Genomic DNA, 72,089 nt, shown 5'->3' with positions numbered 1-72,089 from the left:
AACAAGATGGGCCCGGCCGGGGGCTCACACATATTAGTTACGGCAAACAGTCAGCAGCAGATACAACGTTTGCTGTATAATTGCGAACGCAGTGAGCATTTACTATGAGACCCAGCAGATCACGTCTGTGTGTGTGTGTGTCTGTGTGTGTGTCACGCTGTAACACCACCCGCCCACCACCAGAGGGCGCAGCTGTATCACACACAAAAACACACACACACATGCACGCACGCACACACACACACACACACGCACGCACGCACGCACACACACACAAAAAACTTAACTTAAAAAAAAAAAAAAAAAAGGAAAAACGCACACACAAAAAACTTAACTTAAAAAAAAACTTAACTTAAAAAAAAACTTACAAAGGAAAAACGCACACACACAAAAAACGTAACTTAAAAAAAAACTTAACTTAAAAAAAAACTTAACTTAAAAAAAAAACTTAAGGAAAAACGCACACACAAAAAACTTAACTTAAAAAAAAAATTAACTTAAAAAAAGACTTAACTTAAAAAAAAAACTTCAAAAGGAAAAACGCACACACACAAAAAACTTAACTTAAAAAAAATTAACTTAAAAAAAAAAAACCTAAAAAAGAAACACGCACGCACGCACACATACACACACTAAAACAATAACTTGAAAAAACATTTAATTTAAAAAAACTTAACTTAAAAAAACCCTTAAAAAGTACGTAATTTATTCTAATTGTTGTTATTGCAATTTACGAGCTGCGTTCGCTTCCCGCGTTTGCGCGTCTTACTTGTAATATACTGTATAATAGGTTAATAGGTTCAAAGGGAGTCTACCAACGCGCCTCAAGCCTGAAACGGCTGATCCGGTGCTTCACAGGTACAAGGACATGAGTTGCAGAAGGAGAAGAGACTGGAGCAGCAGAGCCTTTTTGCGAACGCAGTGAGCACTAACTATGAGACCTAGCAGAACATGTCTGTCTGTGTGTGTGTGTGTGTGTGTGTGTGTCTGTGTGTCACACTGTAACACCACCCGCCCGCCACCAGAGGGCGGAGCTGTATCACACAAAAAAACACGTAATGTCCGTGCTGCTCCAGTCTCTTCTCCTTATGCAGGTTAATAGGTTCATTTGTAGGCTACTGTGTCTCTGACCTGGGAACTGGGACACATTAGACTAGGACAACAAAAACTCAGTGAGCGCTGCGCAGCACTCTGTGTACTGCCTATAGGCTACTGTATGCAATGTGCACTGTATGTAGCTCCTATAGTAGGCCTACACTGGTTCCCAAACAGGTTTTTTTCCCCCAGGGGACCCATTTTTCTAAGATAAAAACCAGGCGACCCAATTCCCAATACTAAACTCACAAGGCATATATAATATAATAACTAGATTGTATGTAGTGTTCAATTGATTTCTTTGTTTGGTTCAGGCATAGTTTTACTGAGGTTAAGGTTAGGAATAAGGTTAGGTTTAACCATTTAAGCATCATTTACTTAGGTTACTTTAGGAATACCATGGGCAATGCAGTTCTGCCGGCTGTACGCCCGAGGCGAGTTGTCTGGTATTCAAAGTACAATATTTACCTCTGAGATGTACCTAGTGGAGTAATAGTAAAAAATACTTTAGTGAAGTCAAATTTACTACATGCAACATTGTACTAAGTATAGTACTTGAGTAAATGTACTGAGTTACTTTACACCACTGCTGCATCCAGTGTTGCCATGTCTGCTTAAGCGAGTTTGGGCTTGTTCTTCTGTAAAGATGCTTATAAATATTGCAGGTTGGGTTAATTTAGGCTTGTTTTATGGGCTTGTTTCTTATATGTTGTCTTTTAATGTGTGTGCCCCCCTCCCCCCTCCATACAAGATTTGTATTGTTACAAATATTAAAATAATTTCACTTTTTATTAGTTTCCCTATGTATATTTTGAAGATGTTGTGAGCTTGTAGGTCTGCAATTTTCAAATACAGCTACATGTAGCTGACGTACCCCGAACTGGGTAATTAATTATGCTATGTCAATGCAATGTAGAATAGACAGGTTCCGATGACAGGTTTTTAAGGACAGCTGAAACCTGTCTTGGTGGAACTCCCTTTGGATTTGTTTTCATCGACCTGGCCGCTTGTTTCCCTTGCAAAATCTGGCAACAGCTGAGCTGTACTGTACATATAAAAGTAGCTTGTCAGTACAGTAGCAGACCTGACAAGACTGTAGTATAGCCTACTGACAGGTTCCACTGTGAACGTGCTCGTTTAGTTTAGTTGGTTTTCCTATCCGGAGTTATGTTGGCCTCCTTGGATTCTCCTGGCCCAGTAACGGAGGGGCTGAGCCCCCAGCAGCCCCACGGGCTCAGTACAGGGGGCGCTAGAGGAAACTGCCGGCCCATCATTGGTACGTTTTACACCCGATATTGTTATAGTCTTTGTTGTTGTTGTTGTTGTTGTTGTTGTTGTTGTTGTTGTCAGGGCCGTGTTAACGTCATAATCGGCCCTACACACAATGCCGATTTGCAGGCTCTCGTAGTTGAGCATAAACAAGCAGAGATTGAACCACTGATCATTATGAGCTAAGGGTAATGCCATTAAATAAACGTTTTATTTTCCAGTAGACTTTTTATCGTCTTTACAAAAAAAGGAAAACGAAAATAGTGAAAATGCTACATTTAACTTTAACTTGAGTGTTTTTTTTGCTGTTGTAGTGACTTGTGAGCTTGCCTTGTATATCTGCTATTTTCACTTATTTTGCTTGACAATGTCATACAAGTAGGCTAGGTCATTAGCCTCTCTCTTATCATCATACATCATCATCTCATTCCGGCCAATCACAATTTGCGTCCTCACTTTTGTCTTCAATGTTTGCCACCAGCATTTGCTTAACCACTTAAACCCCATGAACTCCGGTCCCTAGGGGGTCTGTCTGTCTGTCTGTCTGTCTGTCTGCCTGCCTGCCTGCCTGCCAAAGTCAAAGTCATACGATTTGTCACACACGTTACCGCAAGTGAAATTTGTTCTCCGCATTTGACCCATCTCTTGGAGCAGTGAGCCACAGCCAAGGAGCGGTGAGCTGCAGCCGTGCCGCGCTCGGGAATCATTTGATTAGTTGATTTGACCCCCCAATCCAACGATGCCTAACAGGGAGGCATTGGGTCCCATTTTTACAGTCTTTGGTATGACCCGGCCGGGGATCGGACCCCCGACCTCCCAGTTTCAGGGCGGACACTCTAACCACAAGGCCACTGACTGACACAATCCTCTGTGTTGTCTCTGTAGGTATACTGGCTCAGGAGAACAGTCTCATTGACACCTTCGCCCGGGGCTCCTGCTTCATCGCTGGGTCCTTCGTCAAGTTCCTGGAGTCTGCCGGTGCCAGAGTGGTGCCCGTCAAGTACGTACACGCACGCACGCACATTTGAAATGTTTAGTTACCCGATGGCCGTGGTTTTGAGATGACTATTCTGGGAGGTTGGGGTTAAGTTTAGCGTTAGGCATAGTTTTGTGTGTGCTTAACCCATTTAGGACTGAGGCCGATTCTAAAAATCACACCCGCGTGAAGTGAGGGGCGCTATTATTAAAGTCTAACTCGTGTTGATTAGGTGATGTAATGGTTTTTTAATCCCACGATTTTTGTAACCCATTTTCTTTTGTAATCCTGGGCGCTACACTCCCTCTGCCAACCTGGGGAGAGCAACGGACTGTCCTCATGCTTCCTTCTATGCATGAGCGTCGAAGCCGCTTCTTTTCACCTGACAGGGGGGAGTGACGTAGTGCGTGGAAGGAGCACGTTGTTCCCCTCCATCAGGCTCCCCGGCTGGCCAGGGGGAGCCAGTATAAAGACCAGGATTTCTCTGACAAGAGATACTGGGGGCATGTATAGCTATGGCAAGCCATTGTAAACTTTTAATCGAAGATATCTGGATTACATATCCAGTCTATAGCCATTAAATGTTCAAACGGCTTGCCATAGGCAGCCACCGCCTCAGAGGTACAGTATAGACCCTCATACAACCCAGAGTCGGCACAAACAAGGGACTAAATTATTTTCGCTCCTATGCCACCAAAATGTGGAACGCCCTACCAACAGTCATTAAGACATGCAAATCCCTTGACTCCTTCAAAACCACTCTCAAAGGGCACCTACGGACGGCTGCAATTCGAAACTGGCCCCCGTAAAATCTGAATCCCCCCCCCCCCCTGTTCTGTTCTTTGTCTATATAGAAGTGTCTATTTGTACGTCTCTAAATGTTTTGATGAATTGAACAAGGTGGACCCTCTTGTAAACAAGTGTAATGCTTAATTGAGTCGTCCACTCACAGTTAACAGCCTTTGTATTGAGTTTGTGCTTGAAATGTACTGTAATTCTGCAAACTCAACCCAGCAGCACAATATCATTTAGGTCCGGCCAGTCTTACCACATACCAAAGTCAAGACTTTCTCTAGGTCGTCCTCAGACAAAGGCCTCCATCGAGGGTTCTCCAGGCAGTGATGACATCTAACAGGCATTTCCTTTCCTTTCTCTCTTTGTTTAAGCAGAATCAACCACACAGAAGAAGAGTATGCAAAGTTATTCCATTCCATAAATGGGTGAGCTCACTTTTAAAACATTATGAAGCCTGAGGAAGGTCGCAAGACCGAAACGTTGCTTTAATAAAATGCTCTGAACGCAGCAAGTGGCGGTGTGCGGGTGTCCCTCCTTTCACATTGTATATGCCTCGTCATCATCGCCCCTGCTCCAAACCTACCGGGTGTGCGGAAGTCATCTCTCTATAAAACATTATGATAAAAAGCAACAATGAACATTTTATAAAAGCGTTACAGCGTGCTTAAAGGGAAACTAGGTAATATTTACCCTATTTATTTATATTTTTTAATATATTTAAAATATTTTATTCATATTATGAATAAAATATTTTAGCTCTCATTTCCATATTACTGTGCTGGTGTGTTACATTTCCTTGCAGAAAGACACATCCCTCTGGCTGTATTTTGGTTTTGTTCCACCGCTTATTTTGACATTCATCCCTTGCAGGGATGTGTTTTTTCTGTGAGGGGAGGGGGAGAGCACGGCCAGAGCTCTTAATTCATCCCTTTGAACTTCAAAGTGGTTGTGCAGTGGGTGGGTCGCATTTTCGTGGTTCCATGTTGTGGACACACTTGAGACAGTTCTGTTTGTACGGTAAACATTTTTAAAAACGTCTCTGTCTGGATATGTCCTGAGTCTCTCTGCAGGATGCAGTTATTAACAACATTGTAAACTTGCAGGCTCGTAAATCTCCAGATGAGTTGAAGCGGAGCCACCAGCTTTCATTGATTATTATATTGACAGTGTAGCTTAAACTGTCAAGGTTTTTAAACAACCTGAAAGTAAGTGTAAGTGTACCCTTCCAGCGCAACACGGTCGCCTCGGAAAACATGGAAGTGTTGATCAAATAGAATACATTTCCGGTTGCGGCATCATGTATTTCTCACTTCAAATGTTTTCAAAAACATTATTGAGAGCAACTTTTAGCTGTAAATGACATTGTGTGTTTGTTTACATGGCTGTCATCTTGGATACAGCATAAAATCCAAGCAGCGCAGCCAGGTGCTCTGAGGCTTTGATTAGACAGCGGTCTGTTAAAGAGCGGACCCATCAGAATCAAGCATTCAACCAAGCTGTTTAATAAAGCAATATAGCACACGGGGACGGCAGTGGCTCAGGGATACAGTGGCCTGTAGAGAGGCTGAATGGGACCGCAAGGTTCCCAGTTCGATCCCGGGCTCCCCCAGAGTTAGCGTCGAAGTGTCCTTGAGCAAGACTCTGAACCCCTAATTCCTCCCGATGTGCAGGTTGGTGCCTTGCATGGTTTGCTCCACCACCGGTGTATGCAAGTGTGTGTGTGTGAATGGAATGCACAATCTAATCTATGTAAAGAGCTTTGGATAAAAGCGTTATATAAATGCAACTTTACCATTTGTTAGGAGTCTTTGTTCTTACACAAGTCATTTAGTGTGGTTTCACCTCCTCTCTTCTTCATCAGTTTGATGCTGCCAGGAGGATGTGCTGACCTTCAGACGTCAGGGTTCGCCCGAACAGCAAGGATCTTCTTTGAATTGGCTGTGAAGGTAAAGATCTTCTGTGAACTGAATGTGAAGGTATAGATCTTCTGTGAACTGACTGTGAAGGTAAAGATCTTCTTTGAATCGGCTGTGAAGGTAAATATCTTCTGTGAACTGACTGTGAAGGTAAAGTATTGTGTAATTGATAGAAAATAAGTTGTTTTTTAAGGGCTATTTTCCCTGTGAACAAAAGTATGGTCTCCACCTGCTCTACATGTAAAGTGTCCTGTGAAAAGAATCGTGATTTGGCGCTATATATATCATGAATAAAATTGGCTTGGCCTGATGCTTTTTACTTGTATTACCGGATGCAGCTAGTAATATTCAGAAGTGTGTTGAAGAATGAAGACATAACTTTGATCAGTTTGATGTCCTCTGTGTGGTCCTCAGGCCAACGATGCGGGGGATTACTTCCCCATCTGGGGCGTGTGTCTGGGTCACCAGCTGCTCGTGGTCCTCATAACGAAGCAGAACACCCGCGTCCTGACAGATACTCTGTCTGTGGCTCTGCCTCTCACATTCACAGAAGGTAATAAATAATCATCGTACAATGAGCCAGCGTTTCCCAAAACCTAAAGGCCTATAACGCATAGCCTACGTCCCATTTTAGGTGATAAGGTATACTCACCTTTTCGGTGGTTTAGTAAAACCAGAGAGATGTGTTTGGGTGAGCGGCGAGTCGCTTATCACCGCAGCTCAGTGACGTCATGTTGTAGTTTTCCCAACCACCGTGGTGGGCCTTAACAGTACACATACATAATTAATTGGATTAGCTGCAGCCGTGTTGCTTGCATCACAGTGTACCACTTAAGGCCTATTCATAGTCTGGACTTTCGGCGGTGAGGTGACCACCGGAGCTGAAATAACATTGAGCGGTGGTGAGTAAAAACAGAGAGAAGGGCTGCTGCGGTGGCGGTGGTTTGCTCTTCACCGCGGCTGGTGACGTCATGTTGTAGTTCGGTGGTCACCTAACCACCGAGAATCCAGACTCGGTGTATGAGCCTTTATGCAGCCTGTAAATGCCAGTGTAAATCAGGCAGGCTCATGCACGTGCATGAGCTCGCCCCTTACCCTTATGGAGGAGTGATCATCGATTGAAATGACTTCTTAAATCTAGACCTATTTATTAACCCACATACTGTATATCAAATGTTATTCTATTTACTTGCATAATATTAGGCAAACTTTAGTGTTGTCATAATTATGCATTTACCTTGCATTTACGTGTGTGTGTGTGTGTGTGTGTGTGTGTGTGTGTGTGTGTGCCTGTGTGTGTGCCTGTGTGTGCATGTGTGTGCATGCATGTGTGCGTGCGTGTGTCTTCCAGAGGCCAAGTCCAGCCGTTTGTTCGGAGGGTTTCCCAGACACCTGATGCAGTCTCTGGCTGAGGAGAACATCTCCCCCAACTTCCACAAATGGAGTTTCACAATGCAGGTACGATTGATTGATTGATGGATGGATGGATGGATGGATGATGGGGCGGCAGTGGCTCAGGGGTAGAGTGGCCGGTAGATCAGCTGGATGGGAACCGTGAGGTACCCTGTTCGAACCTGAGCTCCCTAGCCTTAGTATAGTGTCGACGTGTCCCTGTGCAAGGCTGAACCCCTAATTGCTCCTGATGTGCAGGTTGGTGCCTTGCATTGTTTCATCCGCCATCTGTGTGTGAATTTGTGAATGGGTGAATGTAATGCACAATCTATGTAAGTGTGTGTGTGTGTGTGTTTGTTTGTGTGTGTGTGTGTGTGTGTGTGTGTGTGTGAATGGGTGAATGTAATGCACAATCTGTGTGTGTGTGTGTGTGTGTGTGTGTGTGTGTGTGTGTGTGTGTGTGTGTGTGTGTGTGTGTGTGTGTGTGTGTGTGTGTGTGTGTGTGTGTGTGTGAATGGGTGAATGTAATGCACAATCTATGTACCATTTATAACCAAGGCTTGTATTTCCAATAAGGTCCTGTACGTGTATTCAAGTCAATCAAGACATTTAAATCTAAGTTAGTTACTTTGTAGATTTTGATTATTATTACAATAAAAAGCCAGGTGCTTTTTGCACAGGTGTGTAGGAGTGTAGGCAGCCAAGTGACCGAAGTGACGTCATGAAAAAAAGTCTTCAAATGCACTTGAAATCGTTTATTAGGGAACCAGCAACGTTTCCGCCTATACGGCCTTCATCAGATAGCCTGATGAAGGCCGTATAGGATCCCTAATAAACTATTTAACTGATTATTATTATTATTATTATTATTATTATTACAAAACATACACTAACCACTTCAGCCATATATTTCAACCATTTGAAAATAGCTGATCTACAAGGAAAATATTTTTAGAACTGAATTGGGACATTCTGCACTTTTACTTTTGGTACTTGAAGTATATTTTGATACCGATACCTTTGTAACTTTACTCAAGTACACTTTGAATACGGGACTTCTACTTGTAACAGAGTATCTTATCTACATTCCATTATTGCATTACTTTTACTTAAGTAACTATACTTCCATCCCTGGTAAATGTGATCCAACAGGAATACAACCATAACGTCAAGCTCAATACGTTCTATAAGGTTTTGTCCACCAACAGTGATGGCAACACCGACTTCATCTCCAGCATGGAAGGTATGTATAGCAGAGTAGTGGCTCACAACCTCAGCCTTTGGTGTTGTGAGTGTAGCAGAGTAGCTCACAACAGTGTTGCCAGATGTACGATAATTTCACCCTCTGCACGCATTCTAAAAATGGCCAAATGTACGATAATTTCGCCATATCACAAAAAAATGTGTGCATTCACTAAATTCCTTGGCTGCTGGTTTGGAATCCAGTTTGACCTTTTAAAAAATAAGTCAGGAAATCAGGAAATCTGACCCTAGATCTGTACTTGGAGGTCCAGGACGTTGGGCGTTGGCTGCTACAACACAGCATATGTGATGCGTTTTTGTCTCATAGGAGTATCAAACAAGTAAGACGCGCGAACGCGGGAAGCGAACGCAGCTCGTAAATTGCAAATACAACAATTAGAATAAATGACGTACTTTTTTAAGGTTGTTTTTAAGTTAAGTTATTTTTTAAGTTACTACTGTTACTTGTATGATTACTATATTTTAAATGTACTTTGTCTCGTCTTTCAGCCTACAAGTATCCATTCTATGGAGTGCAGTGGCATCCAGAGAAAGCACCCTTTGAGTGGATAGACAAGCCTGGCATGGTTCACTCTGTCACTGCCATGACTATCTCCTTCTACGCTGCCATCTTCTTTGTGTCAGAAGGTGAGACGCCGCCGACGGGCATGGCTACTAGGAGTGTGTGCGTGCGTGTGTGCGACTATGTGTGTGTGCGTGTCCTGTGTTTATGAGTGAATGTTACAGCACTTAAAGGATCACTTCACCACTTTTCAACCTATCTTCATATAATTGGGGCTCATCATAATATGCTGGAATCCAAGCTACTAGTAACAGCAGGCTTTATTTTCCAGGAAAGTTAGCATGCTTTAATGGAAGCCATTGTACTTATCGTACAAATACATGGTAAATGGTGCATTTATATAAGCACATCGGTGCACCGATTTACACACACATTCATGATTCATACACGATTCATGTGTGTGTGTGTGTGTGTGTGTGTGTGTGTGTGTGTGTGTGAGAGAATGGTGCCGCCGCTAGGCAGTGTTTTTTTTTTTTTAAGAAACAATAATCGCATCGCAGCCCGTTCCGTCGCAGTTGATTTTGAATAGCCAAAAAATAGCCAAACAATTTTTTTGGACTCTTCACAATGTATATGACTCAAATTATATTATACTTGTCGACACATTTGGCCCTCGCAACTAGACAGACTCTCTCACACAAGATCTTCTAACACTGGTGCACGCACACACACACGCACACACACGCACACGCACACGCACACACACACACATGCACACCTTTGTGTGATCAAAGGCTAAATTATGACCACATTATTCATTTACGACACCTGCTCGCCGCAATATCAATACATAACAGATGAATCTGTACACATACTTCAGGATGTATGTGTACAGACATCCTGCAGCACTTCTGTGACATTTTATGTTCCGTATGTTCTCAGTAATAAAATGTGACAAGTTAACACTTTCTATTTACTGCTCAGTGCTCAGATCCGGTTTCGAGCCCGCCTACTGGCTAGTCTGGCTTTGTTATTTGCACACATCAGGCACACAGTCCATTGATTGATTGATTGATTGATTGATTGGAATTTGTATTTCACGGTATGAAGAATGGGTACATTTCAAACGAAAGCCGAAAGTCAATACAAAAACTGTTACTTTGTGGACGAACCGTGATTAAGCATTACACTTGTTTACAACATGCAGGGTCCACCTTTTTCAATTCATCAGAACATTTAGAGACGTACAAATATACACTTCTATAAAAAAATCACACCCGTGTGAACTGAGTGGTGTAAGGTTTTATATAGCATGATCAGCTGTGGTCTGACGTAATGTCTGACGTAATGAAATCACACCCGGATGTGATTTCAAAACTGGTTGTTTTTGCGCAGAGAAAATGACCACGGTTGCTACGGTCATCCAGTTCACCCGGGTGTGATTTAATTACGTCAGAAATTATTTTGAACATAGCAACCATGGTCATTTTTTTATGCACACAAAAGCCAGTTGTAGGAGTGGTTTACACCACTCAAAAAAACAGGAAATCATCATAAAGATGAAGTGAGGGGCGCTCTTATCGTACATCATCATACATCATCTCATTTCGGCCAGTCACAAACTTGCGCCCTCACCTTCGTCATCCATGTTTGTGTTACGCAATGTTTGTGTTTTTTACACTATGACGTAAAATTGTCCATTCATTGTCAATGGGAACTTAATGTTCGTGTAGGACAAAGTTTGTGCGCACACACACTAAACGCTGGAACAAGGAGGGCCTAGAAAAAAGGGAAAAACATGTACAGTTAGTATGGGGAGAAAGGTGTGTGGGGGGGAGCAGCCTCCCCCCACACACCTGAAAATGAAATCTTGCCTCCTCTCTCTCCCATGTCTGCTAACTGCTAACTTCCACCAACCCTCTCTCTCTCTCTCTCTCTCCCCCTCCTTCCTCCCTCTCTCTCTCTCTCTCCCCCCTCCTCTCCCTCTCTCTCTCTCTCCCCCTCCTCTCTCTCTATCTCTCCCTCTCTCTCTCTCCCCCCTCCTCTCCCTCTCTCCCTCTCCCCCCTCCTCTCCCTCTCTCTCTCCCCCTCCTCTCCCTCTCTCTCTCTCTCTCCCCCCTCCTCTGCCTCTCACCCCCCCCCCCCCTCTCTCTCTCTCTCCCCCCTCCTCTCCCTCTCTCTCCCCCCTCCTCTCCCTCTCTCTCTCCCCCTCCTCTCTCTCCCTCTCTCTCTCTCCCCCCTCCTCTGCCTCTCTCTCTCCAGCCATGAAGAGTAACCACCAGTTCTCCTGTCGTCTGGAGGAAGACGAGGCTATGATCTATAACTTCTCTCCTGTCTTCAGAGGATCAGGAAACGTCTTCATGGAGAAATACTACTTTGACTGAATTTTATTTTGTATTTATTTATTTATGTTTTATTTATGTTCCGTATCATTCCAAATCCGCAATTAAATATGCCCACAATGTCATACACATAATTGTTAATTGTCATGATAGTTTTACTGAGGTTAAGTTAAATTGTCACTTCACCGTCATCTGGGGACCCCCACAAAATCATGTGGGGACGGGGTCCTGACCCACAGGTTGAGAACCACTGGGATACAAATTCAAAACTAGATAAAGCGGGGCACGGTGGCACAGTTGGTAGTGCTGTCGCCTCACAGCTAGAAGGTCCTGGGTTCGATTCCCGCTTGGGACGCTGTGGGTGCTGGTGGCGTGTTTCCTCCTCCGCGTCATCAAGATTTATCTTCTTCCTGCTCCTTTTCTTTTGGTATGGAATATGTAAAAAATAAGTACAAAGTAAAAATGAATATGATCATGTAAAACCATAACTGAAATTAAATAAATAAATATGAAATGAAATGAAATCAGTGCCCATACCTGAGGCGGGGTTGGCGAAAGGGCCTTTCTGTGTGGAGTTTGCATGTTCTCCCCGTGACCCCTAGGGTAGGTACCCTCACAAAAAACATGCAGTAATCCTGGTCTCTAAACTGCCTCCCCCTGGCCAGCCGGGGCGCCTGATGGAGGGGAAAGGAACTGGTTGGAATAACGTGTTCCTTCCACGCGCTACGTCCAACCAGGGAAACTCCCCCCTGTCAGGTGCAAAAGAGCAACTTGGACACTCAGGCATGAAGGAAGCATGAGTTCAAGTCCGTTGCTCTCCCCATGTCCCCCATATATGGGGACTAGGTTGGCGGAGGGTGTGTAGAGCCCAGGATCACACAGGGGTGAAAAATGGGTTACAAAATTGTGGGATACAAAATATATATTAAAAAAAATAAAAAATAAATAGATAAAGTGCCCCTCAGGGCACAGGTCTCCACCAGGCCAGGTCAGGTTGTGGCCTCCTGGTGGCGCTATAATAGGCCAATGTGAAAAGGGTGCCATTTCTTCTTATACGCCTTGGATGGCAATTGGGTGATTTGAGTCATTTTGTTCCAAAAATGTGTTTAGCAAAAATCCACCTGTTGGCCAATGTGAAAAGGGTGGGATATATTCCTCAACCTATAGTAGGAAAGTCTGTGAAAGATTTCACGTAAATTGCACACTGCGTTCAGGATTTGAGGCTTTTTGTTCAAAACTGGCCAATCCTGCAAACTTTGACACACACACACACACACACACACACACACACACACACACACACACGGACCACAAACACGGACGGAGTACAAACTCTCTTTGTCTCCCCATGCCTTCGGCCTGGTGGAGACAAAGTCAATGTCAGACACGTTGACACTGCCACCTAGTGGCAGGTCTTTAGACAGCTGAGGAATGTTTGTTCTGTCTCAGTTTGAAAGACTAAATTGGCATATTAGGTGTATAATAGTGGCGACATTAAAACAAAAATATATATATATATATTTGCCACATAAGGACATGTGTGTGTGTGTGGGGGGGGGGGGGGGGGGGGGGGGGGGGCAATACGAGCTTATGTGGGGGCCAATAAGGGCTTGTGGGGGGCCAATAAGGGCTTATGTGGGGGGGCAATAAGGGCTTGTGGGGGGCCAATAAGGGCTTGTGTGGGGGGAAAACAAGGGCTTGTGTGGGGGACCAATAAGGGCTTGTGTGGGGGGGGGCAATAAGGGCTTGTGGGGGGGAAATAAGGGTTTGTGTGGGGGGCAAATAAGGGCTTGTGTGGGGGGCAAATAAGGGCTTATGTGGGAGGCCAATAAGGGCTTTTGGGGGGCCAATAAGGGCTTGTGTGGGGGGGAAAACAAGGGCTTGTGTGGGGGACCAATAAGGGCTTATGTGGGGGGCAAATACGGGCTTGTGTGGGGGCCAATAAGGGCTTGTGGGGGGCCAATAAGGGCTTATGTGGGGGGGCAATAAGGGCTTGTGGGGGGCCAATAAGGGCTTGTGTGGGGGGAAAACAAGGGCTTGTGTGGGGGACCAATAAGGGTTTATGTGGGGGGCAAATACGGGCTTGTGTGGGGGGCCAATAAGGGCTTGTGTGGGGGGGAAATAAGGGTTTGTGTGGGGGGCAAATAAGGGCTTGTGTGGGGCAAATAAGGGCTTGTGTGGGGGGGCAATAAGGGCTTGTGTGGGGGGGCAATAAGGGCTTGTGTGGGGGGGAAATAAGGGCTTGTGTGGGGGGCAAATAAGGGCTTGTGTGGGGGGCAAATAAGGGCTTATGTGGGAGGCCAATAAGGGCTTGTGTGGGAGGCAAATAAGGGCTTGTGTGGGGGACCAATAAGGGCTTGTGTGGGGGGCCAATAAGTGCCATTGGCCCTTCAAGACAAACATTTCACAAGTAATGATAAATGCCACTATCATAATGAATTATCTTTTAATCTGCCATCAGTCAGTTTTAGTTTCAGACTAATGAGAACATATTTCTTATTTTACTGTCCAATGACATGAAATGGCGCAAGGGAAGTACTCCACAAAAAGACCACCCCCAAAAATCGGCGCGCGCTGCGCGCGCCCACACATGTGCCTTTTTTTGGAGTTTGAGCCCCTGCCCCCCTAGTGCTCTCTGCACGGCCCTGCGACATTGTGGCGTTAGACACCCATATGCCCCCCCAAATAAGGAAGGAAACATCTTTGGGTGGTGCACTATGCAGAACTAGCAGTAGGGTACAGCCTACAGGCTGTTCCTGCCAAATGCTTCAGATAGATTGGAACGCAAAAGAAAGCATCTTTGGTTTCAAAGCATTTATTTAGCCTGCAGGACAGCTCTACTCTGTAGCATGCAGGGACACAGGGCATTTATTTAGCCATGGACAGCTCTACTCTAGCAGCAGTGACACAGGAAAGGGAAGTGCTGACTGAGTTCCTGGGATGTGAGAGACAGAGTGGAGTTGAATGGACACAACAAGAACATATAGTCACTACAGGACCCTTTCTAGGGGGCAGGGCTGGACTGGCCACAGGACGTACCGGGCATATTCCCGGTGGGCCGTGACCGTAGGGGGCCGCCATGATTTTTCAAAAAAAAACTTCCGGGTCCGGGCGTGCTGCCATTCTGCCAGTGCCATCATGATAATTTCACCGTAGCCTACTTGTATCAGTGAGTGACAAATAAACCCTCTACAAAGGGTTGTGTTAGTGTAGTTGTCTGTTGGTTTGTATCATTCATGTTGTTCTGTGAAAGTGGTGGTATTAGGGCTTGTTTGTTTGTGTGTGCCTCGACGGAGTGGGCGGTAGAGTTTCTGCTATCTGCGCGCTGGTTGTGGTGGGCCGGTCTGGGCCAAATTCACGCGAAAATGACCGGGCCGAACTTTTGTCCCAGTCCAGCCCTGCTAGGGGGGGCAGGGGCCCCCCCCCTAGAACGGGCCCACCTAAACGTGAGTCCTGCCCACCCAATCGAAAATGTTTATTTTTAGCCAATATGAGAAATACCACAAAATATCTGTACCATTTATCATTTCTGATGGGGTGCATGGGCAGCATTTTTAGAGACACCCACCTGAACAGTTGCTAGTGGAAATTGGGTTACTGTGGGTCAAAGAAGATAGATACACTGATATGACGATAGTTTATAGTATCCTATGTATTTTGGGGGTATTTCTGCCCACCCTAGGGCAGGCTATAGAACTGGCCCTGAGTCACTGTTCTGAGAGGTGGTTGAACTGAACAGAATCTAGAGGTCTGTCGATGGTTCTGGGTTCATCGCCAGGGGTCATCCATGTGTCCGTACACGGACAAATGTGTCCGTGGCAAAGACTTGGCCTTGTCCTTGGCACATTTTAAATGTTTTTTGTGGCTTTCGTCCTTTATTTTATATTTTTTATGGAGGGACAGACAGTAGGCTGACAGGAAATGGGGAGAGAGATGGGGGGATGACATGCAGTAAAGGCTGTCGGGATCGGGAGTCGAGCCCGCGGCACACTGCCAGACTGGATTACCAGCCAAGGTGCCTGGACCGCTGAGCCACGGCCCAGGCCATCCTTGGCACATTTTAGATTTATTTTTGTACACACCATTATAAAAAAAGAACCATGCTAGTGGAATGGTGTGACAAAAATAATTTGATTATCAACACTAAGAAAACGGGGGAAATTATCTTTGGTCCTGCTCCCGGTGATAAGACACCACCGGTGACAATCCATGGTTCAGCTATTGAACAAGTTCCATCCTACAAATATCTGGGGGTGATGATAGACGCCACCTTATCATGGTCATCTCATATTGAATATATCTGTAAGAGGATACAGCAGCGTATGTACTCCTTACACCGACTTAGATCGTTTTGGTGCTAGCAGTCAGATCTTGTCTCTTTTCTATACGTCTGTCGTTCAAACTGTGATGTTGTACTGTAGCACGGCCTGGTTTAACAGCCTATCAATGGCATATAACAACAAACTGTGTAGCCAAATTAAGATCTGCGCTAAAATTGTTGGTAGGCCAGTCGAGGTCGTGTTACATACATTTAAAGAAGCCCAGACCAAGAGCATGCTTAGACTGGCGAAGAGTATCTCCTCTGACCCCTTACATGTTTTAAATGATGAATATCAACTGTTGCCCTCCATGAGGCGGTTTAGAGTACCAAAATATAAGAAAAACAGGCTAAAGAACTATTTTGTACACCAGTCTGTTCTGCTTTTAAACCAAAATCGGTAAACCAAGAGGATATGTCCTATTGTTCTTGTTCCTGTCTGCTTCTTGGTTGGTGCAGGAGTAACTTCCTTCAGCTGAATATCAAAAAGACTAAGGAGGTCATATTTGACCTTAGGACTGGTGCTCATGCACACCAGGAAATAGTCATTGGTGGGGATGGGGTAGTGATTGTGGAGTACTTGGGTACAACGATTGATTCCACGCTGACATGGAATTCCAACACTCATTCCATCTATAAGAAAGGTCAGCAGAGGCTGCATTTATGCGCAAACTGAGACAGTATAACGTGGAAAGAAATGTTATGGCACTTTTTCATCGATCCTTTGTGGAGAGTGCATTGACATTTTGTTTGTTTGTTTCATGGTATGGCTCATTATCATTGGTTAATAAGAACAAACTCCATAAAATCATCAACGTGTCCAGCAAAATAGCTGGGGTACGATTTGAGAGTATGACTACAATGTATGAGACCCGGGTACTCAGGAAGGGGAACGCTATTACTAGGGACAATACACACCCGTTACACAGCCAATACCATCTTTTACCATCAGGGCGACGGTACATGGTACCTTCCCTGCAGGCTAGGGCCTCAAGATCGTTTGTTCCCATAAGTATAGGACTTATGAACAAGCAGGCCCCATCTCAGTTCTGTGCATAAAGTGTGATGTGATGCCTCTTGGAACTATGTGGCCATCTGTTGGCATTGTTTCTTTATGTTCTATATGTGTGATCTGTTTGTTTCCATATGTTTTAAGTATATCCTGATGACTGCTGTGCACAAAACAAATTTCCGAAAGGACAAATAAAGTATCTATCTATCTATCTACTGTGATTTGTGTCCTGTAATGTACCTAGTGTAATGTATTGTGTATGTCTTGTCTGTATCTTGAACGGTGATGTCATGGACGCAAAACAAATTTCAGTGAAAGCTGACAATAAAGTTGTATCGTATCGTATAATGTTCTTATTTCGATCACAAGACCCAATTACTGAATGTCAGTCTCTAGGTTTTCTTCAGAATAAGTATGACATTGTTTTATGGCACATTAGGAGTCCACTATAGCACTAGTGGTTATCAAATGTTTTATCTAGGCGTGGTTTAGACCGGATCATTTTTTTAAGCTCTCTTTTTCTGGTATTTCTTTTATTTTGGTATATTCTGGCTTTTTCTGAATTGCTTTGTTTTGGTAACTTTTTAGTCTCGCCAGTCGCTATAGTTGGAATAAAAGATGGATATACCAAACTATAACTATTCCATGACGTACTTGAAGAAACATGTCAGATTCATAGACCACATTAATGCTTTTATTGGGTATAGGCCATAAAATTATGATGCCCTTGATCACTGGGATTTTGGGTATTTCTTATTCCGGTTTGAGGGTTCCGGCCTGATGACTACAAACCAGTGACTACAACATGACGTAAGTTGCCAGCCCGACCGGATCTGAAACCCGAAAAGGAATGCTTCCCACGCTAGATTTGGCCCCATCTGAAAATATTTTTGCCATATATATGGTGGACCCCATGACAAAAAAAAGATTTCAAAATGCTAATTTGATTTCAAAATTATTACAAAAAAAAAAAAAAAATCATGTAATTCAACATTTTCAACACATCTACACGATCAGGCAGCTCACATAGGGTTAAACTGTTGGTTCCTCATTTTGCTGGAGACCCCCTGGAAACACCTCAAGGACCACTGCTTTACACACAACTGCATGGACACTGGATACAGGAAGAGCACCATCATGTCCAAATATCGAGGTGCCCATGCATGTGCCAACTTTTCCTGTTACCCGTACACTCACCCAGTGGTGTAAAGTAAATTAACTAAGTACCTTTACTTAAGTACTTTTTCAGGTATTTGTACTTTACTTGAGTATTTCCAATTTACAGTACTTTTACTTCTACTCTACTTTAGTTACCGGTACTATTAGTTACTTTGTAGATTTGGATTATTATTACAAAACCACTTCAGCCCTACTACAGTAGGCCTATATACATTATGGCCATTTGAAAATAGCAAATCTAGAAGCTCACAATGTGTCGCATTGCAAGGCATTGTGAGCTTGTAGATCTGCTATTTTCTTGAAATGAGACTGCATAATGACTACTTTTACTTTTGGTAGGCTAATTGCTACATTTTGATGCCAATTTACTCAAATAGGCTACATTTAGAATTCCAGACTTTTACTTGTAGCCTAATATTGCAGTATAGTAGTATTGATACTTTTACTTAAGTAAAACATTTGAGTACTTTTTTCCACCACTGCACACACCCTCCAGGCATGAAGAAATGAATCAGAGAGTGAAAATAAGGAGAGGGGAGGGGAAACAAAGGAGAGATTGAGTACGTGGTGGAGCGAGTAATAAATGATTATCTTGCAGCCGTGTACCAAATTATGAGGGAATGAAAACTTGACATTATGCATTAGCATATACGTGCCTCTCTCTCTCTCTCTCTGTGTGTGTGTGTGTGTGTGTGTGTGTGTGTGTGTGTGTGCGCGCGCGCGCGTGCGTGTGTGTTTTTGGAATGTTTTAGAGAGAATGGGAACGGCGTTTATTTGTTCAGTCAGCGATTATTAACCTGGAAGTCAGCGCGTCAAAGCACAGGACATGACTGGTAGGATACTGACTTTAGTTGACTCTGACTGACTGCACAGCCGAGGCTAATATAATATTACACTTCACTAACAAATAAACCCAAAGAAAGGAACACATCATTTTTGCGCAACTGACATTTCTGGCTATTTGGATAAAATGCACCGAGTTTTATATACTGGCTCTCTATAACAGCTTGACGTCGTCAAGTCAACCGTCGCAGTAGTTTTGACTACTAGACCCTACTACTAAACGATGAAGGATTGTAACTTTTATAAGCTTCTTCCTCCACCATGATGACAATAAAAAGTTTACTGCGCAGCACTGTTCTGTGAGACGCGTGATGTCTAGTTAGCACGCAGCGGCACACACACAACTACCCCCGGACTGCACTCTGGAGGACTATAGGAAGACTGTGTCTGCAGTTTGGAGGACCACCACCACCATCCGTGATGTCCGCAAGCAGCACCGAGCAGGACCACCACCACCCCGGGACAGGGACAGGGGGTCCTCCCGCCGGGACGGGGTCTGGAGGACCCGTGCGTAACGGCGTTGGATTAAGCCGCCGCTCCCGGGCAGGGAGAGATGCGTCCTCCGCCGCCAGCACAGCAGCAGAGGACCACCTGGCACTGAAGAGGACCACCCTCACCAGGCACAACAAGAGAATGGGTAGGAATAGAGTGACTGGCAATAATAACTGGTGGTGGTGGTGTGTGTGTCACTTAGGCCCTATAACACAAAAAAAAGCAACATATATCATCTACAAGCTCCATATAATGCTCTTTATGGCAAGTCAGTGATACGTACCGGTATCCTATAGCCGGTATACCGTTACATGGTATAGCTACTGTAGCAGCTATCGTTATAGGCAGCTCACTCACGTGATTATTTTAACCATCAGTCAGTGCAGGCCATGCAGGGTCAATGCCCCCATGGTGGGAGTGACATCAGCATTGACCCAATGTTGTTCAACCTCTCTCTCTCTCTCTCTCTCTCTCTCTCTCTCTCTCTCTCGGGTGCATACTTAGTTTAGACTAGTCATTGGTTAGACATGGGTTAGGTTTAGGTGTGGTTCCCCGTGAGAGGTTAGGTTTAGGGTGAGGGTTTGATATAGGTTGTAGTTGTAGGACTAATGACTGGTCTAACCAATGTCTAGTCTAAACCAAAAACTGTCTAAACTAAGTACTGCACCCCCCCCCCCTCTCTCTCTCTTCTACTATTAAAGGGGCTTTTATATTTGAATGTGGAATGTGTTTACCGTGCCAAAGCAAGTGTGAAACAACAAATGCACACACACCCACGCACACGCGCGCACACACACACACACACACACACACACACACACACACACACACACACACACACACACACACACACACACACACACACACACACACACACACACACACACACACACACACACACACATTATAGTGAGGCAATATTGAACAGATCATCTATCATGTGAACGCCCTGCGTGACTGATTTCATAATGCTAGAACCAACATTGTGGTGGTGATAATGTTTTACTGACATGGAAGGAAAGCCCACAGCTTGTGCAGTATAGTCCAGACTCCACACCAGTCCAACTGGATCTGTCTTTTTAACCCATTCTGACCTGAGATCAGATTCTAAAAAATGTCTTCTACATCCTGACAGTTTTCTGAAAGAGCTATGTTTCTGTGTCAGTGGTTCTTCGATTTTTCAAAAATAGCAGACCTACAAGCTCGTAGCGCGCCACTCGGTGGCGCGCTATGAGCTTGTAGATCTGCTATTTTTCAATAGCTAAAGCATAACATAATGCTAACACCAAAAGGGGTTCCCGCCCAAAATGGGTTTTAAACCAAGGAACCTATTAACTGTCATCAAGATATAGGCCTATAGTACGCATTAATAAACGACAAAAATATAGGCGATAAAACCTTACAGTGGTTCAAGTGTTTGGCTGTCGATTTGATTTAGTAATTTCTTCAAATTTCTTTGAAAATAGAAGATCTACGAGCAAGGAGTCTGAAGTTACAATGGGGTTGTATAGGAATTTAGGAAGGGGGCGTGTCCGATCAAATTAATATCAAATCTAAATACTGGATGTGTGTGTGTGTGTGTGTGTGTGTGTGTGTGTGTGTGTGTGTGTGTGTGTGTGTGTGTGTGTGTGTGTGTGTGTGTGTGTGTGTGTTACAATAAACATAGGCTTTAAAAGCAGTGGCTGCTGTATCAAGGTCATTTACAAATTGAACAGAACTGTCTTAGGATATCAGGATTTGCTGCCAGATCATTTTTGGACAGGGATTTTGGCTTTTGATATAAATGGCTTTTTCCCCAAACAACCAGCTACTATCCGGTAATCCGATATGTATATATGCAACAAAGAGAACTTCAACACAGAGTGCTGTGGTATAGCAACATGCAGGACAGCAGGCCTGCATCATGGTACAAAGTTCAACCAGAAGGTGTATTTATTCACCAAACACCAACAAAGATAACCTTCAGTCTTCGTCACATCAACATGGCATGGTGGCGCGGTGTCCAGACTTCCACACCCAAACCTGCTGCCTTTTATACCAAGCTGCGGCTAATGAGCCTGGATTGCTCCATTCCAAGGGGTGCATTTGAACTCTTAAAAACATTATAAAATACACAAATATATATACATTTAACCTGTATTACAAATCTCTATGAACTACAAAAATAATTCATCCAATCTACAACATAAATATTAAGCAATTGCACATCAGAACCACCTCTCTGACATCCTGACAGTCCAGCTCAATCTACTGAAAACACAACAGGTAATGTTAAGCATCCAATCAAACAGTGGTTGGAAAATGTAAAGTAAGTAAGTAAGCCTTGCCGAGCCAACACGAGGCCCATAGCAGGGCAGGAGCCTATCTCCTGTTTCTGTAGCACGAGGCAGCTTGATGTACAAGTACATGGACAAGTACCTGGACATGACGCTAGTATGTCGCAGGGACCCGAAGGTTGTGATGTACTGTAGCATCATCACAAAATCATTTTATCCAATTTATACGTTCGCCGTTCAAAAATAACAGATCTATACAAGCTCACAGCAGGACTTGTATAATGTTTGTTTGTGGGTTTGTCTTGGTTTCCAGAGCGAGCATTGTCCCGGGACGCTGGCAGTCTGAGGAGGGGTTTACCCACGTCTTCTGAGGACAGCTTCCCAACAGGTAACACCCCGTCTCAGTCAGTGTGTACAAGAAATGTGGCACCGATGATCGTGTATAAACCTGACTCTGCCAGATGGTGGCAGTAGTGAGTTCTCAGGAGGGAACGTGTGAATGTGATACTGCCGCAATCTGGCGGAGTCAGATGGCCCCCCAGCCAAGACTCGGCCCGCAACAGCCCTGCCAATCGGGCTCAGCCCTATAGAGCGTCGCAGTCCCGCCCCCTCGAGAGACCCGGAAAAGAAATCCCCGTTCATTTTCCTCATAGACTTTTAAGAAAGTATTTATTTAAAGACGTTTACGCCGCGGACAAAGCTAACTCTTGTCGTGACAAATCATGACAATAAACACAATGTTTTGGGCCAAACAAAGAATTATAAAGTAGAAAAAAACGGCAGGTTACAACACTTTTGTAATTATTTGTTTGGTCCAAAATATTGTGTTTGTTGTCATGATTTGTCACGACTCGAGTTGGCTTCGTACGACGCTTATAAGGTCTTTAAATAAATACTTTTTGAAATGTCTATGGGAAAAATGCATTGGGATTCATTTCCTGGGCCTGGCGTCGTCATGAAAGGGGGCGGGACTGCGACGCTCTATTGGCACGGTAGGTTGCACGTTGGATTGGCGAGTGGCAGTCTGGTGTTCGAATCCCACTCCTGCGCATCACTACAATCGGTTTATCTCCGCACATATATACAGACCCTCTTATAAACTCACTGGACTATACTGTCGAGCCACAGTGTAAAAAGCAGGATTGATCACATCCATGTAGTTCCTTTACTCCCCCCGTGTTGTTGTGGTTTTAGTATAACAGCTCTAGAACTGGAAGAAGGAACAAGGAATGGATGAATCTGTTGCTGGAAAGTCCAGCGTTCCGACCACAGAAGGCTACGGTATGAGGAGGTGGAAAATGTTGTTTGGCGACGTGTTTAGTCTTTTGCTGTTATTATGGATAATATCGTCTCTGTCAGGTGGAAACCTCACATGTCCAAAACTGTTACTGTTAATTTGAAACCATCAAAAGTAGCAGATCTACAAGCTCAAAACGTTGTCACTTCGCGCTGCGTTTCAAGCTTGCGGATGTGCTACTTTTGATGGTTTGGTGTGACGCTGTAGTGTAATCAAGTAGGTTTAGCAGGGCGTTAATTTACAAAAATAAAAATAAAAAGGAATATGGAGATAAGAGGTTTCCATCCGACAGAGACGATATTCTAGTTAGAAGGCCCATGGAAACCACAGCGACCGCCGTGTTTCCACCACAGTGTTTACAGCCGTTGTCATGATCATCATCATCATTATTATCCCGTCTGAGCAGCGTCCTTAGGATGTCAAGCTATAAGTCTGTTTAAAATACTATCTAAGTCTACATAAAGTGCTATCTAAGGGGCTAGGCTAGGGCAAGTGCTACGGGCCATGGTGGAGTCTGAAGAGGTGGGTTTTCAGACTACGGCGGAAGATTGGGAGTGAGGCTGCAGTTCTGACTGTGTCAGTACAAAACGCCTGCGATGTCCGAGGCTAGGATGTTGTCACATGTCAGTGGCTCGGGAGCTATACGGAAGTTCAAAACCTCAACCTTTGGTCCAGCAAACATTATTCTCAGGCACATTGTTGTTCACAGATGAACCAACTCCGAAGTATTCTCTCCCATTTTAAACGCCCCTCCTGCTTGCCAATATAGCGGGTGTACAGTGAGCGAGTTGGTGCATGCTTACACACAGTTCAATGATTATTTAATCATTTATTTAAACCCTAAATACTTAATTTGAACCGTAGAATTCATTTGAACCGTAGCATAGAGTCTATGCTGCGGTTCAAATGAATGCTACGGTTCAAATTAAGTATTATAGACCCTCAAGGGTCTATGCTAGACCCTCAAGGGTCTATGCTAGACCCTCAAGGGTCTATGCTAGGTACGCTCCTTTCCCCCCTCTACGTCACCAATGGGGCCCTATCTTGCCCCTTATGCCTAAATTCTTTAATGGCATTTTTTTTAAACTATTTTGAAAAACATTTTAAAAAGCGTTGTGAGCTTGTAGAACTGCTATTTGAACTATTTTAAAGGGCAAGACAGCTATAGGGCAGCACATCTCTTTACAAGCTCACAACACATCGCCATTTGTAGCATGTATTTTGTAGATCGGCTATTTTTAACAAAATGTTCACCCCAAGAGTAGGGGCGATATACGGTTCACATGGTTAATGCGTATCATCAAACTATCATCAAACGTATCATCAAACTTCTAGAAGAAGGCTTTATTAGGCCTCATTCACACGTATCAAACACCAATCAAACAAATGTTTGGTAATGTTTTAGTTTTTTTAGGCCACCACAATGCTTTTCCAATGGGAGTCACATGGTTTGACCAAACATTTTTGTTTGATGAGGGGGGAGGGGCAGAACACCACCAGCAATCAGCAATCAAACACAAATGTTTGGTCAAACCATGTGACTCCCATTGGAAAAGCATTGTGGTGGCCTAAAAAAACAAAAAAACAACCAAACATTTGCTTGATTGGTGTTTGATACGTGTGAATGAGGCCCCCTTGTGGCCCCTGGAAGAATTAAAAAGAAAAAAGTTATTTTTTTTAGGGGGTCCCAGATATAAATGGCATTAAATGGGGGTCAGTAGCCTATGCATGTCAAACTGGGCATCCTTTTCAAATGGGGTCTTGCCCTGAAAATGAATTTTCAGGGCAAGACCTCGACCTCGTGCGTGCGGACTCGGCCCCCAGCCTGGTACCCTAGTCAAAATATGGCCCTTGAGGAAAATTTATTGGGGAACCCTGCCTTAAGGCCTAGTTCACACCTAGGCCTAGTTCACACCTACACAACAAATGTTCGGTCCGTGTGTGATGTCTGATTGCTGTTTGATTGCTGCTCCAATTCATTTTCAATGGGAGTCACATGGTTTGACCAAACATTTTTGTTTGATGAGGGGGGAGCAATCAGCAATCAGCGATCAAACACAAATGTTTGATCAAACCATGTGACTCCCATTGGAAAAGCATTGTGGTGGCCCAAAAAAACAAAAAAACGACCAAACATTGCTTGATTGGTGTTTGGTACGTGTGAATGAGGCCCTACACAACAAATGTTCGGTCCGTGTGTGATGCCTGATTGCTTTTTGATTGCTGCTCCAATTCATTTTCAATGGGAGTCACATGGTTTGACCAAACATTTTTGTTTGATGAGGGGGGAGCAATCAGCAATCAGCAATCAAACACAAATGTTTGATCAAACCATGTGACTCCCATTGGAAAAGCATTGTGGTGGCCCAAAAAAACGACCAAACATTGCTTGATGTTTTATACGTGTGAATGAGGCCTTAAGCCTTCTTGTTTATGGCCTGATGATACGTTTGATTTATCTTGATTTCACAATTCCAGTACTATAAACAACAGTATGTCTTTCTTTCCTATGTAGGCTCGTAAAGCCTGCAGCTGACTAGCGGTCAGGAAATCATGTGAGAGAATGTTAAGGGAATGATTCATTCCTGTACCTTGAACCTTCTAAAGTCACTGATTAATCAACCTCCCAGCGGGTCACATCTGGTCAGTCGGGCACTGACACATCAGTGTCATCATTGTATAATATGCATAATATATAGATATGCTTTGCTACACATCTTGATTGAATACTATAGGTACAGTTATACAGTAATGCTGTAAGGAACAACAATCCCTGAGGCCGTGGTTCCATTGTGGTCCTGTGTATGTGTGTAATTCATCAATGTATATTATAAAGACATACAATATACAAGAAATCAATACTAGGAGCAGAAAAGTACATTTTAATACATGTTTTCAACCTTTTTCATATTAAGGCCCTTTATGTATTTGGCATTTGAGGCACTGACCACCATTTAGTGAGATTTACCCTCTCAGTCCCAAAATTAAAGCATATTTTGTCGTCATTGGATAATATTTTGCCCACAATTCCATACTGTATTGATGTTGGTACCATAGGAGAGATAACAGGAAAACGTTGATCAAAATAATAATTTAAATTTTTCCAATTGTGTAGACTTACAATTATGAGAAAGAAAATATCGGTGATCGGGATCGATCCCAAAAAACCTGATCAGTTCTGAAGTAGTTTGACAGGAGCCTAGGCTATTCCATTCAACAGGGCTTGCCAGCTCAGGCGATCGGCTGTTTTGTTACAGTATGTGGTGCTTAGCCTTTGATTGATTGATTGATTTAAATATTTATTAACAGTTTGCAGAATTACAGTACATTTCAAGCACAACTCAATACAAAGACTGTTAACTGTGAGTGGACGACCCAATAAAGCATTACACTTGTTTACAAGAGGGTCCACCTTGTTCAATTCATCAAAACATTTAGAGACGTACAAATAGACACTTCTATAGCCAAAGAACAGAACAGGAATTCATCATAAAGGAGGTTAAAAGGGAAAAGAAACATATACAGTGAGGGGAAAAAGGGGTGGGGGGGGATTCCGATTTTACGGGGGCCAGTTTCGAATTGCAGCCGTCCGTAGGTGCCCTTTGAGAGCGGTTTTGAAGGAGTCAAGGGATTCACATGTCTTAATGACTGTTGGTAGGGCGTTCCACATTTTGGTGGCATAGGAGCGAAAATAATTTAGTCCCTTGTTTGTGCCGAATCTGGGTTGTACATGGTTTGTTGCACTCCCTCTGGTGTTGTGGGTGTGGACTTCGTTAACATTAAGGAAGTATCTAGACAGGTACATGGGTATCTTGGTGGTGTATCGAATCTTGTGGACCAGATCCCATTGCAAGATGCTGTACTCTGTCGTCGACCCTAAGCCATTCCGGCCTGTCAAAGTGGGCAGGGGTGAGGTGGGTTCGGGGGGTGAGGCCAAGTAGGAGCCTGACCAGTTTGTTTTGGGAGGTCTGGAGCCTTGTTTTAAGGGCCTTTGAGGTGCTGTGGTACCAAGAGGTGCATGCATAGTCGAAGAAACCGAGGGCTCCTGTTAAGGTCTTCAAGGTGTTTTTGTTGACCAGTGAGGAGATCCTGTAAAGGAATCTTGTTCTTTGATTGACTTTTTTGATTACGTTGGTGGCCATTTTATCGCCAGAAAGATTAGCCTCCAGGATGGAACCTAGGTAGGTAATTTCATCTTTTCGTCTGATAATATTGTCACCCACTCTAACCAAGAAGCCATCTGCCTTGCTGAGATTACTATTTGATCCGAAGAGAATGGATTCAGTTTTTCCCAGGTGTAAGGATAGTTTGTTATCAGCGAGCCAGGTGCAGATTCTACAGAGCAGGCCCTCACCACGAGCCCCAGCGGCACGCCACCGTCAGCGCGCCTTCCTCGTTGTCAAGCGATTTAAAAAGCTGTTGTAAAACATTATGCACGTGTGTAAGAGCGTTAAGTTACACAAAAATAAAACCTCCTCTCTTCCCCAGACGTCCAGGGAAAAACACCATAGTCAATCTGGGAACTGGGATCCCTATTTTGGGCATGCCAACATGTTCAAAACTAGAGAAATAGCTTATACATTGTTGACTTTCAAGTATACAACCTCCGTCCCCCAGTATACGACAAAGTACTATAAACTGGGGTTTAAGTGGTTAAAATATGTGCGCACTAACTGGTTGAACGAGCAGAAAGCTGCACACACGCACGCACGCATGCACGCACACGTCGCACGCACGCACACACAGTTTTATTTAAATTTTAACAAACCATTAACTAGAGAGGAGTGAGGGTTGTGACTGAGTGGCGGTTTCATGGCCTCTAAGGCTTCGTACACACCTTTCGGACACACAGATCTGTCCGACCGACCACTGATTACATTTTTATGATTTGATGCCTCCATGTCCCACAATGCTTTGCGCGATTTGGGCGGTGCTACATACGCGGAAATAGATGCACATTATGTTCAGTGTAGTTTTCTTGACTGCAGCAGCAGCTAGCGGTAGTTTGTCGAGGCCGTTTTTCACACTCAAAGTTCACTTAGAAGGTCCGGATCAAGGACCAAGGACCAAATATTTGCATTTAGATTTTGGTCCGTTTGGTGTTCACACTGGACTTTGTAAAGCGTACCAAATATGTAAACAAATGACACGTGGACATGTTAAGCGAACCAAATGGTGAAAAAAAGAAAAGAGGTCATTTTACGACGGAGGGAAAAATAACATGAGGGGGTGCGGGAAATCACTGTCTACAATTTTTGGGCGCAACCTTCAGTCACACAGAGAAGAGAACAGCAACATGAATCATGATTGCAGCAACAACTTGAAATTGCATTAATTCTTAATAATTATTTTATTATATTATTATAACAGATGAACAGAGGAGCAGGTGTTTGAACAATAATGTGCTTGCTGCTGGTGCATACAATTCACCGGAGACGTATAGCCTACAACAAAGTATCCCCGAATCCCGATAAAAGGGACTTTTCTTCCATGTGTGCACCTTAACCTGATTCGATATAGGCCTATGTTATTTCTGCGCATCAAATCGACGGGCATTTCCATGTCATCTTATGGTTTAAACTTGAAGCCGTGCTGGTCAGTTAAGCTTCAAGTCAGAACAGCTCCGCTGCAGTTGAGTTGACCTATATCACGTCTTTTGCTATAGTGATGTAATCAATTAATCATTTAGGACCACCTGTGTAGCTTATTTAACATTTGCTCCATTGGCTCTTTATGCGTGCGGCTGTGCGCTAGAGCGAGACAGGATGATTTTAAATATTTCTCTGTCTGCGTCTCTCCCATAGAGCTATAAAATATATCGGGTCTCTCCCCCCACATGTGCGCGCGTCATAACTTTGCGTGGTGGCGGTGGCGCATGCTTAAAATAAACAGATCTACAAGCTTACATCGTGTACCATACCGTAAGTACCATTCGTGTCGATAACTTGTACATCTGTTATATTTGCGCATGTGAACCTCGTACGCTGCCATTACATTTCTACTCTAGGCTACTCATAGACATATATGCGTCTACTATTAAAATCAATAGTGATCCCTGTAAAAAAGACATGCTTTTAGAACTAATTATTAATGCAGCCTCACAACTGCCGAGGCCCGACGGCTATTTTGGCTATCGTCCTGTATTTCTGTATATAGAATAGAACTTAGTACCAGACTGGACTCACTCACTGGATACAGCCGTGCGCAACTTGGACTCTCCAAGTTACGCACGGCCGTAGCCAAAAGAAGACATACAAACAAGCGATATAATAGTCTGTGTCACGTAACTCAGAAGACTACAGCCTAAACCCCACCCAGTGCTGTCAAGAACGGAAGTTCTCTCCTATTAGTTGGCGGTTAAAAACCACCCTTCTGTCCGATCTGAAGTCCCACCCTGTTCGTTGGCTGTTTTGACTACAAGGTGTCCGATGTGTTTGTTGTGCCCTCCGCCCCCACATCGGACAGGTTTGTCCGATCAAACGACGTGACTCCCATTGAAAATGAATTGGAGCAGCAATCAAATAGCAATCAGGCATCGCACACGGACCAAACATTTGTTCTTCAGGTGTGTACGCAGCCTAAGGCTGCGTACACACCTAAAGAACAAATGTTCTTTAGGTGTCGGACACCTTGTAGTCAAAACAGCCAACGAACAGGGTGGGACTTCAGATCGGACAGAAGGGTGGTTTTTAACCGCCAACTAATAGGAGATAACTTCCGTTCTTGACAGCACTGGGTGGGGTTTAGGCTGTAGTCTTCTGAGTTACGTGACACAGACTATTATATCGCTTGTTTGTATGTCTTCTTTTGGCTACGGCCGTGCGTAACTTGGAGAGTCCAAGTTGCGCACGGCTGTCTCCAGTGAGTGAGTCCAGAAATACAGGACGATAGCCAAAATAGCCGTCGGGCCTCGGCAGTTGTGAGGCTGCATTAATAATTCGTTCTAAAAGCATGTATTTTTTACGGGGATCACTATTGATTTTAATAGTAGGCCTAGACGCATATATGTCTATGAGTAGCCTAGAGTAGAAATGTAATGGCAGCGTACGAGGTTCACATGCGCAAATATAACAGATGTACAAGTTATCGACACGAATGGTACTTACGGTATGGTACACGATGTAAGCTTGTAGATCTGTTTATTTTAAGCATGCGCCGCCGCCACCACGAAAAGTTATGACGCGCGCACATGTGGGGGGAGAGACCCGATATATTTTATAACTCTATGGGAGAGACGCAGACAGAGAAATATTTAAAATCATCCTGTCTCGCTCTAGCGCACGGCCGCACGCATAAAGAGCCAATGGAGCAAATGTTAAATATTATTTTTATCGGGATTCGGGGATACTTTGTTGTAGGCTATACGTCTCCGGTGAATTGTATGCACCAGCAGCAAGCACATTATTGTTCAAACACCTGCTCCTCTGTTCATCTGTTGTCTTATTTGGCTAATAAAATTATTAAGAATTAATGCAATTTCAAGTTGTTGCTGCAATCATGATTCATGTTGCTGTTCTCTTCTCTCTGTGTGACTGAAGGTTGCGCCCAAAAATTGTAGACAGTGATTTCCCGCACCCCCTCATGTTATTTTTCCCTCGTAAAATGACCTCTTTTCTTTTTTTCACTATTTGGTTCGCTTAACGTGTCCACGTGTCATTTGTTTACATATTTGGTACGCTTTACAGTCCAGTGTGAACACCAAACGGACCAAAATCAAAATGCAAATATGTGGTCCTTGGTCCTTGATCCGGACCTTCTAAGCGAACTTTAGGTGTGAAAGTGGCCTCAGTGAACTTTGAGTGTGAAAAACGGCCTCGACAAACTATCGCTAGCTGCTGCTGCAGTCAAGAAAACTACACTGAACATATGTGCATCTATTTCCGCGTGTCGTAGCACCGCCCAAATCGCGCAAAGCATTGTGGGACATGGAGGCATCAGATCATAAAAATGTAATCAGTGGTCGGTCGGACAGATCTGTGTGTCCGAAAGGTGTGTACGAAGCCTAAGAGCTGCCGTAGTCTGTGTTTTGTCTCTGTCTAAATGCCACCGTCGTTCATGTGAGACTGAATCATCAGTGTCAATTTAACTCTGCGTTCAGTGAACCTTTTTTACAGTGTAGGTCACATAATAATAATAACAATTTACAATGTATACAGGTATTTAGCAGACGCTCTAAGGCCCGACTCACACCTTTCGATCTAGCATACAACATTGATGCATGCTTGTTGTATGAGATGTATAGCTGATGCAAGCTCGCAATGCATTTCCAATGGGAGTCACATGGTTTGACACAACATTTGTGTTGTATGGCTTTCGGCTGTGTTTCGACTGCCCCCCTCCCCCTCATACAACACAAATGTTGTGTCAAACCATGTGACTCCCATTGGAAATGCATTGCGAGCTTGCATCAGTTATACATCTCATACAACAAGCATACATCAATCTGTTGTGCACGTGTGAGTCGCCCCTAGACAGAGCGACTTGCAATAGGCAAGGTAAACACAGTGGTGGAAAGTAACTGAGTACATGTACTTAAGTACTCTACTCAAGTACAATTCTTAGGTATTTGTACTCTACTTGAGTATTTCCAATTTCCAATACTTTTACTTCAACTCCACTGCATCTCTGATCCAAATGTTGTACATTTACTCCACTACATTTATTTGAAAACTTTTAGTTACTCGTTACTTTGTAGATTTTGATCATTATTACAAAACTTGAACCACTTCAACCCCATCGCGACACATTGTGAGCTTGTAGATCTGCTATTTTCAAAAGATTATTATACATTTGAAAACTTTAAATGGGACATTCTGCATAACGAGTACTTTCTACTTGTTACTTTAAGTACATTTGGATGCAATACTTTTTCACTTTTACTCAAGTACATTTTCAATTCCGGACTACACGGTTAATGCAATTCTCTGTGCTCGTTGGATCAATGCTGTGTTGTGTCATGGCCGCCCAATGCATTTCCAATGGAGGTCACATGGTTTGACACAACATTGTGTTGTGTGAGGGGGAGGGGCGCAGTCGAAACACAGCTGAAAGCCATACAACAGACCATGTGACCTCCATTGGAAATGCATTGGGGGCGGCCATGACACTCACAACAAAAATCACTGCATTAACCGTGTGAGCTCAGCCTACTTGTAACAGAGTATATTTCTACATTGCAGTATTGATACTTTTACTTAAGTAAAACATTTGAGTACTTTTTCCGTCACTGGGTAAACACATACATCAAGTGCAGAGATACAGTGTAGTGTAGTGCCTCAGTAAGCTATATTCTCACGACTAAAGCGCGAACCCTAGCATCAAATGTCTAAAACCATATACTATCAAAAAATAATAACCATAACATATATTGTATATAGATTTTGAACTGTAGACAAACATTTGAGAGGTGTGTTTGAGCGTCTAATGTTTATCATAAGGGTTATGATGATAGCTGTGATGTGCTGTGATGAAGGCTTGGCTACCGTAGCTATAACCCATCTTCTACATCCTGACAGTTTTCTGAAAAAGCTGTTTCTATGTCAGTCGTTTTTCGATTTTTCAAAAATAGCAGACCTACAAGCTCGTAGCGCGCCACTCGGTGGCGCGCTATGAGCTTGTAGATCTGCTATTTTTCAATAGCTAAAGCATAACATAATGCTAACACCAAAAGGGGTTCCCGCCCAAAATGGGATAAAATGAGTGTTGCATCAATAAATGACAGGGACAAGGTGAGTCATTTAGCGTGTCCTGCCTCATGACAATGTGGGGAATGTGGAACCGATTTGAAAGTGTCACTTTGGATGATGTTATCATGTGTTTTTTCCCACGGTTCCTTCGTTCAACAACAACAGCGATGTCATGTTTTTTCGGTCATCTTCAGGTCACACAATAAGATGCCATTCCACATTGTTCTGCCTGAAATCAGATTTATTTGCCACATTGTTTTCCAATCCCAAACACACACACACACGAATGACTGGAGACCATCTAAATCGGTTGTTGTGCATGCATTGCTCACCAAATCAAATTACAGACGAGTCGACCAAGTTGATTTCTTGGCATCGATTCATCCACTTAAATCTTTCTCCATTCTATGAATCTTTCCTCACCTCATTGACAGTGTCATGTAATCTAATCTTAAAGTCAGCTAACTGTAGGCTACTGTGTGTGTGTGCGTGCGTCTGTGCGTGCATGTGTGCGCATGTGTGCGCATGTGTGTGTGTGTGTGTGTGTGTTTGTGCGCACGTGTGTGTGTGTGTGTGTGTGTGTGTGTGTGTGTGTGTGTGTGTGTGTGTGTGTGTGTGTGTGTGTGCATGTGAATGTGTGCATGTCTATGTGTGCGTGGCTGCGTGCGCAGCCCTGCCCATGCTGTTGTCCATGGTCCAGGGTGCTGACAGACTTCCTGCGGACGAGGGCTCACAGGAAGTGCTGCGCGGGAAGCTCCGCCTCCTCGAGGCCGACAGCGTCGAGGTCACCGCTCTGTTCACGGTAACTTGTGACAAATGCACATAATGTTTTTGTATTTATCTGCTGGACCTATGCATGTTATTATGTACGTGTGATGTATGTACATGTGAAGTGACTTTACAGTTAATTCTAACATTTCTGGTTCAGATGAGAGGTAACGGGTCTGACTCTGATACAGGGGGTAATTGAATGATTGATGGTGTCACCCAACTTTATTTATAGGGGAAGTGACACAGGGAATGGGGATCAAATGGACAAACGAACCTAGGTGCTAGGGTGCACATTGGACAGAGAGGAGCTCCGTGGCGCCAGATAGGCCTACCGGTTAAATCACTATCCAAGGTTTAACGCGTAGTATCTGCAGCCAAGGCAAAGGACAATCGAGCCAGCGGGAGGGGGGTTGAGTTGTGATTATTGATTGTTGATTCCGGTTGTTTCCAATGTAAACTGTGTGTATATTGCTTGCCAGAGTTAACCCGACGATCCCGTTGTTTTTTCCTTTAGCAATAATTATCCTTTCAGTGTAAAAGGCCGATTGTTACAAACTCATGCACACGCACGCATGCACACGTGCGTGCACACACACACATGCAGGTGTGCACATACACACACACACACACACACACACACACACACACACACACACACACACACACACACACACACACACACACACACAACGAAAACTAACAAATTCACGAAAACTAAAATTGAAAAAACATTTTCGTTAACTGAACTAAATAGAAACTATAATAAAAAAACTAAATGAAACTGTATTGTGCTACTGTTTACAAAACAACTAACTAAAATGAACTGAAACTAGATAAAGTGCCCCTCAGTGCACAGGTCTCCACCAGGCCAGGTCAGGTTGTGGCCTCCTGGTGGCGCTGTAATAGGCCAATGTGAAAAGGGTGCCATTTGCTCTTACGCCTTGGATGGCAATTGGATGATTTGGAGGCATCCAGGGAGAGTGTGTGCAAAATGTGGCATCGACCTGGTTAACGGTGCCGGAGATTAGCTGGTAACAGACGGACCGACGCACACACGCACGGACGGAGTGCAAAACATACTCTCTCCCCATGCCTTCGGCCTGGTGGAGACAATACAAACTAGCATCACGCACGTGCACGCACGCACACAAGCACACGCGCGCACGCACGCACACACGCACACACGCACACACGCACACACACACACACACACACACACACACACACACACACACACACAGTCATTCCATTTCTAAACATGAATAGTGTGTATGTTTTTTGTTTTATCATAACAGTAATACGTGTATAACGGAGGGCATTCTCTGCTGCTGTTATGGCTACAGTGGGGTCTAATTGCTACTGTGGGCAGTAAAGTAATCATTCCCATACTGTAATCAGAGTAAAGGATGTTTCAACAAGGGTATTATTGCTTACTGTATGTCGTCTCTGTCTGTCCTCATGGGTCCCCCCTTTTTTTCCCTCACTGTATATGTTTCTTTTCCCTTTTTACCTCCATTATGATGAATTCCTGTTCTGTTCTTTGTCTATATAGAAGTGTCTATTTGTACGTCTCTAAATGTTTTGATGAATTGAACATGGTGGACCCTGTTGTAAACAAGTGTAATGCTTAATTGGGTCGTCCACTCACAGTTAACAGCCTTTGTATTGAGTTTGTGCTCGAAATGTACTGTAATTCTGCAAACTGTTAATAAATATTTCAATGAATCAATCAATCAATCCAAAACTGTTACTTTTCAGGATTCAAGTTCAAGAGCATCAAAAGCAGCAGATCTACAAGCTCGCAGCGCATCGCTTCATGCCACGTTTCGAGCTTGTGGATCTGCTACTACTTATGATGTTTTTGTGTGACATATTTGTGTGATATTTATGTTTTTAACCCATTTTGGGCGGGAGCCCCTTTTGGTGTTAGCATTATGTTATGCTTTAGCTATTGAAAAATAGCAGATCTACAAGCTCATAGCGCGCCACCGAGTGGCGCGCTACGAGCTTGTAGGTCTGCTATTTTTGAAAAATCGAAGAAGGACTGACATAGAAACATAGCATCAGGATTTAGAAGACATTTTTAGAATCTGATCTCAGGTCAAAAATAATCGACTACTCAATAATAAACTACTCAAATAATCGCGTTGCATCAGCTCCTCCCTGCCTACAGAGAGAAACTAAAGCCTGTGTGGTCATTGTTGAAAACAGTGAATAAACAGATCAGAGGATCAGATCACAGGTACTGTACTCTGTCTGGAGAAGCTAGAAAAACTGGTTTTACAGTCAATGAGCAACTAGTCGGAACTTAGGTGTGCAACTGGAGCGAGTCCAGGGGTGCGAGGCAGGAAAGACAACAGTTCCATGTTATTACATCTTAGTCAGGTCATGCATAGCATCGGAAACCCAGACGTTTTATTTCCTGGAAGAAAGAAAAAGGGCATGCATGACCTTTGACCTTTGTGCCTCACTGGCACAGCAAACACGCTCCGCGTGGTCCTCCAGGGTCAAGAGATGCACTTATCATGGAGTTCTATTTCACACAATGGTTCCGTATTTAACCCATTATGTTATGCTTTAGCTATTGAAAAATAGCAGATCTACAAGCTCGTAGCGCGCCACCGAGTGGCGCGCTACGAGCTTGTAGTTCTGCTATTTTTGAAAAATCGAAGAACGACTGACATAGAAACATAGCTTTTTCAGAAAACTGTCAGGATGTAGAAGACATTTTTAGAATCTGATCTCAGGTCAAAATGGGTTAATGTTAATCATCAGCTGTTATCAACACCATTCAATGAAGTCGTATGGACATTTCCACATACTGACGTTACAAATCACCCGTGCTGCGGGTTACAAATCACCTGTGCTGTGGGTTAAAACTCACCCGTGCTGTGGGTTACAAATCACCCGTGCTGCGGGTTACAAATCAAGCTTGTTTTGAGCCAAAAAGAAGAATCAGATATATTAGATATTAGATATATTAGATTCTAAAAACTGCGTTCCCATTGACAGCATAAGTCCGCTGAATTTTCACTTCGTTTTTTTTCCCGCACCGCAACCGGAGTGTTACGAGCGCGTACATAACACAGTTGTGAACCGTAATCAATTTATATTAAAATAGATGTCAAAAGGCGATCTCGGCAGGGAGGGGGGTTGGACCAGGAGGCGTCAAAAGGCGTAAATGAGTTAAAATATTCTCTCTCTCTCTCTCTCTAGGAGTTGTCAGCTCACCTCCTGTCCATCAACTGTGACGAGAACGTCATGTTTGTAACATTCAAAACATTTGAAGAAATATGGAAGTTCACTACATATTGCACATTAGGTATGTACTCATGGAGTGTGATTTATATTGGATTACATTCTTGTGCAAATAAATGGGTGTATTTGTCGTAGGCCTAATGAAATTGCATGTATGGGACTTTTTGGGAATTGACAAAAATGCAAATGAGACAATAGAATTCATATCACATCTCTGCTTTCCTTGTCTTGTCCCGTGATCTCCTCTCCCCTCCTCTCCCCCCTCTCTCCTCTCCCCCCTCTCCTCTCCCCTCCCCCCCTCTCCTCTCCCCTTCCCTCCTCTCCCCCCTCATCCTCTCCTCTCCTCTCCTCTCCTCTCCTCTCCTCTCCTCTCCTCTCCTCTCCTCTCCTCTCCTCTCCTCTCCTCTCCTCTCCCCCTCCTCTCGCCCCTCCTCTCCCCTCTCTCCTCTCCCCCCTCATCTCCCCTCTCTCCTCTCCTCCCTCATCTCCCCCCTCCTCTCCCCCCTCCTCTCTCCTCTCCTCTCCCCCCTCATCTCCCCCCTCTCCTCTCCTCTCCCCTCTCCTCCCTCATCTCCCCCCTCCTCTCGCCCCTCCTCTCCCCTCTCATCTCCCCCCTCTCCTCTCCTCTCCTCCCTCATCTCCCCCCTCCTCTCCCCCCTCCTCTCTCCTCTCCTCTCCCCCCTCTCCTCTCCCCCTCCCCATCCCCTGCAGGTTTTGTGGGTCAGTGCATGGAGAGTCTGTTGCTGGACCAGGAGTTCTGGTTGGACAGTGTGGACGAGGACAAGGCCGTGGGCATGGAGGTGTCCATCCAGGAGGACACGATGAGCCTCATGTACCAGGGCCTCCTGATGCAGGAAGGTAAACACACTGAGTCTCCTCATGCAGGACGGTATATAGGTCAACATGTACCAAGGCCTCCTGGTGCAGGACGGTAGGTCAACATGTACCAAGGCCTCCTCATGCAGGGCGGTAGGTCAACATTTACCAAGGCCTCCTCATGCAGGGCAGTAGGTCAACATTTACCAAGGCCTCCTCATGCAGGACGGTATAGGTCAACATGTACCAAGGCCTCCTCATGCAGGACGGTATAGGTCAACATGTACCAAGGCCTCCTCATGCAGGATGGTATAGGTCAACATGTACCAAGTCCTCCTCATGCAGGACGGTAGGTCAACATGTACCAAGGCCTCCTCATGCAGGACGGTAGGTCAACATGTACCAAGGCCTCCTCATGCAGGGGGATTAGGTCAACATGTACCAAGGTCTCCTGATGCAGGAAGGTAAACACACTGAGCCTCCTCATGCAGGATGGTATAGGTCAACATGTACCAAGGCCTCCTCATGCAGGATGGTATAGGTCAACATGTACCAAGGCCTCCTCATGCAGGACGGTAGGTCAACATGTACCAAGGCCTCCTCATGCAGGACGGTAGGTCAACATGTACCAAGGCCTCCTCATGCAGGACAGTAGGTCAACATGTACCAAGGCCTCCTCATGCAGGACAGTAGGTCAACATGTGCCAAGGCCTCCTCATGCAGGATGGTAGGTCAACATGTACCAAGGCCTCCTCATGCAGGACAGTAGGTCAACATGTGCCAAGGCCTCCTACCACAACCGAACTGCATGCTTAACCACTGTAACCCTCCATATTGTGGGGAAACCTTCCCCAAAACATCCTGGAGAATGCTCCACGCGTCCCAGACTCTTATACCTTCCCTAAAACAACCTGGGCAACGCTCCACATGTACCAGACTCTTATACCTTCCCTAAAACAACCCGGGCAGCGCTCCACATGTCCCAGACCCTTCTACCTTCCCTAAAACAACCTGGGCAACGCTCCACATGTCCCAGACTCTTCTACCTTCCCTAAAACAACCTGGGCAACGCTCCACATGTCCCAGACTCTTCTACCTTCCCTAAAACAACCTGGGCAACGCTCCACATGTCCCAGACTCTTCTACCTTCCCTAAAACAACCTGGGCAACGCTCCACATGTCCCAGACTCTTCTACCTTCCCTAAAACATCAGAGAGAACGCTCCACACATCCCAGACTCTTCTACCTTCCCTAAAACATCCGGGACAACTCCCCCATTGCAGTTATAGAACTCCACTCACTTCCAATATTCGTAGTCTGAAGACTCACCTCTTCAGACTCCACCTTAGCCCGTAGCAGTTGTCGTACCATCTAGCCTTGACGACCTCGCAGGCTTATTCAAAAGTTAAAAATGTAATTTAGATAGCATGTATTGTACAGTAGACAGATCCCAGATACATTTACCTGGCATCCTATAGTGTGTATAGTTTCAATGTACAGATTATTTATTTGTAATTGTATTATGCTGTTTTTAGACTGATGCTAGGTTATTGGTTTACCTATGATCCTAGATTACTCATTATGTAATTCGATGTATCCATTCCCTTGTGTTTACCCTGCTTAATCCATTTTGGGCGGGAACCCCTTTTGGCGTTAGCATTATGATATGCTTTAGCTATTGAAAAATAGCAGATCTACAAGCTCATAGCGCGCCACTCGGTGGCGCGCTATGAGCTTGTAGGTCTGCTATTTTTGAAAAATCGAAGAACGACTGACATAGAAACATAGCTTTTTCAGAAAACTGTCAGGATGTAGAAGACATTTTTAGAATCTGATCTCAGGTCTCAGGAGTGTCTGCTAAATGCCTCAATTGGAAATTGTAGATGGCAGAAAATAGATTGACAGGCTCACAACAACGCATCAATCAAAGATCGTCACAAATAGCAATGCACTCTTTTATTTCTGTCCAACAGGCTCGCTGTTCGCCAGCTGCACCGCCAACCAGATGTTCGACAGCTCCACCTTCGGAGGGGACCTGTACCTGGAGCAGGGAGACATAGCCCAGTTCGAGCCTCCCTTCCTGGGCTCCGGGTGGACCGTGCACTGCCTGGGCGATGGAGCCCGAGGAACCAAACCCAACCCTACGCTGGAGCCCGTCGTTCCCTTCTATCAGTGGGTCACTATCATATCAATACTGTGTGTGTGTGTGTGTGTTAAGGCTGTACCTTAGCCCTTTTTTTTGGACTCGAACTTCGGCAGGAATTCCCGAGCGAACATCCGGACCATTTGTTTCCAATTAATTTAAAAAATAACCTTTGAGATATCCGAGCGCAGCGCGTCTCCCCTGCTCTTTATCAATCTCTCTCGTCTCTCCCAACACACACACACACACACACACACACACACACACACACACACACACACACAAACACCGTCAAGTGGCTCCGCGTAAACAAAACAGCTGATCTGCAAGCTCACGTGAGCTTGCTGGCAGGCAGCTAAAACAGCGTATATTGCTCGTTATTTGTTCCACCTGTGTATTCTGGGAGGCGCATTGAAGTGAAGTGGGCACAGGGCAAAAGCAGATCCTCCGTGACCGTTTTGCTTAACAATGATCAGAGTTCCCTACTTTTTGTGATGTGATGCTAGAGAGCATATGCTAATATATCATGGCCCCTGTCAGCGATCATGCTGGTGTGTGTGTGTGTGTGTGAGAGAGACGCGTCAGACATTCCATTCAATTCACCTCAGCTGCAGGTCAATCACCAAATTACAAGCACTGGAGATGGGACAGCAGAACTAGGAGATATTTCTTTAAAAAAATCTTAACTTCTGACAGGAATGCACTAGAAACTTACTTTTTTTTTTACATGCTCATATCGCATTCTCGCCGAGATATATTTTCGAGTTAATAAAAAAAGGGAAAAAATAATAATATTTTTTATTTAATAAAAAAATAAAAATAAATAAAACGAATGGTTCAAGCCCATTAATTAAGATTCGAGTGCCAACCCTAACGAGCGAACATTCGAACCTTGAATGTTTGGGGACAGCCTTAGTGTGTGTGTGTGTGTGTGTGTGTGTGTGTGTGTGTGTGTGTGTGTGTGTGTGTGTGTGTCTGTGTGTGTGTGTGTGTGCGTGTACTTGAATTATTACGCTTGTGAGGGATAAAAGTGAGGACAACTTTCCAGATCCTCACAAGAGAAATAGTAGTCTTATGGTTATAAAAAAAGATTTGGGGAGTTTGGCTTATACAATTAGGACAAGATTGGGTTTACGGTTAAGTTCATTATACACAACTTCCGTTTGTGTCATGATGACTCATGAGTCTCATGGCATGAGTACATCCACACAGAATTTGAAAGTCTTTGAACATTTTGGAAAATATTTGCCTGAAGAAGGTCGAAAGACCGAAACGTTGCACTTTGCCATTAAAAAAAAAAGCTCTTGAACCAGCAAGTGGTCTCCCTCCTCCTCCACGTTTGCTGCTTTGTCGCCTACACACCTGCTGTTAATGAGTCGAGTGTGCGGAAGTCTTCTCTTCGAAAATATTTGCCTGTAATGACTTCAGGTTAACTGCTCCCCCCTGTCAGGTGAAAAGAAGCAGCTTGGACTACTCATGCATAGAAGGAAGCATGGGATCAGTCCGCTGTTCCCCCCCCCCCAGGTTGGCAGAGGAAGTGTAGCGCCCAGGATTACATTAGATAATCGACACTGGGTGAAAAATGGGTTGCAAAATCGTGGGATAAAAATTAATACAAAAAAAGAAAGTGGTTAATTGTGTGCCCAAGACGTCCACAGACGTCCTGGGAATTACCCGTATGTGGGGCCCAAGAAGTTTTTTATAAAAAAAAATTATGTCAAAAAAATGAATGTAAAAAGTGGGCACCCTGGGTTACTATTTTGAAAGTGTTGCGTGGGCACACAATGTGTTAACTTGAGTATGGAGTTATTGAATGATAGGATATGGTGGATATGCTATGTCTGCCCACAGGTGGTTCTTGAAGTCCTGTCCAGAAAACATTCTGGTTGGTGGAGGCAAGCCGGCCTGTGAGTTTGCTCTCCAATTCGGTGAGTAGCACTTAAGAGCCAAATGACCTCCACATTGTTTATGTTTGGATATACATATTATCTGAGAACATTAAGAAAAACGTGATGGAACCAAACCATTAGGATGTTCATGTTCTTTTTTTTGTGCACAAAAAAAGAAAAAGAAAATCCTTGTAGTTGCCCAGTTTTGAAGCAAATGTTTTCCACATCTAATGTGGGAAAGCACATGGGAAAGTCCTTTATTTGTACAATTTGTGGAAAAAGCTTTAAACTTCACCTTTTTTTTCCTGCCTTGGGAGCTATGAACAAAAACTAATTTCACCCACTCTTTTACTTTACTGTGACGGTGACAATACATTCTGATTCTGAATGTAATCTAATTTAATTTAACCCATTAAGACCTGACGTTTTTCAAAAATAGCAGATGTACATGCTCGCAGCCCGGCATGAAGTGACACGCTGTGAGCTTGTAGATCTGCTATTCTTTGAACAGCCAACGCTAAAATGATGATGCTTTACCGGTTTTACTGGGTTGAACTAATCTAATCTAATCGAGACTAATATAATATAATATAGCCTAATTTAACACAATACTGCCCATCCCTCCAGACCAGAGGGTGGCGCCAGTGCCAGCAAAATCCGCAAAATAAGCATAGAAGACGGGTCACTTCCGCGTTATTATTTATCCCACCGCAGTTCTAGGAAAGCCCTGCTGTGATTGGCCAGTAGTCGTTGTGATTGACAGTTCTCGTTTTTGCGACCAGTCATTAGTCATACAACTACAACCTATCTCAAACCCTCACCCTAAACCTAAGCCCCCACGGGGCAGCACACCTAAACCTAACCTTAACTCATGTCTAAACAATGACTAGTCTAAACTAAGTATGCACCCCCCTAAACCTAACCCGAACGGCCTAACCTCAGTAAAACGATGCCTTCCCGGGGAGCCAATCAGACACATGGTGAGGCGGGTCTACCCTAGAACGTTGGTGGGATTCATAATCACGCGTCACTTCCGCACACGCCGGAAGTGATGTAGTGTTGTTTCTGTAGTGTAAGGATAGGGAAGGGACAGACCATCACCCCCAGAGCAGCCATGATGATCAGTGTGGCTTGGATTAACGTTTTAACCCATTTTGGGCGGGAACCCCTTTTGGTGTTTTAAACATTATGTTATAATTTAGCTATTGAAAAATAGCAGATCTTCAAGCTCGTGAACATATTCATTTCAGAAAACTGGAGGATTTAGAAGATTTCTTTTAATTTCGAGGTCAGGCCTGAATGGGTTAATAGGCTATAAACATGGCATTTTATGCCATTCTGAATAAATAAAGACTAATAACCCTGTGCGCGTGCACGTGTACCGCGGATTATCATGTACGCCGTTTCTACAAGGAGAGGCCTATGGATGCTAGGCCTATAATGGTATAATTATAAATATAATCTAATCTAAACTAATCTCCTATAATGTAATGTAATCTCTCAGCCAGAGGCAGATGTGTGGCCTCTGCAGATTACGACGCCGAGGGACCCGACGAGCTCACTGTGGCGTCCGGCGATGACATAATCATCGTGGGACTGCTGGTGTCCTGCTTTGATTGGTTCGTGGGGAGGCTGGAGGCGACGGGGGAGGTGGGGCTGGTCAGGACCGGCCTGGTCAAACCGTCCAATGACATCTGTGAGTAAGTGAAGCGTAGTCCAATTAGAAGCTTTTTATTTCAGTGGTTCATAAAGTAAGTGGAGCGTAAGCGCCTCTGTTTACTGGTCCAATTAGAAGCTTTTATTTCAATGGTTCTCAAAGTGCGGTCCGGGGACCCCAGCTAGATTCGTTAACACATTAACTGCCAGGTGTTAAGTAATTATACTCAATATTGTGAGGCTAGCCATTAGATAAGTCAGGGATAATTTCGCGGAGGTGCCATAATCACCCTGAAGGGTTTTATTTCTCAACAATGACCGGCTGGCCGTCAATTATACAGCTTATTGTACGGCTACTTAATAAATTAATTCATAAATTGACAACAAAAGTAACAACAAAACTATAAGTATTTGCTTGCTTACGGTAATGAAAGTATAAATCCGTCTTGGGTGGACACGGTCTCCTCAGAAAACAAGGAAGTGTTGATCAAATAGAATCGGTTTTCGGTTACGGCATCATCTATTTCTCGCTTCTCGTTTGTGAGCAACGTTTAGCTGTAAATGCATTGTGCGTGATGTGTGTGTACATGGCTGCCGTGATGGATACGACACAACATCAAGCAGTGCAGCCAGGTGCTCTGAGCCTTTGATTAGACAGCGGTCTCTTAATTGAGTTCATCGGCCATTAATCCAGAAATAACACAACGGTGAATTCAGCGATCAGAATCAAGCATTAAACCAAGCCGTGTAAGAATAATGTGTATTATTATTGTCATCGTAACAACAATGTGCCTTGTGCATGGAGGACACAAATGGTTGCGAACGCAGTGAGCACTAACTATGAGACCTAGCAGAACATGTCTGTGTGTCTGTCTGTCTGTCTGTCTGTGTGTGTGTGTCACGTTGTAAGACCACCCGCCCGCCGCCAGAGGGCGCAGCTGTATCACACACAAAAAACACACACACAAAAACTTAACTTAAAAAGAAAAAAACGTACAAAAAAAACGTAAAGAAAAAACACACACGCACGCACACATACAAATACAACACACTAAAAAAAGATCTTAAAAAAAAACTTAACTTAACTAAAAAAATAATAATAATAATAAAAAAACCTTAAAAAAGTAGGTAATTTATTCTAACTGTTATTGCAATTTACGAGCTGCGTTCGCTTCCCGCGTTCGCGCGTCTTACTTGTAGACAGAAAAGTAGCAGAGACCGTCCAATCTTCCCCCGTTTCAGATTGGCAGACATCTTCCCGGACGAAGAAGAGAGAGGGAGTTCTTCAGTACTCTGAACAATCTGTCTCCGTTTCAGATCGGCAGACATCTTCCTGGACGAAGAGGAGAGGGAGTTCTTCAGACTGAGAGAGGAGCAGGTCATCGAGGAGACCGTGGACCTGTTGAAGAAGACGGCTCAGATTGACGTCGGCTACATCTACAAGCTGGGTAACACAGATGACATTGATCAGTGGTTCCCAAACCTTTTCATGTCAAGGACCCCCAAATCAACATGTATTAGATTGCATGCATTTGAAAACATGTGCCAGTGATCCCATTAAAGGTATATTCAGTGATTTCACTTAATTCAAATATCACTTTTTTTTCCTTTTTTTTCGGATAATCCTCCCTACTATAAAGTGTGCTGACCATATAAGGAGTTCCTCCCTGTCCCCAGTGAGCCCCTGGAGTCAAAAAACCCTAGTTTCGGTTTGGGCTTTGGGTGGCAAAGCCTTCATCCAATCAGGATGAGAGGGGCCTTCCTCCAATCATGATCGAGTGGGGAGGGCATTGGTGCACGTGCTGTTGGTCTGTTGTACTTCCCCCACTGTAGAGCGTGTGCATGTGCACATCTTGTTACCGGGTGGACCGTGTTTTTTTTCCAAATCACTGAATGCTCCTTTAAGGGAAGATTTTTACGGCTCTAGCAGTGATTTTCACACGCATTAGGCTACGGACCCCCCGATTTAATGGCATTTCTACCTCTGGTACCCCAACTTATATTGTAAAACCACTGTTAATTTAACTCTGAGAGTGTACAAATGGAACCAAATGTGTACACTCTCAGAGTTACAGACCCATAAGGGTCCATTTGGTTCCTAACTATCTCTAATTGAGCTATGGTACCCCCTGGAACTCCCTCAAGTACCCCTAGGGGTCCCCGGGGTCCCACTTTGGGAACCACGGACAGAGATAATGTTGTCGATTAAATAATCGTCCAAAGATGAAGGAATGACAAAGTTCTTCAGGGTGAAGTATTGAGAATTTATTAAGAAGATTCAGCAGAGAAACAATATACAGAGAGTGAGGAACAGGCCTCCGTGCCTGTTCCAGCAGCCCCTCCGGGCACAAGCCTCCTCAACCCTATTCTCAGACAGTCCTTATAGTCTTGTCTTAACAGAGATGCTATACAAAATGTTCATATAAGGATCTGCGCTAAAGATAAGGGTGACACACAAATAAGTATACCTTTGCTGACAGCATGGAGGAGTCAAGTCAGCTGTTAGATTGACAGCTGCATGAATTAGACTGAGCACATTGGTGAGCAAAGAGACTTAATGGAAGGAAGATAAATACACAATAATGCATATATTTGGCACTGTAGTTGGCATTCTAAAATTCCCCTTACAATAAATAACTCAGTGCCGTTCAAGTTGCGTGCCCATAAGGACAGAATCGTAAATTATCATGTCCGCTATCAGCATGCAACGTTTTGCAGGTACCCCCGAAACGTCAAATATAGTGCTGTATCATGGCATATATATAATAAAATCCTGTCCTCAGCCGTCACCCGTTTGACGTCACGAGTGTAAGAATGCGATTGTCAGCGCATATTTAACTTTTTCCCAACTCACAAATCACGCAGTGTCACAAATCATGCCGTTTGCAAAATACCGTTGCTGTAGTCAGATTTCAAGTTAAAAAGACACACTGGGAGCTAATGTGGGGCTGATTTCAACAGCATATAAACTAGACTGGATTTGAACCCCTATGGGTTTCAGCGATTATCACAAACACATTGCCGTTTTGTTGCAGCAGCACCATGTTGATGAGGAGGCTTGAATGTTCAGCTTGTTTTCATTTACGACTCATTTGCACTCCTCTGTGATTGATTTAATGTGTTTTCATGGATGGTTGGATTTATTTTCAGTTTTTCCTTTTCATCGTTTTGTTCTCAGATCCAAGTAATCAACAGGATCCCGACAAGAAAGCAGCACAAAGTAGGTTTTTTCCATATTTAAAATGTGCCACTTTTTTTCAAATATATATTTTGAAAATAGCAGATCTAGGAGCTCACGTCGCATCACGTCAAATTTACTATATAGGTTTAAAGTGCTCATGTGTTAGTCGCTTCTTTTGGGCTTGTTTTCATACACCTGGTTGCTCATTTCTCTCGCAGAATCTGGCCTTGATTTTGACATGCTGAATTCATATTGATTCTTCATCTCCAGGCATGCAGTCTCTACGGCTGTTTCACCACACATTAATCCTCTCGCTAACCATTTGCAGACGGCTCTTCTCCGGGCCAAGTCGACGCTGAGCCGCCGGCCGACCTCCAGAGGAATATCCTGCGGATTCTCAACCAAGGCAAAGATCCGCCCTCTTCTTGCACCACAGCCAAGACAGATCCGACCCGGGGAGGAGGAGAAGACCCGGAAGTCCCGGAGGCTGCCGCTCCGGCTCCGGCTCCGGCTCCGGCTCCGGCTCCGCGTTTCACCGTCCACCCGGTGGTGGAAGGAGGCGACAACAACAACGCGGAACACTTCGCTCCGCTGCTCGCCTTCCTCGACGGCTCCGACTGCAAGCCGGAGTTCGGCGCCCTCTACGGGCTGACCCCGGAACTCCTCGCCTCCTCCGCCTTCGTCGGCCAAGCGGATGAGGTAGCGTTGATTTCCACTGACGAAAACTAAATAACATAATTGACATAATGATTGGTGACTAAAACTATGACTAAATATACTGACAATTTCGTCAACAAATGTAAAAACTATACTAACATCTTACGGCCGGGCTACACCAGGGTTTTCGCGCACAAAACGCACGCGTTTACTCTAAACGCGTGTGTTGAATTTAGGTCCAGTCCTATTTTAAAAAACGCACGCGCGGAAAAGCCTGGTGTAGCTTGGCCGTTAGGGAGGGAAGAGATCATTTTATGTGTGGTTGCGCTCAGGTGTTGCACTCTGAAAATAGCAGATGTACAAGCTCACAACCCGACGCGTTGTGAGCTTGTAGATCGGCTATTTTCAGCATTTTCAGTAAAATCGGCCATTACGATGCCATCAAAATAAATTTTAGTCGACTAAATCAACTGTAGATTTAGTCGCCTAAAATCTTATGATCTAAAAATCTAAATTTTGCCCGTCAATATCGCGACACTGTAGGACGAGCTGGCGGCCTTCCTGGGCGGGGCGCGGGAAGCGGCGAGGAAGAAGCGGCTGTACTGGTCGCAGAGCCGCCTGTGCTTCCTGCTGGGCAAGCTGTGCGCCGGGAGGTCAAAGTTCAGCCAGGCCCGGGTCTACCTGGAGGAGGCGCTGAGCGTGCCGCGAGACGGCTTCGCGGACATGAGGCTGCTGGCCAGCGTCTACGCCGGCCTGGCCGCCGTGTACCTGGTGCAGAAGAACGGCGAGAAGTACTTTGCGCTGGCGGAGCGCGTCGGCGCCTTGCTCATGGGCTTCCCGTACTGCGCGGAGAGCGTGGAGACCAAGAACTCGGAGGTAAAAAAAATCAAGAAAATGTTATTGTCCATTTGACATTAAATGGAAATTTGCCTTTGGCACACCGGCAGTCGGTATACACCAATAAAAACAACATCTATCTATGAATGCACCATGTCTCTGTCTCAGTAGTGTATGCAGGAACAGACTCGGTGCTCTACAGCCAGTAGAGCACCGAGTTACCTGAAATACACAAATGCATTCACATAACGCAGCGACAGTGATCATGGGCCGAGGGGATTATGTGGTGGAGCTATTTAAGCATTTTCTTAGTTAAAATGTCCACTGCAGTTGGCACAAACGTCTTGGAACCCTTCTTTTTTTAAGAGTTCAAATTGTCATTGTTACGAACGCAGTGAGCACTAACTATGAGACCTATAGCAGAACATGTCTGTGTCTGTCTGTGTGTGTGTCACGCTGTAACACCACCCGCCCGCCACCAGAGGGCGCAGCTGTATCACACACACACACACACACACACACACACACACACACACACACACACACACACACACACACACACACACACACACACACACACACACACACACTTAAAAAAAACCTTAAAAAAGTACGTAATTTATTCTAATTGTTGTTATTGTTGCAATTTACGAGCTGCGTTCGCTTCCCACGTTCGCGCGTCTTACTTGTAAATCTGAATTGTCCTGAAGTTGCAATTGTTTGTCTCCAATGATCTTTAGGTGATGAAGTACGCCCTGAAGAAAGCCGTGCTGTCGCACAACACCATGGCCGAGGCCCGCGCCTGTTACCTACTGGCCAAGCTTCACCTGAGGCGGGGGGAGGGCGGCGCCGCCGAGGCAGCGGGCGCCGTGCCGTTTATCGAGAGACTCCTGGTTCTTTCCACGGTACGGTGGTCACGATTATTACATCATCGTCTAATCGCAAATTATTTGAGGTTATTTTGTCATAAATCGTGTCCGATGTTGAAAAATGTTCGTACATTTTTCGTACAATTTACAAGCTTACAACGTGGCACGCAAGTGACACATTTTAAAGGACCACTTCACAACTTTTCAACCCATCTTCATATAATAGGTCCTCACTAATAATCATGATAAAATACCACCATTCTTTTCTACTCAGTCTGTGTCTCATAGGAGGGCTGTGGGCAGTTCGGAAACCCGTCCACCAGTGACATCATCGTTAGGCATATTTCTTTTAAACAATATGTTTTTACTAAAATGTTTAGATTTTTATCATCGTGAGAACGATGGCTTCCTTTTTCGCATTGCAACTTTTCAGGACTAGAAAGCCTGCAGTTTCTATTAGCTTGGATTCCCCATTGATGATGTCACTGGTGGACGGGTTTGTAAACTGCCCACAGCCCTCCTATGAGACACAGACTGAGTAGAAAGAAATTGTGCCATTTTATCATGATTATTAGTGAGGACCTATTATATGAAGATAGATTGAAAAGTGGTTTAGTGGTCCTTTAAGCGCGTTAAGAAACGCGATTAACCCTGTAAAACCCCGGATTAATTTCTACTTGCAAAAAAAACGATTTCAACCATACTACTACTTTTTACTACTAGGACTTATCAGAGGAAATCATGTAAAAAAATATATATATCTTTTTTTTTGCAAATTTTATGCACATTTATAATAATTGTTAAAATAATAATAATACATTAATAATTTACATTTGGGGGATATCTTTCACAATAATGAATAAAACATGTTCTAGACATTCTAATGATCACAAAAAAACATATATTACAATTATTTTACTTACTTTTATTAGGGTTAAAGGTCATAGGTTAAACATTGAGTCCAGAGATTTTTAATTTGTGTGAATTTCAGCCTCTGTGGGGGGTATTTATATGCAAATATCATGACCAATTGCATTGCAATTAACATCAATGATGACGTTTAGGTGAAAAAAGAACATTAATACAAATGTTTTAATGAATGAATGAATTAAAATATGTTGTAGTATTGCAACGCTGGGTGTTACAGGGTTAAATCGTTAATCGCAAATTATTAGTGTGACAATTAATGGTCAACTTAAATGTAAGTGTCATGGCGACAGCCTCATTCCACGGAGGAGGCGGCGGGCCCCGGAGGTGCGAGTGTCTCCCCCAGCCACGGGTACCTGCTCCTGGGCAGACTGTACCGGGAGCTGGGCCTGCCCCAGCTCAGCTTCAGCTCCAGCAGACAGGCCTCCATGCACCCCTCGGCCAGGCTGAGCGACTGCCTCAGCGCCCTGGCTCTGGTCCTGCAGAACACCGCAGACTTCTACGGGTAGGACTCAGGCCCGTTTTGGGTCTTTATTATACTAAAATTGGCTTTTGGACGGATGGTGACTTGAGTGCATGGGTGTCACAACCGTATAGCATCCGATTCGCTTGGCCCAAGTTTCACATTATGTAGAATGAATGTGTCCACATGGTTGTCTGCATATGGTTGTCGGCGCAACAAAAATGTTGAAAAATGATCATACATTTTCCAACCCCCCCATTCACATGCACTACAAGTTGTAGATTGTCTTTTTTTGACTACTTGTGTTTGGTTACAAAGCTTAGGCAAACAGAAATGTAATTTCTTTTTATCAAAGTTTCTTTATTAATTTTTCAAGTCACATTATGAGTCAAAAATAGCATACAAAAATTGTTGAAAGTTTTTACCCCTCCCTCCCCCCAGAGTTCCCGCTCTGAAAGAGCCACAACCCCTGGTATCTTGTACCATTAACAAAGATACATTGAAATAAAAGGCACATACAAATATACATATTCAAAAATAGAAGTAATTAAGAAATGTAATTTTTAATCAATGAATCAAAAACAACCATCAATTATTAACCCATTTTGGGCGGGAACCCCTTTGTGTTAGCATTATGTAATGCTTTAGCTATTGAAAAATAGCAGATCTACAAGCTCATAGCACGCCACTCTGTGGCGCGCTATGAGCTTGTAGATCTGCTATTTTTGAAAAATCGAAGAACGACTGACATAGAAACATAGCTTTTTCAGAAAACTGTCAGGATGTAGAAGACATTTTTAGAATCTGATCTCAAAATGGGTTAACTAACCATAGACCAAACCAATGAAAAATGTCACTATGGCGACAGCCCCATCTTCAGGACCAAGAAGGACGGCTCCTCCATTCCGGCTCAGGTAGCGCCGTACTTGTCCCGGGCGCTGTCCTTCACTCAGGAGCCTGCCACGCCCACCACGACGGCGCTGAACGGACCAGGAGGGCAGGACCAGCACCACCACCAGCACCATGGCCTGAGTCAGGCCGTCACTCTGTGTCTCTCACAGCTGTTCCACAAGCACGGCATGGTGGGTCGTTTGGTCGACTAAAACTATGGCGAAAAATGTTCGTCGACTACCTTTTTCCCCCCCGGGGGAAAACTGAATAATAATACGAAATAAAAACTAAGCTATGATGAGTAAAACTATGACTAAATGTACGGACAATTTCGTCAACGGAAATGGATTAAAAACTAAACTAAAATGTTAGGGAGGGAATAGCGTTGAAGAGACGCAGCAACAGTGATCATGGGCTGAAAATAGCCGATCTACAAGCTCACAAGGCGTCGCGCTGCAACGCATTGTGAGCTTGTAGATCGGCTATTTTCGGAGCGCAACCAAGGGCAAAATCTGCCATTACGACACCATCAAGGCCTGCCAAAACACATTTTAGTCGACTCAAATCTTATGACATTTAGTTGACTAAAATGACAACTAAAATCAAAATGTGCTTGTCCAAATCGACGCTATAGGTGGGCCACGCCGTGCGCTCCATGCACGCGCTGGTCAGCCGCAGCCCTCCCCAGTCCTCTCAGAGCCTCGCCCCTGTGCCGGCAGCCCCCGAAAGAAACAGCGCCCTCGTGTGGCTGGCGTGGCTCCACGTCTGCGACGGCCGGCCGGAGACGGCGGTGGAGATCCTGGACGCCATCCTGGCGGCCATGCCGGAGCACTGCACCACGCCGCAGGAAGGTCCGTTACCGTTTAATGCTTTTTTTTAAAGGTGTAGTGAAATGAAAAATAAGTTTTTCACACTTTTAGACCATATCAGTGGTCATCATATGAGCATACCTAACAATGGATGCCAAAAAAATTGTGTATTTTGTGTATCAAAAGTCCATAAAAATCTTTTTATTACTTCCTGAAAACGAAAACGTACTGCGTGATGACGTGTCGAGGCCCACATCGATAAAAGCCAATAAAAATGAAGCTCACCTGTTTAATTCCCCATATGTGCGCATCCGTTCAGCACAGCTGCTAATGATTACAGAAATCCTCCGTTTGTATTCCCATTCAAGATAACATCCAGAAAGTGTATTACTCAGTTTCAACTTAATCATCACGCTAAAATATGTATCTTAAAACATTATAGGGTAGAAATAAGCCACATAACAGTAAACTGGTACAGCTGGCCAACCATCTGACAAACGCACTCCATGCTGTCCTGCGTAGCATAGCTACCGTCCCTAGCTACCGTCCCATCGCCTGAAGGGATGCGACGCTCTGATTGGTTCAGAAACTTCAAAGCGGTGTTTCAACTTGAAACCGTCTGAAACTTCAAAATAAAATGTCCACCATTTCCGTTTCACTACGCCTTTAATGTTGTTTTCTTTTATTCCAAAGGGGAGAGAAAGAAAGGTGAAGATGGCCTTTTTAGCCTCATTGTTTGACAAATAGTCCGGTCCACGTCTAAGAACCTCTCACCTCTTCAGACTCCATCTTAGCGTGCAGCACTTGCCGTAGCACTTGCCCTAGCCTCGACGACCTTACAGGCGTATGCAAAGGCTCAATTTATGTAATTTAGATAGGATTTTAGGTAGACACTCCATAATGTACCTTCATACCTTCATACCTTCACTCTACAGATATTGTACTGTTAGACAGATATTAGGTTCTTGCTTATGATTCTTGATGACATATTTATATGTATTTGTTGTATTACCATGTGTTGTTCTTGCTTACTGTAAATCGCTCTGGATTAAGAGCGTCTGCTAAACGCCTAAATTGTAAATTGTAAATAATAAGAATGAAGTGTTTCAGGCCGATCTGGCGCCACTGAAATAAAATACACTTTGTTTTGGCTGTGTTGTTTAGGTGTGGTGCTCAACATGCGTGGCGTGGCCCTGCGGCGCATGGGTGACCTGCGGAGGGCAGCAGAGAGCTACCAGTCTGCCATCGACATCTGCGAGGAGTTTGAGGACCGACACAACTGGGCTGTAGCTCTGGCTAATCTAGGTGAAAAACCCTTACATGTTTATACTCTTTATATTATACATAACATCATAATATCGCATTACATTAATCAATAAAACACTGTAAATGGTACATTTATATAGGGCCTTTCTCCAAAGAACTTTCCAATGTGAATTACATTCAGCCATTCCCAATGTTGATGTGAAAATGAAATTGTACTGTGATGCATCTCGACGACATTGCAAATGAGTGCAACGTCAATATCTTTCGAGAATAAATATAGTTTGAATGAATGAATGAATGAATGAATGAATGAATGAATTCACACTAGTGAGTAACTACTCATCAGGAGCAGTCAGAGGGTTCAGTGTCTTGCAAAAGGACACTTTGACACTATCTCAGCGGAGCCTGGGATCGAACTGGGAACCTTACGTTTCCCAAGCAGCCTGAGTCACTGCCGCTGTGTTATGCCAGAGTCAAGACTCTGGTATCAAAACGACAAAACGAGTCACTTAATCAACGTTAGTCACTTAATTAATAAGGCATTTACTCCAGTACGTTATTCCTTTTTGTCTGTCGATGGATGTGTCCCACGGGACCTGTCTTATGCAAAATAACAAATAGACACATTTGAGGTCTCAACGCCCACTTTAGTCAGTCTCCCTCCTGTGTTTCTGCAGGCATGCTGTGCCTGAAGGCCGGCGCTAAACGCCTGGCGGAGACTCATCTCCTCGGTGCCGTGGAGATCTTCTCTGAGCTGGACAGAGAGGAGAACCACCATGAGGAGAACTTCATCACGGTGTTACTGGAGCTGGGACAGCACTACGTGGACCAGGGGAACCCGCACAATGCCAAAGGCTGCCTGGAGTGGGCGCTGCTGCTCTCTGTGTACGCGGACCATGCTGTCTGTGAGTAGAGAGAGGCGCGCACGCACGCACGCACGCATGCACGCACACACGCACACACACACACACACACACCACAATGATTTCCCCTTCATGTTCTCTGTTTTATGCGGGTTAAGGCCTCATTCACACGTACCAAACACCAATCAAGCAAATGTTTGGTCCACAATGCTTTTCCAATGGGAGTCACATGGTTTGATCAAACATTTGTTTGATGAGGGGGCAGGGGCAGAACACCACCAGCAATCAGCAATCAAACACAAATGTTTGATCAAACCATGTGACTCCAATTGGAAAAGCATTGTGGTGGCCCAAAAAAAACAAAAAAACGACCAAACATTTGCTTGATTGGTGTTTGGTACGTGTGAATGAGGCCTGAGAGTCTCGGTTTCAGGAGCAGGTTTTGATTCCAACTCGGTGCACAAATTGGTGTCAGAAATGCAGAAGTTCTTAGTCCTCGCGTGAGGGACATGACGGGACGTCCCGAAGTAAGCGATAATTGACGGTGCGTCAGTGCCTAATCATCAGTAATCGTCGGTAATGTTCTCCATAATGACCACCACTCACTGTCAATTATCCCGATTATTATTAGTATTTCCTTGCTTGCTTGCTTACGGTAACGAAAGTATTCCATACGTTTTTTTTAGAGGCCCTCATCTATGGAATTACCTAGATGCTTCACTTAAATCCTCATTATCCTTGCCAATATTCAAGAATCTAAAGAAATATCTTATTTTTTCCTCTGTAGATTACATGATTTACTTTGATGTGTCATATTTTCTTTTGTGTGTTTGTTGTTGTATTGTTTATTTCCCCTTTTTGTGCAGTCTGTGTTTTTATTTCTTTATTGCACAGCTGCCCCCCTTTGCCAAACTTGTAGACTTCATAATGAAGTTCTTAATGAACCTTTAATCTGTTTAATCAATGACCTCTTCCATACAGGAAAGGATTCCAAATAAGCCTTCTTCCTTTCCTTGCATTGTATTTTTGTTCTTCGATATGTATTGTCTATTTTTTATACTATGTGCTAAATAAATAAACCTAAACCTAAACTTAAATCAAGCATTAACCCATTTTGGGCGGGAAGTTGTTAGCATTATGTTATGCTTTAGCGATTGAAAAATAGCAGATCTACAAGCTCGTAGCGCGCCACCGAGTGGCGCGCTACGAGCTTGTAGGTCTGCTATTTTTGAAAAATCGAAGAACGACTGACAGAAACATAGATTTTTCAGAAAACTGTCAGGTCAAAATGGGTTAAACCAAGCCGTCCAATGAATGTACTTAGATACTAGTGGCTAGTACAAAACGACATGCACCATTTGTGTCGTCATGTATGCTGCCAGGCCAGCTGAGTGCCACCCGGAGGCTGTGCCATCTGTACGGGGAGGTGAGCGCCGACCGGGCCCTGGGACAGTGCATCCTCTACAACGAGCACCTGGTCAACCTGCTGCAGAGACACGGGGACAGAGGACAGGAGGGACACGCCCTGGAGACCATCAGCCAGCTCTACCTCAGCCTGGGGACACCCAGGTTACTGCCGGGGTGCCGTGTGTGCGTGTGCGTGTGTGTGTGTGTGTGTGTGTGCATAAATCATCATACTATAATTCAGTCAATGTCTGAATGTGTGTCTGTCTGTCTGTCAGAAACACTGCCGTATCTCCTCACTGCCTGCACCAATCACTCCCACTTTTCACACAGGCATTGACCATAATAATATGGAGGTCTTAACGAAGCCCTTTTTTCAATTTAACAAATTATAGATTAATAATGAATTTATTAGTGAATTAAAAACGCACCCAGGGCGCAGTACCCCCCACGGCCACAAGGGGCAATATCTCACAACGGGTAAGGGCTAGTATAACATAATTCACCGACCATAAATATCATTTCCGTACACACTTGCGTGCGTGGGTGCGGTATGACTGTGTGTGTGTTTGAATGTTTGCGTGTGCGCCTTTGCGTGTGTGCATAAATTACATTTATGGTCGGTGAGTTATGTTATATTTATGCAATGATGTACAATACCATATTGTCATTCTTTTAACATTTGGTTGTATTTTAAGTTTTAACTGTTTTTGAGTGGTGCAACCACTCCAAGGAACAGCAATGTCTGTGTTAACCTACCTATGTGACTGTGACTATGTAGCCTCGGAAACCCAGACGTTTTAGTGACTATGTGACTATGAGTACCAGTAGGGGCAAAAGTGGCGCTGTTGTGCCAGAAACACAGAGAGAGAGAGAGATAGTGCTGCACTGTTGCCTGCTAATGAGAGAGAGAGGGGGGGGGGGGGGGGGGGGGGGAGAGGGGAGAGGGGAGTTGCACCACTCAGTTCACACGGGTGTGATTTTCTTATACGGTCTTGTAAAATGTTTTCATATTATGTAATGTATTTTATGTGTGGACCACAGGAAGAGTAGCTGCTACTATTAGGGGATTTAAATACACAATAAACACACGGCTTTAGCACTATCAACTAATAGTAACAATTCTATAACACAATAATTTGTTAGGATTGGTTATATTAGACAAAATAGCCATTTGAAGCTCAAATGATGTGTTATTTCGCTAGAAGCCGATATAGAGCGTCGCAGTCCCGCCCCCCTTACTAATTATTCGACCGGCCCAAAACATTGTGTTTATTATTGTCATGATTTGTCACGAGCCTAGTTGGCTTTGTCTGCGGCGTAAACGTCTTTAAAACCCATTCTGGGCGGGAACCCCTTTTGGTGTTAGCATTATGTTATGCTTTAGCTATTGAAAAATAGCAGATCTACAAGCTCGTAGCGCGCCACCGAGTGGCGCGCTACGAGCTTGTAGGTCTGCTATTTTTGAAAAATCGTGAAAATGCGGCCCAAATCTTTGAAAATTGAACATATTATTTAAGACTTTTATTATTTATATTATTTCAACGTTACGCCTAAATGGGTTAAATAAATACTTTTTGAAAAATCTATGGGGAAAATGAACAGGAAATTATTTTCCGGGCCTCTCGTCGGGGGCGGGACCGCGACGCTCTATATCTCAATATATTGAATTGTAACCCCTGAATCGTATATATACTGTATCCTAATTGTCAGATTCTTGCCAATTAACATTCCCTAAATGGTCTCTTACTGTATGTGTCATCATGGTCATCAGAGGCTACCGGATGGCTCTGGACTACACCAAGAGGAGTCTGGGTATTTTCATCGACCTGGGTCGCAAGGAGAAGGAGGCGTACGGCTGGCTGCAGGCGGGGAGGATCTACCACATGCTGGGTCAGACGGAGCTGGTTGACCTCTACGTCCAGGTCTGACACCAGACACCACACCCCGACAGTCTGTTTGGTTAACCCATTTTTGACCTGAGATCAGATTCTAAAAAATGTCTTCTACATCCTGACAGTTTTCTGAAAAAGCTATGTTTCTATGTCAGTGGTTCTTCGATTTTTCAAAAATAGCAGACCTACAAGCTCGTAGCGCGCCACTCGGTGCCGCGCTACGAGCTTGTAGATCTGCTTTTTTTCAATAGCTAAAGTATAACATAATGCTAACACCAAAAGGGGTTCCCGCCCAAAATGGGTTAATGTCTTTTTTGTGTGTCCCTGGCCGTGTCCCTGGCTTTGTCCGAGCACGGAAATAGCGTTAGTTCACCACCAAGTGTCACTGTTGCGCAGCCTGCCCACACACACACACACACACACACACACACACACACACACACACACACACACACACACACACACACACACACACACACACACACACACACACACACACACACACACACACACACACACACACACACACCAGGGAGGAGGGTTTGTACAGTACAGTACAGTACAGTACAGTACAGTACAGTACAGTACAGTACAGTACAGTACAGTACAGTACAGTACAGTACAGTACAGTACCACTCACTTCAGACGGGTCCAATTTTTTGAAAATCCTGTTAGTTTCTTCCCACTCACAATCTGGTTTTCGGACTACAATAATCGCCCACCGAAAACAGGTGTGACGCATGGCAATCAACTCTCAGACGAGGTGTGACGTCACACACCGAACGCCAATCAGAGCCTGAGTAAACGCAGCATTAGTCACCGAGGAAGTATGTAAGGAGATTTATGATTTGAGCGACGATTGTCGACCGACACGTCGCACTACGTGACACTCAGCGTTTTTGACAGTAACGTGTTGTTAGTTGACAATTGTAAGTTGTTTCTGGATAAAGACCATGGCCATGATTGTATGCAATTTTATAACACCATGAGACAGGGACTTCAATTTAACCCATTTTGACCTGAGATCAGATTCTAAAAATGTCTTCTACATCCTGACAGTTTTCTGAAAAAGCTATGTTTGTATGTCAGTCGTTCTTCGATTTTTCAAAAATAGCAGACCTACAAGCTCGTAGCGCGCCACTCGGTGGCGCGCTATGAGCTTGTAGATCTGCTATTTTTCAATAGCTAAAGCATAACATAATGCTAACACCAAAAGGGGTTCCCGCCCAAAATGGGTTTTAAGAGAGTGTAGAAAGTGAACCAAATGGACCAGAAGGTTCACTTCAGAGTCACAGTCAGACCTGTAAGACTCACAGTATACAATCAGCTGTACATTCTTTCATTAACCCATTTAGGCCTGACGTCGAAATTTAAAAAATGTCTTCTAAATCATGACAGTTTTCTGAAATACCTATGGTTCTATATATCAGTGGTGCTCAATATTTCATGTCAAGGACCCCAAAAATTATATGTAATATGCCTCCGCCCCCCCATCTGAAAATATGTTGTTCCAGGGACCTCCCCAGAAGCAAAGATTTGAGTTGAAATGTTCACTCTTCAAATATATGAGGCACATTTTCACAATTTTTCAAAAAAATTTCAATAGCTAAAGCATAACATAATGCTAACACTAAAAGGGGTTCCCGCCCTGAATGGGTTAAGTATATGTTTGTGTATACTGTTTGTACAGTACAGTAGCCTAACATATGTGTTACAGTGGTTGTGAAAAGGCGGTCATTTAGTGAAATAACTGGTCATTTGTTGTAGAATCACACACTGCACACAATGATTTGGAACCAGCAGATTCTTGTTAGTACAGGAACCTACCATTTAGTAGAGTGAATGGTACCTTCTGTACATCAACCGCTTTAAACTACAAAAAATATTACCACCTGTGAGCAATCTCCATGCATATTGCAAGGCCGGATATTCATTGTCATATTGATTACATTTACTAGAAATGGAATCCGGTTTAGCTTGTGTGTGTGTGTGTGTGTGTGTGTGTGTGTGTGTGTGTGTGTGTGTGTGTGTGTGTGTGTGTGTGTGTGTGTGTGTGTGTGTGTGTGTGTGTGTGTGTGTGTGTGTGTGTGTGTGTGTGTGTGTGTGTGTGTGTGTGTGTGTGTGTGTGTGTGTGTGTGTGCGCGAGAGAAACAGACATACTGTACAATAGAGGGTATGCGCGTGACATCATCAAACCCGGAAGTTATGCAGGAACGCCTACTAAGTGGCAAAAAACTACTTTCTGGCCTTGACAGCCCATGCATTCCAAACAGAAAGGTCCTATCTGATTGCATTAAACAATGTTAAACTCACTTTGCCTGTTGCTTTGCCACTCGATTTGCCACTCGATGTGCCATTCACTTTAACCCATTTTGGGGCGGGAACCCCTTTTGGTGTAAGTATTATGTTATGCTTTAGCTATTGAAAAATAGCAGATCTACAAGCTCATGCGCGCTACGAGCTTGTAGGTCTGCTATTTTTGAAAAATCGAAGAACGACTGACATAGAAACATAGCTTTTTCAGAAAACTGTCAGGATTTAGAAGACATTTATAGAATCGTTCCCAGGTCAAAATGGGTTAAGCATGCGCATACCCTCTATACATGTACATTTTTACAAGATTCTGCAGAATAAGATGGAGTCGTTAGTTATGTGACTAACCTTTCCTTTTTGCCTCCTTTGTGAGACAAACTAGTACTTTTACACGTTTACGTAAAACCACTGGGTGTAGAAGGAGACACATTCATTCATTCATTCATTCATTCATTCATTCAGGTAGCTCAGGACATGGGTCTGGGAACCGGAAACACCAGCTTCATCCTGGGTCTGCTGGAGGCAGCCGGAGACGTGTTCTTCAACAGCAGCCATGACCGAGAAAAGGCTGTGTGCTTCTACAGGGTATGACCTATGACCCTAACATAATGTGTACACTCTGCTTCTACAGGGTATGACCTATGACCCTAACATAATGTGTACACTCTGCTTCTACAGGGTATGACCTATGACCCTAACATAATGTGTACACTCTGCTTCTACAGGGTATGACCTATGACCCTAACATAATGTGTACACTCTGCTTCTACAGGGTATGACCTATGACCCTAACATACTGTGTACTCTGCTTCTACAGGGTATGACCTATGACCCTAACATACTGTGTGCACTCTGCTTCTACAGGGTATGACCTATGACCCTAACATACTGTGTACACTCTGCTTCTACAGGGTATGACCTATGACCCTAACATACTGTGTACACTGCTTCTACAGGGTATGACCTATGACCCTAACATACTATACACTCTGCTTCTACTGAGTATGACCTATGACCCTAACATACTGTACACTCTGCTTCTACTGAGTATGACCTATGACCCTAACATACTGTGTACACTCTGCTTCTACTGGGTATGACCTATGACCCTAACATACTGTGTACACTCTGCTTCTACAGGGTATGACCTATGACCCTAACATACTGTGTAAACTCTGCTTCTACGGAGTATGACCTATGACCCTAACATACTGTGTACACTCTGCTTCTACAGGGTATGACCTATGACCCTAACATAACCCATTTTGGACTGACGTCGAAATAAAAAAAAACGTTCGCTCTGAAAGAATATATATTCAAAGATTTGTGCCGCATTTTTACGATTTTTCAAAAATAGCAGACCTACAAGTTCATAGCGCGCCACTCGGTGGCGCGCTATGAGCTTGTAGATCTGCTATTTTTCGATAGCTAAAGTATAACATAATGCTTAGTTAAAACACCAAAAGGGGTTCCCGCCCAGAATGGGATAAGTCTGCTCCTACCAGGTATGAGCCTATAGCATGCATGCCCAAATAAGTAAGTAGCCTTGCCGAGCCATGAGGCCCATAGGGCAGGAGCCTATCTCCCGTTTCTGTAGCGTGAGGCAGCTTGATGTACAAGTACACCCCCTGGACATGACGCTAGTATGTCGCAGTGACTTACCCCCAATCCAACCCTTGATGCTGAGTGTCAAGCAGGGAGGCATTGGGTCCCATTTTTAGAGTCTTTGGTATGACCCGGCCGGGGATCGAACCCCGACCTCCCAGTCTCAGGGCGGACACTCTAACCACAAGGCCACTGAGCTGGTGCACGCTCAAGCTTGAGTTAAAGTAGTTGCCGCGCACTGAAAGTACCCGATCACAAAGTGTCGTGCAGGCCGCCCTTACTGCGGTATTTCCGGTGGTTCTGCGTTGTTATGCGTATGTACAGTATGAATGAATGGTACTGTACAAAATGTAATTCAACATCTCAGAGGTCTCCCCTCCGGTGCAACCAACCACTGTCGTCAGCAGAAAGAAGAGACTTACAAATGGAAACCGAAATGGATTTGGTTTCATTTTACACTCTCAAGAGTTAAATTATTATTAAATATCTGCATTACATAATTTACAGGAAGTCTTACACAATTAGAAAATGTAGAAGAATTGTTATTTTGTTACAACATTCGCCTGTTATCTCTCCTTATGGTACATCAACATCAGTACAGCACGGAATTGTGGACAAAATCATATCCAACGACAAACAAAAATGTTCTACGTTTTGGGTCTGAGAAGCTAAATCTCATCAAACGGTGGTCTGTGGCTCAAATGCACAATGGTAAATGGTGCATTTATATAGCGCCTTTATCCAAGGCGCTTTACATAGATGTGCATTACATTCACCCATTCACACACCGATGGCGGCGGAAGCCATGCAAGGTACCAACCAGCTCATCGGGAGAAATTTGGGGTTCAGTGTCTTGCCCAAGGACACTTCGACATGTAGACAAGAGGGGCCGGGATTCGAACCTCCGACCCATGGATCATTGGACGACCTGCTCTACCTCCTGAGCCACAGTCGCCACAATAACTAATGGACCTAAAACCACTGCTCTATGTGTGTGTATTTCTTTTCTTCACATAGTGAAGTGTGTATTGTGCGGTGTGCTGTGTGCGTGTGTGTGTGTGTGGTGCCCCCCACAGGACCGGGCGCTGCCCATCGCAGTGAAGACGGGCAGCACCAGGACCAGACTGAGGATGTGTAACAAACTGACGGAGCTGCTGCTCGGCCTCAAGATGTACGGCGAGGCGCTGGAGTACGCTCAGACGGCGCTGGACCTCAGCGTCACTCTGGGTACGTCACTTCTCAAAGTCTTTAATTCTGGACATCAGCGTCACTTTGGGTACGTCACTTCTAAAGGGCGGCTGTGGCTCAGGAGGTACAGCAGGTCGTCCAATGATCCCTGGGTCGGCGGTTCGAATACAGGCTCCTCCTGTCCACATGTCGAAGTGTCCTTGGGCAAGACACTGAACCCCACATTGCCTCCAATGAGTCGGTCGGTGTGAGCTCGCCACCATTGGTGTGTGAATGTGGGAAGTGAGGACGCTGGCGTCGACTGTTCGCCGCTTCACCTCCCAATGTACAGTATGAATGAATGAACCATTGTAAAGCGCTTTGAGCACTTGGAAAAGCGCTATAAAAATGCAATTCATTACGTCACTTCTCAAAGCTTTAATTCTGGACATCAGCATCACTCTGGGTACGTCACTTCTCAAAGATGTTTCCATGTCAAGGAGGACCACCCAGCTTGATATGTATTTAGCCACCAGGCCCGAATCCCCATCTGAAAAGGTTTCTGTGCCAGGGACTCAGGTGCCCCCCCCCCCCCCCCCCAGAAGATGAAAATCTTTCATTTCATACGACATTGCTCTGGATTAAAAGCGTCTGCCAAATGCCTACATTTTTAAATTAATACATTTGTGTGATCATTCAAGTATCCCGTTCATTTACGGAAACAAAAACACTTGCTAAAAAGCGCTCTCTGGACATGATATCCAATAATTCAAAGCACTGGTTCACTCAAAACCACATGCTTTCTGGACACGACCCCCTTACATCAGACAGAAGGAGAGACAATAGAAATGATGTGTCTATGTATGGAGACACCTATGTTTACTGTGCCATCCTAACTGTTAAGTATGTATGCTGCTCCTGTATTTAAAGTTTTGCCTTTTTCTTTCAAGTTCTTTGTATTATTGTTACACGTGTATAATTTAACTCTAATTTGCACTTTTAAAAGATTATCAAATGGTTATTTTAGCTTTTCACACTGTCTGCTCCTCTTGGCATTGACTTCTCATTATGTGCTGTCAGTGTGGTGTAGCTATGTACTGTAGACAATGCAGCCAGCAGTACGGTCGCAGGGTGCAGGGAGCCTGTGTATAGAGACACACGGGGACTACAAATTTCACGCCCCCAAATGAGACAGCGGCCCCACTTCTGGTCCGTTTCAACTGTGTACTGCAGCTGCCAATGCAATCCCTATGAGAGGCATCATGAAATACCCTAATTTCACTGGTTCATTACTGAGGCTATAGCGATTTTTTTTGTGTTCTAATAAAGTGTCCCATATGTTTGATTTGTCCTTTTCAATGTCACATACCTGCCATCTCAATATACATCCTACAGTGTACTATAATATACTCCATCAGTTTGTGAAAAGTGCTAGCATTGTAAATCTCAAGTCAAAGTGGTCGCACGGTATATACGTCACGGTTGCATCCCTTGAGGTTTTCAATACCCAGATATATTTGTTGTATTTTGTTTTATATGATATTTATTTGTTGAAAATGATCTAAACAGCTTCTTGCAAGACTATTATTAATACTCATCTGGAGAATTCACTAGGTAGTTGAAAATGTCAGGATGTCACTCCTCCATTTAGCTGGGTTATTTTCCCATGCAACTATTCAGCAAAGTTAATTATACAACAAGTTGACAGCGGTAAAACACACCGTCGGAGCTCCGTGGTAGGTAGAACATATATAGTAAGCCCGTGACATGTTCAAAATATAGACATGAATAACAAAGTCAGTCGGGATCGGGATGTATATTGAGAATTCCACTCTTCAAAGTCGGCGCTCGTAGCCTCGTAAAGGCAGTGACGTCCCTTAAAAGCGACAGGTTCTCTGTCTGCCGTCTCCCCTTTGCTCCGTTAACATTATGGGTAACTCATTCAAGTGGTAAATTAAATGTGAAATACATCCTCTATTGAGAAAACAACAATATATGTTGACAAAGACACTTCATACATTTGGAAACATATTTTTATTCAAATCAATATATAGTCTTCAGTTCATTTCATATTATTTTAAAAGTAGGCTAACTACAGTTGAATTTCAATGGACTTCTATGGGCTGGCCTGCAGTATCCGTGCCAACGGACCAGAAGTGGGGACGCTGTCTCATTTGGGGGCGTGAAATTTGTAGTCCCCGTGTGTCTCTATAGAGCGTCGCAGTCCCGCCCCCTCGAGAGACCCGGAAAAGAAATCCCCGTTCATTTTCCTCATAGACTTTTCAGAAAGTATTTATTTGAAGACGGACAAAGCCAACTCTTGTCGTGACAAATCATGACAATAAACACAATGTTTTGGGCCAAACAAAGAATTAGAAAGTAGAACAAAACGGAAGGTTACAACACTTTTTTTGTTGTTTTTCTTCTTTGTAATTATTTGTTTGGTCCAAAATATTGTGTTTGTTGTCATGATTTGTCACGACTCGAGTTGGCTTCGTACGACGCTTAAAAGGTCTTTAAATAAATACTTTTTGAAATGTCTATGGGAAAAATGCATTGGGATTCATTTTCTGGGCCAGGTGTCGTCATGAAAGGGGGCGGGACTGCGACGCTCTATTGAGTGAAGAACGAGCCCTTTGAGTGATTCAGAATGCTGCCTCGAAAGTACGCCTGTCTTCAGAGAATGTAACATCTCACAAAACACTTGAACCAAGTAGAAGGTCTATCCCAGGGGTCTTCAACGATTTTCAGGCCAAGGAACCCTCAGCTGAGAGAGTCTGCTGCCATTTGCTATATATTGTATACCCTAAATACAGTTATGTTTTTTTTTGGTTCGACCTCGGTCGTTGGAAATGTGCTATACAAATAAAGTTTGATTTGATTTCGATTTGATTTGAAGTAGGACCGTTAATTTACAAAAAACATCCACAAAAGGTTAAAATATAACCGATATTATGGGTCTTAAGTGGATATGGATAACAGCAAAAATGCACCAGTGAGGTAAATAAAAGTAACGGGTGTATATGTTTGGTTTCAACGTTGCCAGGCGAGCGTCTGAACGAGCGCGTGGCGTACCACCGGCTGGCCACGCTGAACCACCGTCTGGGCCAGTTCGAACTGGCCGAGCACTACTTCCTGAAGACGCTGGCGCTGTGCCCCGCGCCCCTGCAGTTCGACGAGGAGACCCTGTACTACGCCAGAGTGTACCAGACGCTGGGCGACATCATCTTCTACGACCTGAAGGTAAAAACAATGGGCGGCGGTGGCTCAGGGGTAGAGTGCCTGGATGGTAACCGTAAGGTTGCAAGTTCGAACCCGGGCTCCCCCAGAGTTAGTGTCAAAGTGACCTCGAACAAGACACTGAACCCCTAATTGCTCCCGATGTGCTAGTTGGTGCCTTGCATTGCATGGTTTCCGCTGCCATCGGTGTATGAATGTGTGTGTGAATGGGTGAATGTAATGCACAATCTCTGTAAAGCGCCTTGGATAAAGGTGCTATATAAATGCACCATTTACCATTTAACAACCTGCGATGTTTCTGAAGTCTAATTTATACTCTGTAGTACGACATGGTCGCTCACTGGCAGAACAAGTCATTACCGGGCCGAGGGGGAGGGAGAGGGCCCCCGAACTGACCCCCCGCCCCACCACCACCACCACCGTACGACACGATAACCCATCAAAGCTTGACGTTAGATCGCTTTAAAACAAACATCCCCGTAACTGCAGGTCTTACAAACCTCGGCCACTCTGCAGTTTTCTCTCACACCAATTCAAACCATTTGAGAGTTCAGAGTTCAGAGTTCAGCGTCGCACTTCAACTAAGGAACTAAAATGTTTATAAGAATTGGCACGGCGGCCAAACAGTTCCAAGTACAAGCACTATTTAAGGGCATGATATAAGCAGGCTAGGTGAACTTCAATTTAATAACATCACATTCTTTGGTTCCATTTGGACACTCAGAGTTAAGGGACAAGGGGGTCCTTGCAAATTAAACATTTTGAGAACCACAAAAACCACAAAAATTGTAGATCTATTTTCCAAAAATCAAGTAATCCATAAATCCATCAAATAAAAAGGCAATGCATTGCTCAAAAAGGGAAAAAAGTGTATTCCTCACCCAACCATCAAGTCAGTGGTCCACAGGAGGTTCCCCTTTGTCTAAATTTTAGACAAAGGGTCAATCAATTCAGAGCTTTTAGACTCTAAAAGCTCTGAATTGATTCAGAGCTAAATCGTCAGAAGTGCTCCTTGACCAAGCTTTCCTTCTTCAGATCTAAAAATAATTACGGTCCCACTAGAATAGTTTGTCTCTGTGGTTTATCAATTTCTGATTATAGTTTAGTATTAGCCTTAAAAGAGTCTCTTTGACAAACCATCACCAAACACTCTTTTTGATACCTAAAATGGAACCCCTAGTTGCCTCACTTCCTGTACTTTTATAAATGTTCCTGGTATCTCACTTCCTGGAACTATTGCTAACATGCCTTTTTCCCCACAGCTCCCCCTATGATCAAACCTTGTCAACAGAAAATGAATGAACATGGTTTAACTACACAAAACAAAACATATTTTCCGTACGTACACTACATTTCGGGGTTAAATATTCAACCGTATTTTAACCAGTATATTCCCTTGTTATCACCGAGTATGTTATGTTTCATTTTCTTTCAATTAATACTCATACCAGGACAGGAAATACATTTCTTCACACATTTATGTGGCAGTGTCACAATTGGACTCCTAATATGCCAACGTGAAATCAGTCACAACTGAGAGGACACTGTGATAGGCTGGAGGACTGAGAGGACACTGTGATAGGCTGGGGGACTGAGAGGACACAGGTGGAAACTCTGACAAATCACAGGATTGGTGAGACGAGACAAGTAGCCTACTGGTAACGAATGACAACAGGAAACACTAGAGGAACAATACTACAAAATAAGAAGCACTGGGGGGAATTAACAAAACTACCAGAATACGAGACTAAAACAGAACAATAACATAATTAGGTCTAAATGTCCAAAGATAATAAACACCGAAATCCAAACCAAATCCATGTGCTGAGGAGGGGGACTCACTGTGTATTTGCAGTGTCAGTTGGTTTATGGATTCCACACAGAAAATAGTGTGGAGACTATAATATGTTCAGCCAGCAGATGGCGATCTAAGGCTGCTGCTTGCACAGTGAGCACAAGAAATTGAACCAGGGAATGTTTATTAATTAATAATAAACATTGCCATGCATTATTAAATATAGGCTAGTAGTGGTTGCTCTTTGACTATGGTTATCATCAGCACTAATATCTGAGACACAGTGTGTCACAGTTGCCCACTAATACCAACATTAGGCTACATCTTCTCAAAGACTACTACTACTATTGCTTCTACGACTACTGCTTCTCAAAGACCCTCGAGGGGTCCTTGAGGGGTTTCCAGAAAGGGTCCTTGAGGGGGGGGGGGTTAAGAAAAATATTAATATATTATCAAAATCAGTTTAACCGCTTTAAACCTATTTGAAAATAGCTATATTCTACAAGCTCGCAATGTGACGTGTTGTGAGCCTGTAGATCTGCTATTTTCACAAATAAATCATTAAAATATGACTACAATTTTGTATGGGGGACCCTAGCTTATATTCAGATGGGGGTCCTCTGCCAAATACATATTAATATTTGTTTTTACATGAACATGTTTGTGAACCACAGTCAGTTGTAATCAACACGCAAGAAACACCCAGCTCATAGTTGGCACGCACGCACACACGCACGCAGGGAGGTGTGCACACACACATTCAATTTATAGCATACCAAATAAACGATATAGAGCCTATGCCTCTCGTATAGCCTCCTGCAGAGCATCTGAGTACTTAACCCATTCTCGGGGTGGGAACCCCTTTTGGTGTTAGCATTATGTCATGCTTTAGCTATTGAAAAATAGCAGATCTACAAGCTCATAGCGCGCCACCGAGCCACCGAGTGGCGCGCTACGAGCTTGTAGGTCTGCTATTTTTTGAAAAATCGAAGAACGACTGACATAGAAACATAGCTTTTTCAGAAGACTGTCAGGATGTAGAAGACATTTTTATAGAATCTGATCTCTGGTTAAAAATGGGTTAATCCACCACTGAATAAAACAAAAGCTGTGTTGGATGGTTTCTTACTGTACGTTATTTTTTTCCCTTGCAGGATCCGTTCGACGCGGCCGGCTACTACCACCTGGCTCTGGCGGCCGCCATGGACCTGGGCAACAAGCGCTCGCAGCTGGAGCTGTGCACGCGCCTCGCCACCATCTACCACAACTTCCTCCTGGACCGCACCCTGTCGCTCTTCTTCTACCAGAAGGCGCGGGGCTTCGCCGCCGACCTCAACGTGAGGCGGGTCAACATCGCACCCCCGGAGAACCACCACCAGGGGTCGCCAGGGGACGACACGGCCACGTCGCAGTACAGGAGGACGTCCGTCGAGGAGAGGAAGAGGTCCCGTGAGGAGAAGAGACATTTCAACGATCAAGACTGATTTTTTATCCCACAATTTTTGTATCCAATTTTTTTCACCCAGTGTCAATAGGTCTAGTGTAATCCTGGGTGCCACACTCCCTCTGCCAACCTGGGGAGAGCAACGGACTGACCTCATGCTTCCTTCTATGAATGAGGAGTCCAAGCCACTTTTTTTCACCCGATAGGATGGAGTTTCCCCGGTTGGACGTATATAGCGCATGGAAGGAACACGTAATTCCAACCAGTTCCTTTCCTCTCCATCAGGAGCCCCGGCTGGCCAGGGGGAGGCAGTATAGAGACCAGGATTACTGATTCTTTATTTTTTTGATTATTATTTCGTAACAATTTCGAAAACTTTTAACCACATTTTTAGAAGCTATAATGTCCACTAGTGAAGCCTGGTTGGAGGTTGGAGGTGGTTATGATGATAAGATACTTGTGTGGTTCTGAATCTATACAGTATTATATTGTGTTTCTTTCCAAGCGTGGCTCGGGAAGAGGGACACTTGGTTTTTTGTCAACACAACATGACATAACAAACAAGTCAGGCCTGAGGCTTATGAGCTGCACTCGGGGTGAGCCACTATAGAGCGTCGCAGTCCCGCCCCCTTTCATGACGACGCCAGGCCCAGGAAATAGTTTCCAATGCATTTTTCCCATAGACATTTCAAAACGTATTTATTTAAAGACCTTATAACCTTAAAAGCCAACTCTTGTCGTGACAAATCATGACAACAAACACATTTTGGACCAAACAAACAAAAATTGTGTTTGTGTTTGTTGTCATGATTTGTCACGACAAGAGTTGGCTTTGTCCGCGGCGTAAACGTCTTTAAATACATACTTTCTGAAAAGTCTATGAGGAAATTGAACGGGGATTTATTTTCCGGGTCTCTCGAGGGGGCGGGACTGCGACGCTCTATTGGCGAGCGAGCGAGCTTTGGCGGCGATGGCCGATGGCCTTGCGCGCCAACGACGATGGAATGACTTGAAACAAAATGAGTGTTTGTGTTTGTGTGTGTGTGTGCGTGCGTGCGTGCGTGCGTGCGTGCGTGCGTGCGTGCGTGCGTGTGTGGAGCTGCCAAGTATTGATTCGAGAGCCGTTTGTTCACACAGTGAGATCACATTATATTATTGCCATACCGTCATTTTTTATTCTGTTGTCATACAGGTTCATATTTGCTGTGAGGAGAGAAATCACACAAAAACAGTACGGCGGCAGTTTTCTCTTCAATTTATCAGTTATCATCAACAATCACTATGCAAATCCACCATGCTGAAATTAAACTTTACAAGAATGAGAGAGTGTTTATTGTTCTTGGTGAGGAGTGAATGAATCAGATATCCTGTCTGCTGTAGTCACTGTCATAACCCCTCCTTAATACTGTTTATGCTACTTTTGAAGCAATAAGCCTATCTCACAGAATTTCCCCGCCCCCTTAATACGCCCCCTTTCGGGGTTAGTGGTGATAGCGTGACGTCACTCCATAGACGCTACATGTTAACAGAGGTTAAGCGTTAAGAAGTCTACAACTTTTGTTTTCTCAAGGTAAGGTTTGTTCTATCTGCTCGAGCTGATTTACCATCTTGTTTGCTTCATAATAATATTGGTGATTGGTCTGTCACATTTTTACATTAGAAAATGTACTTAGATTCTCCAGAGAAAAAAACGTGTAAATGCTAATGTTAAATGACACCACTATTTACCGGAAGTGGGCGTGGAAAGCGGGCTGTGAGATAGGCCTATTTTCAAAGCTTGTACATTTGCTGTTGTCACTTTCGGAAAGTGCTTAAATGCATTAAAAGGCTAGTCCAATACTAGGTATGACATCCCGAGGGCAAAAAAAAAAAAAAAAGTTTTTTCCACGAGAGAAAGAACAAAATCAATAGATTGTTAACGTAAAGATTCTGTGAAATGCATCTCAAGAGAACACATATGGCCTCTTCTCTTCCATCACATTATGACAAGAACAAACATCCGCACACCAGTAGTACCGCTCTCATCATCTGCAATGGAAATTCGTGACGCTTGGAGCCCTTCCATCATATTACACTGACTATATAATGCGAGTCAGCTCGAGAGGAAAGCAGAGAAGAGTATGTTTAAAGAGCCAAACAAATATGAGCAGAGTGCTGCCTGCATGGTGTCGCTCTATTTAAGCCCAGAAGCGTTTGAGTTTTATTTTTTTGGTTTTTTTTCTGGCAGAACAAGGACTCGTGTGTCTCCTCTGATCCACCGGTGACTGACATGGGGGGGTTTCCAAATAAACAGCAGCCACGGTAGGGTGAAATACTGGACACCCCTCTGTTCTATAACTTAAACAAACCTCCATCGTCACCCATCCATGATATTGGCAGCGGTGGAATGTAACCAAGTACTGCACTTAAGTTCAGTTTTGAGGTACTTTTACTTTACTTGCGTATTTCCATTTTTGTATACTTTACATACATGATACTTAAAAACTCATTCAGTGCCACCTGGTGGACACCAGTTTTGGCCCTCTTGCCACCGAAGCCCATTATAAATAAAAGAAAGAAAATGTAATTCTATTGTGCATGTCATCACCTGCACACCAGATTAGAGGAATTTTCAAAATATGGATATAAAAAAATATATATATTCTTTTTTTTTTGTATGCGTCCAAAGGCGTCCTGTGGCACTGAGTGAGTTTTAATATTGTATACTTTTTATATTGTTTGACAGCTTTAGTTACTAGTTACTTTGCAGATAGATTATTAATTCGAAACATACATGAATCACTGAAGACAACTGTTATACTAAGGCGGCATGCAAAGGCCAGTCCACAGTGCAACTCCTTGCAACAAAACCGTTTTAGAGACCGCTGCACACCGGTGCAGTTTTGGTTGCAAGGAGTTGCAGTTGCAACACGTACAAGTTGCATTGGTGTGGACTAGCCAGGCTATTCAGCAGATCTACAAGCTAACAACGTTATGTTTGCGCACGTTGTGAACTTGTAGATCAGCTATTTTCAAATACATTTTTGTGCAATAACCCATTCATAATGAATGAGTACTTTTTACTCATCTCAATCCGGCCAATCACAATTTGCGTCCTCACTTTTGTCTTCGATTTTTGTGTTTACACAAACCCTCAAAGCTGGACATATAGGATGGGATGTGATAGTGCCGCTCAAAAAGAGTACTTATTCCGCCACTTGGACGGTGGGTGGACACCTCCGTCCTCTAACGTAAACAAAGCTGCACGTCCACATTTTGGCCACCCATCCATCCGTGA

The 72,089-nt window shown here is 44.0% G+C and overlaps 2 protein-coding genes across 2 annotated transcripts; both read left to right on the top strand.

Moving 5' to 3' along the window:
• Positions 1 to 2,262: 2,262 nt before the first annotated feature.
• LOC306914372 (gamma-glutamyl hydrolase-like) lies at positions 2,263 to 11,709 on the top strand (the record flags this gene model as incomplete). The annotated part of the gene is made up of 9 exons (XM_079491367.1): positions 2,263 to 2,371; positions 3,250 to 3,364; positions 4,510 to 4,560; positions 5,997 to 6,081; positions 6,466 to 6,604; positions 7,403 to 7,509; positions 8,596 to 8,686; positions 9,196 to 9,333; positions 11,471 to 11,709. The coding sequence occupies 9 exons, from the start codon at positions 2,263 to 2,265 to the stop codon at positions 11,590 to 11,592; spliced, it is 957 nt and encodes a 318-aa protein (XP_079347493.1). The 3' UTR covers positions 11,593 to 11,709.
• Positions 11,710 to 19,319: 7,610 nt separating this feature from the next.
• sh3tc1 (SH3 domain and tetratricopeptide repeats 1) lies at positions 19,320 to 68,852 on the top strand (the record flags this gene model as incomplete). The annotated part of the gene is made up of 24 exons (XM_079491366.1): positions 19,320 to 19,539; positions 21,984 to 22,058; positions 33,325 to 33,455; positions 36,641 to 36,746; positions 37,394 to 37,540; positions 39,472 to 39,670; positions 41,493 to 41,569; positions 43,035 to 43,230; positions 44,504 to 44,634; positions 46,365 to 46,406; positions 46,696 to 47,066; positions 47,568 to 47,900; positions 48,602 to 48,766; positions 49,951 to 50,162; positions 50,989 to 51,202; positions 51,646 to 51,862; positions 52,985 to 53,125; positions 53,764 to 53,991; positions 55,332 to 55,518; positions 57,128 to 57,278; positions 60,024 to 60,146; positions 62,243 to 62,393; positions 65,380 to 65,576; positions 68,523 to 68,852. Exons 1-24 carry the CDS (start codon positions 19,323 to 19,325, stop codon positions 68,850 to 68,852), a joined length of 4,341 nt encoding a protein of 1,446 aa, XP_079347492.1. The 5' UTR covers positions 19,320 to 19,322.
• Positions 68,853 to 72,089: the final 3,237 nt, after the last annotated feature.

The sequence above is a fragment of the Electrona antarctica genome (assembly GCF_951216825.1).
Source record: "Electrona antarctica genome assembly, chromosome: 21".
Lineage (NCBI taxonomy): Eukaryota > Metazoa > Chordata > Actinopteri > Myctophiformes > Myctophidae > Electrona > Electrona antarctica.
This window is presented reverse-complemented; position numbering and strand designations above follow the sequence as displayed.